At 38.8% G+C, this 72,089-nt stretch overlaps 3 protein-coding genes across 8 annotated transcripts; 2 read left to right on the top strand and 1 right to left on the bottom strand.

Moving 5' to 3' along the window:
* Positions 1 to 12,216: 12,216 nt before the first annotated feature.
* drd4b (dopamine receptor D4b) lies at positions 12,217 to 23,180 on the top strand. Its single transcript, XM_077201607.1, has 4 exons — positions 12,217 to 12,670; positions 15,687 to 15,799; positions 17,410 to 18,005; positions 22,275 to 23,180. Exons 1-4 carry the CDS (start codon positions 12,425 to 12,427, stop codon positions 22,475 to 22,477), a joined length of 1,158 nt encoding a protein of 385 aa, XP_077057722.1. The 5' UTR covers positions 12,217 to 12,424; the 3' UTR covers positions 22,478 to 23,180.
* A 9,617-nt stretch (positions 23,181 to 32,797) lies between these two features.
* On the bottom strand, positions 32,798 to 43,193 carry sirt3 (sirtuin 3). 6 transcript variants are annotated; one of them, XM_077201604.1, is made up of 9 exons: positions 43,069 to 43,192; positions 42,936 to 42,988; positions 42,562 to 42,658; positions 42,317 to 42,481; positions 39,809 to 40,041; positions 39,627 to 39,727; positions 36,129 to 36,290; positions 34,867 to 35,076; positions 32,798 to 33,712 (listed from the first exon to the last, which is right to left on the bottom strand). In XM_077201604.1, exons 4-9 carry the CDS (start codon positions 42,361 to 42,363, stop codon positions 33,692 to 33,694), a joined length of 774 nt encoding a protein of 257 aa, XP_077057719.1. In that variant the 5' UTR covers positions 42,364 to 42,481; positions 42,562 to 42,658; positions 42,936 to 42,988; positions 43,069 to 43,192; the 3' UTR covers positions 32,798 to 33,691. The 6 variants fall into 6 exon arrangements, 4 of the variants coding, with proteins under 4 accessions (XP_077057719.1, XP_077057721.1, XP_077057718.1 ...); XR_013194610.1 differs by having other exon boundaries at positions 34,867 to 35,098; positions 42,936 to 43,143; XM_077201606.1 differs by lacking the exon at positions 42,562 to 42,658 and having other exon boundaries at positions 42,317 to 42,527; positions 43,069 to 43,193.
* Positions 43,194 to 57,308: 14,115 nt separating this feature from the next.
* jph3a (junctophilin 3a) lies at positions 57,309 to 70,983 on the top strand. Its single transcript, XM_077201599.1, has 5 exons — positions 57,309 to 58,513; positions 61,888 to 62,650; positions 64,072 to 64,196; positions 65,514 to 66,829; positions 69,459 to 70,983. The coding sequence occupies exons 1-5, from the start codon at positions 58,135 to 58,137 to the stop codon at positions 69,537 to 69,539; spliced, it is 2,664 nt and encodes an 887-aa protein (XP_077057714.1). The 5' UTR covers positions 57,309 to 58,134; the 3' UTR covers positions 69,540 to 70,983.
* Positions 70,984 to 72,089: the final 1,106 nt, after the last annotated feature.

The raw sequence follows: 72,089 nt of genomic DNA, 5'->3' as shown, positions 1-72,089 counted from the left end.
TTTATTGCATTTTACAAAGTGTCCCATCTTTTTCTGATTTGGGGTTGTCTATACAGTATATTTCTTAAGTATATACATGCATGTGTGTGCATTTATATATACAAAATAATTATACACAGTACACACACATATATTATGTAAACACAAACCTTTTTGCGCAGGGAGTTGTGCAGGGAGTTCTTTTGGGTTTCTATTGTGTCAGCAATGTAACTCAATTATGTTAAAACAGCATTCCATTGTTGTTATGTTTCATAAATCAGATTTAATTAGGTTACAACAACAACATTTGAATTTAAATCAGGTAGAAGTACCTCCTTAAAGTAACAACTGCACATGTTCAATTTTTACAGTGTGTGTGGAATGGTATGTGTGAGGGTTTGAAACTACAGAATAATGGCAATGACTTTAGGGTGAACTGTTCCTTTCAGTCATACTGAAGAATATAGGCCTAATGAAGAACAGATGACAGATCTTCATTTTTTTATAAAGCATGATCTCTCTTTGTGAGTTTGTATTTTTTATAAGCAACTTTGTATTTTTTCAGTACAAACACTTGTGTGTGTGCATGTGTTAAATCCTTATGTCAAGTTTTTGAATGTCAAAATAAATTAAGCTCAAAAAGCTGAATTTATTTTCATCATGGCTTGTTAAATAGTTTATATATACTTGGTTTCATGTAGTGTTTTGGAAATTGTCTTTGTGCTGTTCTATGAAATATCTACATTTCTTATACAAGTTGTATAAAAGTGACCCCTTCTGTTCAAAGTTGGATATTGCATGTAATATTGTTTTAAGTCCTTATATGATGACATCACAAATGTGAGCCTAGTTGCAGCAGCAGGTATGGCAAGCCGTGTTGACTTTTATTCATTTCCAGGATATGAATTCTTGATATCAACAATAAAATTTTCACTAGTTGAAATGATAATTCTTGATATCAGGAATTACATTTCCACTAGTAGCCTATGCTAATTCTTGATATCAACAATTCAGTTTTCACTAGTTAAAATGCTAATTCTTGATATCAACAATTACATTTCCACCAGTAAAAACTATAATTCTTGATATCTGTAATATTGTCACTAGTTAAATGTCACCATAGGCTGCCATTCAAATTCAGTTGTTGATATCAAGAATTTATTTCTTCTAGTTGAAATTCCAATTGCACATAACATACATACAATTCTTACTTTTAGTTTATAGATTATCATGACAAAATATGCTAATCAATATCTGAAATAGTTAACTCCACATCAGCAACATAAATTAATCAAAAAACCTTTCAGAAACGTCCTGTTGCGTCTACATGTTGTCACTTCTCATGAGTCTCTCCATCATTGTCCGATTCCGGTTTGAAAATAAAAGGCTTAAAGTTTTTGAAATTTTCAGTGCTAACACACAGACAGACAGACAGACAGACAGACACAAACACACACACACACACACACACACACACACACACACACACACACACACACACACACACACACACACAACCACACACACTCTTGAAGCTCCGGCCTGTGCCGGGAGCTGCAGCTCATTTGCATTTATATGAATCAAAACCAAAAATATATTAGGGTAAAGACATAGTTTGGATTTTTTTTTTAAAGTTACATATAGCTTTAACTTATACAATAATAAATGATTTAACAATCATCAATGTAACTAACTAATGTGATAAGTACCTACATTAAAGACAGACTAACATTAAAAATGATGCAGTAGTTATGGGTCAGTTCCTCCACCACTGGAGGTGGTCTGAAAAAAGTGTTGGACCGAATACAAGGTTTCGTTCCTGAAGTATGTTCAGTCTTTACTCTGTGTATATGTAAAGCTGTTGCGGTTCTTCTTCTGTGGATTATCCTTATTTGTTTTGTTCTGTTAATAATTTCTTAAAAGCTTCATCCAGATCCATTTCTCTTCATCATTCCTTCATCTATTGATGGGGAGAAACTAAGCTTTTCGAAAGTTTGAATCAATTGAACCAATTGCATCGCAAAATGATTCATTGTTTCAAAGCGCTCAAAAATCCACACACTGGTGAACGGTGTATTTCCATCAGAAACATGAAGAAAAAAAACGTTTGTAAATGTTTTATTGAAAATGTATTTTATTAAATGCAATTAACAAAATGTATCTGTATAATCAGAGTAATTTTATTAAATTGTAGAGCTTGTTTTGTGAAGAGCTTGGTTGATCAGGCCAATAATATAATATTAACTCTTCCTTTCATTATACAAATGTGTCATTAAATGTCGTCTATACCAAATATAGATCAATCCAAGATTAATGTTTTATGGTAAATACATTGAAGATTAGACTGCAGACAGACTGTGAATTCATAAAGTGATCAGCTGTTTCCTGCCAACCTGCGTCTGATAATAATGAAAATCATGTCACGATTACAAAATTATCCTGCAGAATATCTTTTCAAGACAAAGAAATAACCTCACGTCAGTATACTGATGGCAAATGTTTCTCAAAGAAAGCAATTTGACATGCAACATTGTCGGTTTGCAGCTTAGAGCCTCTTTATGATCATACTCCAATACGCCAACATAATCATGCATAAACCAATCACAACCAGCAAATCTACAAGCCAATGTATTCAGTGTTCAGTTGAGACCCAGGGGAATGCAAAGTGCTTAAATACAAATACCAACAATGTGTTAATCTTCTAAAAACAACTTGCTCCATTTCACAAGTCCTTAAGGTAAATCCTATTTCCCTTAAACCATGCCAACTTGGCTTGACAACTAGGGCAGGGTTTGACCGAACAGGTTTTTATTGATGTCACAAATTCTTGCCATTTTAAAGTAATTTGGTGCATTGAATGTGCTGTCAAGATAAGCTGTAAAAATATTGGTTGGCAACATCAACCTTTCAAAACAGGCAAGCTAACCTTTAAAGGAGTTTACGAGCATTTCAGCGACTGAAATAGTTCAGTCCACAATGAATAACAGATATAAGGCAGAAAATTGAACTGTAGCTCAGGGATGGTAACACAAATATTGCAGGTTCACTCCCTGGACTCATGATCTGGCAAGATAACGGGAACTTAACACCCTTCTGCCTAAATAGGATTTTGGCTGTAACTAATGTCAAATAATCTTCTAAATGACCAAAGCTGTAATGAAACAAAGTAGTGGCAGGTCTTTTCTTCTGTGTTGTGACGTACATCCGAGTTTAACGGATCATAGAAATAGAAAAATGTGGGGCGGGGACTTGATTCTGTGCATTGGTTGTTGATTGGATTGGATGTTGAGATGTGGGTGTTACACTCAAAAATGGAGGAAGATGATTTTGCTTTTCATAAAGTGATTTTTTTTCAGACTAGTGGAAAGAAAACATCCAAATTAACACACTTTTAAGTCTATCTTTTATAGCACTTTATCTATTTTATATCTTTAAATTCCTGAGTCAGAAATATCCACTTCAGTAGTATTTACACACACCAAACTTTTATTCCTATCTATATTCTGAAGGGTTAAAAAAAAATGCAATTTTTAATGTAATAAATCAACTGGGGAAGTACAGTGATGTCTATTTGCTTGCCTTAAACAAAACAAAAGATCAAAAATTCATTTTGGAATGACATTTTTGGTTTGTATTTTGTATTGTATTATTAATTTTTGGTTGAAGTATTTCTTTAATATTTTAGTGTTTCCTCGTAAACTGCAATGAGATGAAATGGAGAGCAATCAAAGAGCTTAGCTTAAGTTTCCCACTTCTAGTCTAGAGTTTCATAAGAGATTGTAAGTAAGAATTAAGTTTTCTGTGCAATGAAAGATCAATACATTTACATTTTAGGTAGTAGGAGATGATCGACATTAATCTCCCCCATATCACAACAATAGGGTGAATTCAGGTCGATTGGGACACATCTTGCCATTGAGATTACTGGGGTCCCAATCAACCTGAATTCACCCCTATTTGTTGTAATTTATCCAATACAAAATACAAATCCTGTACAGATACAAGTCTTTATCACAAGCTCTAAGGATTGTCTTGAAAAAGAGCTTTGGAAAACTTCAGGGAGGTCAAAGCAACTCTCATGACGTCAGTATAGTTATGCACTGTTTAGACAGTGAGCTCCACATTAGTGCAATACTCCCAATTAAGCCTTACTTAAACCTGCTTAAGGTTCCCTGGGGTTCGACCCACAAGTCACCCTGCAAAGCAGGAGAGAGGTCAGAAAGAGTTTGAGATATTTCAGACTTGTTTGACAGGTATGAACGCTAGACTTTAACTGATGTTTTGCAACGACACGGAAACATTGTGGTTTATGGTTTGTGGTGGTGTTGCTCAAGTAGTGGCTGTTTATGAAGTATGTCTGGAGACGTGTCTTGTTTTAGGTCACCCGCCATTTTTAGAACACAGTTTTGACCTTAAATTCACGTTAAGAGAATGTCTTGCCTCGTTGAACTGCTGGCATACTTTTTCGTCTTTCCTCATTTCAAATGAAAGGGAAGGATACAAAGTGAGCATTGCTTTATGTGACTACTTCAAGGAGTCTAAAAACACCTAAATAAAAACCATGCATGCAACCATACCAGATGTACAGTTGCTATGAGGACAATAAAAGCACTAAAGTATATATCGTCACTGTCGTATCTGCATATTTCTTTTATTTCTGGACATGTCTTTCCCCCCCCCCCATAAAGCATTACTGGTCACCCTTTATGTCTGTCTGTTATTTTACAAATAATTAATCCATTAAAAGTATGAAAAAGACCTTGTGACTAAAACTCGAAACTCCATTGGATCCTCAAACTGTCGGTCAAACCTCATAACTCCGCCCACCTCTATTGTGAATGGAGCGTCTCTGCTTGTTTGCAATGCAATGGTTTTGTTATTGCAATATGCTTCTTTGAAGAAGTACACCATTTTCATCACTCAAAACAAACCCCTATATTCGCAATATAAAGGCTAATAGTTTATGCATTGAGAAGCGAAGAAGGGCGTCTTAGTCTAGCATTTCTTGTCAAGTAGCCGATACTGTCTTAAAGGACAATTCCGGCCCAAAATGAACCTAGGGGTTAATAACACATGGGTACCAAGTCGCTATTTTGAGCCTTGTTAGTGGTATTGACCAGCGATTTTTATTTTTACTGACTCTATGCCCCATATACTTGCAGTATACTGTAAGCTAATCTGTGGTTAAAACTAAAGCTAAAACTGGGTAGATTCAATTATCATGAAAACGCATCCCAGAGAACGGTCAACTCGGTAACCATGTGTTATTAACCCCGAGGTTCATTTTGGGCCGGAACTGTCCTTTAAATAGCCTGTGCATCACCGTTTCGTTACAGTCCCTTATCTTTAAATCACCAAAATTAATATGTAAACTTTTTTTTTTTCCTTTAAAAAAATATCTGTCATGCCTTAAAACAGCTTGAATGTAATGTACTCAACACCATTGCCTCATTTAGGTTCTATGAATATGCAAATGAGCCCCGCCTCCACTCACTGCAGCTCAGAGATCCGATCGTTGACGAACACACGTTGATCTGATTGGTGAACATGGACCAATGAAACGACAAGACTGCTAACAAGATATCAGAACCAATCAGAACATGACACATGAAGAAAGGGAACCAATGAAAACAATGAACAGGGGAAGCAGAGATCACATGACATGAAATATATGACTCAATAAGTATATTTTTAATTCAACTTTACATTACTTATACTTAAGTGTACATACTGTAACACTATGTATTCATATTTTATTTCTCAATTTATGTCTTGTTTCTATTGTATTTTATATCTCTATCTAGATCATCTGATCCAGTCTGTATGGCCAGATTAATACAATCTGTCCTGTTGTAAAACCCAGAAAAAGAAATCTCTAGAGTCAGCAGACGTGGCTGTATATAACTAGCCTATTTTGAAGATGCTTACACTGCATCCATCTATAATACAATCTATAAATATTTATCCAGTACTGTGTACAAATAAATGGGCCTTAAAATAGAAAACAAGCTAAATGTGCAATTCCCTTTTTAACTGTAATTCTTAAGAAACCATAAAGTAATAGATGATTTCTCTGTGATTTAAAAGCGAATTATAGGGTTCAAGCCTGTTTTGGACTATGATATTCTCAAAAGGCACAATATCTTTAAGCCCTAATTGGGATAAAATCCAAGTGTAACATTTGTTTGACCTTGTATTTGTTTGCCATCTTGAGAAACCAGGTGTGTCCTTGAGCCTGGAAAAATTAACACAACAATGATTTAATAAATTCTAAGCCAATAATATCATGAGAGGGACAGAAAACAATAACAAGACATCATATATAGAATAACACAATAACTTGCTGTTTCAGAGACTCAAAAGTTATGAACACACAGTTTATAGAAACAGTTTATATATATATATATATATATATATATATATATGGTTTTTTTTTTTTGCCTTTGTCTTAAAGGTGCAGTGTGTGATTTTTAGTGGCATCTAGTGGTGAAGTTACGAATTGCAACCAACAGAAGTTACGGTGGCCGACAGGAAAATATGTCATCGTCTGAGACAGCAGAGCGTAGCCAGTTCAGCAATGAGGTTTCTTTACAAGTATGTTTACTTAATTATTCAGTGAAACTATATGTTATTGCGGATATTATTGTTACTTGTTCATCATTGTGTCAGTGTTTTATTCGCTGAACTAAGCTTGCTTCCTTGCACGAAGAGCAACATAGTAACGAAACGCGTTTGTCCGTTTATGGCCACTGTAGAAACATGTCGGCGCATTTCAATGTAAGGGAACCCGCGGTGTGTGTAGAGAGAAACTGCTGATTTTAAGGTAATACAAATTTAAGTAAGGTCTTTATACACTACTGAAAACTTCTTTTTCAAGGTAGTGATGAAACGCGCTCTGTAGCGCTGTGGGTTCGCTGTCGGGTACGGTAGAAACATGACGACACAATATGTCGACCTCCATAGAAGGGGGTGGAGGTATAAATGTCTCATTCTAAGGTAATAAAAACATAGCGGTTCATTAGCAAAGGTCTTTATAAACCACTGAAAACATAGTTAGGGATCTTAAATTGCATTTCTGTCAATAGATCCTCAGAAATATTACATAATGCACCTTTAACTAAATCACATTTTTTAAATACTCTTGGACTAAGACTGTCACAAGATATAATTTAATAATGCTTTAAAGTTTTATAAAAATGTTTTATGTAAAGTGTGTTATAAGATGTATGTCAAAGTAGTGTACGTAAAACTTTTATTCAAATATTTAAAATTTGAAATTAGACTGCATTTGCTCTTATGACAGGCTGGGAAAGCTGTCTAACCCCGATTGTTTCAACTGTTGAACTCAATCTGTTGAACTTTCTACTTATTACAAAATCTAAAATATGAATTTAGACTGAATTTAAAATATGAAATTAGACTGCATTAGACTGCATTAGACTGCAAAGTCTAAAATATGAAATTAGACTGCATTTGCTCTGATGACAGGCTGGGAAAGCTGTCTAACCCCGATTGTTTCGACCATCATCTGTTGAACTTTCTACACATTACAAAGTGGAAATAATAAGTACTAAGTAGTAAAAAAAGAACAAAGTACTTTTATTAGAACCTCGAGGAAGACAGAGTTTCATCTTCATTACCCACGAGTTATCCGATACTTTATTTCCCTTCTGAATGAACTATGTGCTATAATTGTCCTCTTCTTTATCTTCCCCCACAATCTCTCAGATTGCTATTCTCACTTTACACTTTCACCCTCTGTCGAGCGCATGGAGGTGAAAATATGAGAACAAAATTTACTCTTTACAGTCCCAGTATTCAGTCAAAAAGTGGAGGATATACTTTCCCTGATGGGGGAAAAAGCTTCTGACTTATATTTTTAGTTAAAACCATCCTGCTAGACCTTCATCTTTCACGTGAATACAGTGATGTCAACTCCAATTAATATCATATATGTTCTCCCTGCAGGCAGTATATGATCAGAGGAAACATATGCTGCATACTGAAGTAACTTCATTAGAACCTTACATTTTAATGAACAACAGCGAATAATGAACCTAAAACCCTTTTGCACTATGCATTACTGTGGATTAACATGTTTTTAAGCCATAGGTTTACAAATGCACACTTGAATTAAGTTCCTAATCCATCTGTTCATACTTTACCCTAATTTGGGCACGAACTAGAGATCAAGGAATACCTAACATAGTCCAATTGATGTTGTTATAATTTATTCATCCTCATACCATTCTACCCTTCTGAAAAAGTAGAGCGCAATCCCCTATTTATCTTTTTCACTTCCTCCTACAATGACGCAAAAATCATAATTTTACGTCATTGTAGGAGGAAGTGTAAGACAAGGGGATTTTTGTAAAGACTACAAGCACTAGTTCCCGCCCTTTCAAATCCGCCCATAGGGGGTTAGACCTAATGCGCTAACAGACCTATCACAGATCAGTGCCAGTGCGTTTGATTTCACCGGCAGTTTTTGAAAATATGGACGAAGGTACTGAATACGCAGACAGATGCATTATGGAGGATCTGGATTTTGACGAAGTTATGGTAGAAACGGATGTTCGTGGCTACCTTTATGAGCCACAGTATAGTGACGAGCAGCTGAGGGCTATGGAGGAACCGGAGGCGGCTGAAGCTGCTGTCACCACAGCCGATGCAGACGATCTGCCTGCCGCGGACGGTTCTATGAATATGCAAATGAGCGCCGCCTCCACTCACTCACTCAGCTCAGAGATCCACTCGTTGACGATCACACGTTGATCTGATTGGTTAAAAGGTAGTTTGTGTCGTCAACAACACCAGCGATTTCAAACCGTGTTTTTGAGACTGTCTTTGTTTCACTTCAGTTTTAGGGAGAAAATACTCAGCAATGCTGTCGACTTATGAATTTACACATGGTTTGTTTTAAAGCTTATTAAAAACACCACAAAGACATATAAACAATATTAAAAGCTTGATTTTCACCACAGGGGGACTTTAAAACCCCTTAACTGTCAGTGTCTCACACGCTATCCATTACCTTTTTATCCTATCACATATTTTAGTAATTATTATAAATTAGGTATCATTCCAAACGTTAAAATATCAAAATTCATCCTGTGAAAACATACTGTGAAATCAGATATTACATTACCATGGAAACAGCACTTTAAATCTTTTTAGTGGGCTCCTCTCCATAGTGGGCGATGTCACTTTTCATATTACAATTTATTTTAACTATTTTATATTAAAAAAAAATGTATCTTGACAAAATGAATATCGTTGAAAAGATCTGAAACTCAAGGTTCCATATTTGGAGACTCTTTTGTGATAGAAGTGATAAAAATGTCAATGGAACGTCGATGTTGCCCAGTGGCTATTTTTGGAATTACGCCTAAACAAAATATCAGGAACTTCAATTTTTGTGATATCAACTTTAAATTTGGAACTTATAGGAAGTTTGGAACTATATCTGAGTTACATTTTAAAGTAAGGCAAGGCAAGTTTATTTATATAGCACATTTCATACACTATGACTATTCAAAGTGCTTTACATAGAAAGGAATAAAAATAATCACAAAATAAAAGCAAGGATAAAACAGTTGTTCAAAATGCTTAACATAGAAAGGAATTAAAAAAATCACACTATGGCAATTGAAGTGGTTTCAATTGTTCTGAAAATAACTTCGCAGAGATCTTTGATGCCAGAAATAATCAGACTTTATTCTCGAACGTCGTTCCGTTCCATAGAACGGCGCTCTAACGCTCTGGCCCTCCGGCCTTCTAGCGCTCCTGAGTATTTTCGGGAACAGAGTTATATACATACATCTTCTTCCAAACAAGGTAACACACCCTATAGATAGTTTTGGGTAAAGGTTTTGTACCATGTGACTTCTCAGAATAGAATTTTCTGCAGGAAACAACATTCCATTCAAGGTCTTTCACATACACAGAGAAAATCCAAAGTCACAGACTGTCACAAGGATGAGTCGTAGATCCAAATGCAAGTTAAGCAGTTTAATGTTGACAGACAGAAAAGGAGAGTTCTCAAAACACCACGTTTAGCAGGCGGGCGACCTGGAAGACAACACTCCGACTGGAGACGTGAGAAGGCGAATCCCCGGTGAAGGCTAGCTCGAAGGCAGGTGAATGGACTCAGGCGATCTTCCTCAGGGCTGGATGCACAGGAAACAAAGACATAAACCCCGCACGGAGACTAGGACACAGGAAATGTGAAAGAGACACAAACCAGAGTGACGAACCGACACCAAGCACAAACAACTCCAGCGATATAAAGACAGCTAACAAGCATAATGATAAGCTGCAGCTGAAGGCTGATAAGTGATCAGCTGGTGCTAAACAACAAACAGGTAGTACACGCCTACAAACACACCAACAGAAACTCAGAACGAACACCCGGGGCCTATACCATGAAGCCGGTTTAGGTGGCTAACCAGATTTGTTTCAGTTTAGTTTGCGTCAACCCTGGGTTTTAGGGACCATGAAAGTGGTTTGGCTTTTAGCAGTGTTCATCGCCATAGTAACTTACGCTCCACGGCTAACCTGGTCCGGGGCAGGTTATGTTCTAGGTATGAGGTTGCAAACTGAACTTGGGCCAATCGGCTGTGAGCAAAGTGACACATGTCTGATGCCATAAAGTCACTCCACCTGTTTCTACTCCAAATTAAAGGTCACTACATAGCAAATGATTTTAAAGACAAAATCGTCTGGTTTTTAGTGATGCTTATTTAGAAAAATAAATTTGTATGATTTAGATATTATTTATGTAATTATTATACCCTTTATCAATCACACATGTACAATTTTAGTTCATCAATTATTATTACGCAGTTTAAATGAATAAATATATAAAGGTAATATAAATAGGCTTTAGCATCAATAGATGAAGCTATAAAATAACTACATGTGAGCTTAAATGTTCAATTCTCTCTATACATTTATCAGCTGTATAAAATAACTTCACAACTTTTACTTGCAGTGATATACAGTAGCGAGACTTTTTATTTTAGTTGTCCTCTTTCATAGACAGCTGTTTTCTTCATGCTGTGTAAATTTGTTTAAATTCTTACTATTTTAATACTTTTGTTTAATAAGTGAATTGCGCTGCTTCTCTCGTGAGTAATTAATCTCAGTTTCACTCTTTCTCAACATGTGATAGGCTGTTCGCTACTGATGTCATACTTAAACTCCTAAACTCAGGATCAAAGTCTGAGTTGACAGAGAAAGTTGATGATCAGCATCATGGTACCAACAAAGCCTGGTTGGATTGGTTTGGTTTTGTCAACTCTAAACTAATCCTGTAACACTGAGTTTGTTCAACTAACATCATGGTACAGGGACTGATGAACCGTGACACAGACAGAATAAATAATTGTGTCCAAATATATAGCTAAATTACTTTCTAAATAATAAAATCTTCTACACAATTCAAAGAGCTTTGCATATAAAATAAACAAAATTAAAGCAAGGGAAATTAAAACAGTTATAAAAGGAATTAAAAGAGAATTAGAGTGAAATGAATTAAAGTAGTAAAAAGATGATACATAGAATAAACTTCTCATCTGGCAAAACACAGTGTATCTTATTTTGCATATTATTACTCTGACACTGTGTAAAGTAGGCCTAAATCGGGAGTTGTGCGTTGTTTTCGGCTGTTCCTAAAAATGCATAAAAACAGTCAAATGGAAACTGCAATAATAAATTATTTTAAATAATGCATATCCTTTATGTATTTAATCTCACTTTATTAACCGTACAGGCATGAAGTTGTTGCATTTACTTAATAAGTAATAGGCCTAAAAGTAACGTAACATTATTTTCCATAAAAAGTAACTAGTAGGCCCTAATGCAATTAGTTTAGGGAGTGACACATAGTGAGTTATACATAACACATTGCTTGTAAAAGTAACTTTTCACTACACTTTCTTTTATATTTCGATCATGATTGAATTCAGAAACTGACTTTCAAAAATAAATCTGCCTGTGAAATGAGTCTCCTCTGTATTAGCTTGTTTCTACCGCAGAATAAAAAATAAAAAGGCAAATGCAATTGTGAGATAAACAGTCGCAATTATCGTTAAAAATGTTTTATTGTGGTGGAAACAAGCTTAGGCTACATACCTCTATATAGCCTACATACAAATAAAGCTAAATAAAATAAACGATATTATATTATAAACATCGTCTTAATGTGGGTGTATAGAGATATTTTCCACTGACTTTCCCAGATTATCCCACTGTTATTTAAGGAGAGACCGCAGATTAACCGACATACTCAGACTCAGAGCTGCTGATATTGCTCTTACAGTAGATGGCTCGTGTTCTGACTAACACAAGATGAACAGAGATGGACCAAAGCGGACAGGACAACATGAGACATTTATGAAAAGTTCCCCAGAAGAAGAAGCCTTTCTCGCTCGGATCAGGAACAATGTCTGGGAACATCTCGAGCTCAAACATCAGCGCTCTTCCGCACGCGCTCTTTACGCGCAATGTCCCCGCTCTCGTGTTCGGGGTTTCGCTCATTATTGTGATCATTTGTGGAAATGTGCTCGTCTGCCTTAGTGTTTACAAGGAAAAAGCCCTGAAGACAACGACTAACTATTTCATTGTGAGTTTGGCTGTGGCAGATCTGCTGCTGGCAGTTTTGGTTTTACCCCTGTTTGTCTATGCAGAGGTAAGTCGTGCGTTTATAGAAGTTCATTTTGTAACGCGATTTGCTGAAGTCCACATGATCCTGTTTTTTTAGGTATAGGCTACTATTTCAGATTACAATTTTAGTACAATCTTTTATCACCATCTGTGTAAGGTCTGTTGTATTAGGTTGATGTATCAGTATGATCACTGAGATTTTAAAGTGTGAAAGACTAAAAATTGAAGATGTGATTGTATTGTATTATAATTCATTATATTAATTAATTAATCAATTATTAATTAACTAATTACTTTTTTTTAGTAATTTACGGTGTAAATGTATATATGTATATTAGTGTTAAACGATTAATCAAGATTAATCACATCTACCATAAACATATATATATATATATATGTATAAATACTGAAAATTAAGAGACCACTGCAAAATGATCAGTTTCTATGGTTTTACTATTGATAGGTATGTGTTTTGGTAAAATTACCATTTTTGTTTTATTCTATAAACTGACAACATTTCTCCCAAATCCCAAATAAAAATATTATAATTTAGAGCATTTATTTACAGAAAACTACAACTGGTCAAAATAACAAAAAAAGATGCAGTGATATCCGACCTCGAATAATGGAAAGAAAATAAGTTCATACTCATTTTTAAACAACACAATACTAATTTTTTAACTTAGGAAGAGTTCAGAAATCAACATTTGGTGGAATAACCCTTATTTTCAATCACAGCTTTCATGCATCTTGGAAAGCTCTCCACCAGTCTTTAACATTGATGTTGGGTGACTTTATGTCTCTCCTGGTGCAAATATTCAAGCAGCTCGGCTTTGTTTGATGGCTTGTGACCATCTATCTTCCTCTTCTGTTCACATTCCGGAGGTTTTCAATGGGGTTCAGTTCTGGAGATTGGGCTGGCCATGACAGGGTCTTGAACTGGTGGTCCTCCATCCACAGCTTGATTGCCCTGGCTGTGTGGCATGGAGCATTGTCCTGCTGGAAAAACCAATCAGAGCAAGTTTTCTCTCAGGACAAACTTGTACATGGCTTGATTCATGCGTCCTTCACAAAGACAAATCTTTTTTGAAGCACCCCCAGATCATCACCGATCCTCCACCAAATTTCACAGTGGGTGCGAGACACTGTGGCCTGTAGGTCTCCAGGTCTCCATCTAACCATTAGATGACCAGGTGTTGGACTCATCAGAGAAGATGACCTTACTCCAGTCCTCTACAGTACAATCCTGATGGTCTTTTGCAAACCTCAGCCTGGCTCTTCTTTGCTTCTCATCGTTGAAGGGCTTTTTTCTAGCTTTGCATGACTTCAACCCTGCCCCTTCGAACCGTCCTCGCCGTGCACTTCACCCCGGCTGCCGTTGGGCATTCTTTTTTTAGGTCACTTGATGCCATCCTACGGTTGTTGAGTGACATTCGAATGAGTTGGCGGTCATCCCGGTCATTGGAGTGTCGTTTTTGCCCTCTGCCGGTCTGTTGCTTTGTTGTCCCCAATGTCTGCCGCTTGACCTTGTTCTTATGAACCGCCGTCTTTAAAATTTTAAGGATGGAAGCAACCGACGCTCACTTTATCCCTCTGCTAGTAAAGCCAGAATTGAACCCTTCTTTTCCTTTTCAACTCTTTTGATTATATTTAACTCTTTTCTGAACTCTCCCTAAGTTAAAACATTAGTATTGTTGTTTAAAAATGAACTTATTTTCTTCCATTATTCGAGGTCTGATAACACTGCATCTTTTTTGTTATTTTGACCAGTTTTTGTTTTCTGCAATAAATGCATAAATGCTCTAAAATGACAATATTTTTATTTGGAATTTGGGAGAAATGTTGTCAGTTTATAGAATGAAACAAAAATGTACACATACCTATAAATAGTAAAACCAGAGAAACTGATCATTTTGCAGTGGTCTCTTAATTTCTTTTCCAGAGCTGTATATACTGTATATATATACACATGTTAGGTAAGTTGCTCTAAAAAGTAATAAATAACTAGCTACTAACTACATCTTCAATTGTGTAATTAGATTACTGTACTACTCTCTGTAAAAAGTATTGCATTACTTATTAGTAATTACCTTCTAAATCCCATATCAACCTCGACAAGTTAAAATATACAAGGATACACGTGAAACTGCTCTTTTAATTCTATCAGATAAATAATATAAAATTGCATCAATTATTCTTGAACTGGCCAAAGTGTATCAAGGGAGATTATTACAATAAAAACATATATTTTAATATTAGGCTTTACATTTTGATTGTTAGCCTTTAAATGCACTTTTGTTTCAGAATTGTATGTCAATGCAGGATTTAATGCAATTGGTAAATGGACTGCATATATATAGCGCTTTAACAGACCCAATGGCCACCAAAGCGCTTTACATATTGCCTCACATTCACCCATTCACTCACTCATTCATACACCGACGGCGGTGTCTGCCATGCAAGGGGCCATCCAGCTCGTCGGGAGTGTCTTGCTCATGGACACCTCGACACTTGGTCAGGTGGAACCGGGGATCGAACCACCAACCTTTCGGTTTGTAGACATCCTTCATGAACCACTGAGCCACTGTTATTGTGCAGTTATTACTGAGTAATGCATTACACCCAAAAACACACACACACACACACACACACACACACACACACACACACACACACACACACACACACACACACACACACACACACACACACACACACACACAGTATATACATACATGTATTTGAAAAGAGTTAACTACATAGGTTTCTAGGTAACTTACTCTTTAATTCTCTTTCTCTTTTAGTCCACTTATCCCGTTATCCTCAAGTTGACCCCGCGTTAAATCGGTCTAGTTGTTTGGCTCATTAGATTAGTTTGACTCGCTTAGAGAATCAAGGGCAGTCCGAATCATCTGTCTCAATACAATTGCTTACCTGTTTGAAATGAATTACAGTAATGAAGATGTAAGGAAGTGTGCAGTTTTTTTCCTTCATTTATGCTAAATGCTCATTAATACTCGTTTTGACATCTGTCTTTGCAGTTTCAAGGTGGTGTCTGGTCATTGGATGTGGCTCTTTGTGATGGACTAATGACCATGGATGTAATGCTCTGTACAGCGTCTATATTTAACCTCTGTGCGATCAGTGTGGACAGGTTTGAATTTCCCATCATTCCCATTGATATTGCATAGCATTGCTTTTCCAGAGGAAAGAGAAAAGTTGCTTTGGGAACCCTGAGGCATTTTCTCAAGAAAGAATGTGAATGGCATAATCAGTTTTTAGCATATTATTTTGAACTAATCAGGGTTGCAGAAGCAGGTCATGCTGGTTTTGAAGTTCATTCTTATAGTGCGTAAGACCATGTTCCAGCAAATCAGTGTGTGACTTTATTAAAGAAAGTTGAGATTAGCATTATTCGGTCCCTCCAGAAAAACGCGATTATGTGATCGCATGATTTAGTGCATAATCAGTAAAGTCCGCATATTTATGCGGGGGCCGCATTTTTTCATATACGCCGCACTTTCGCTCCATAAATTGATGATTTCCATACAAAATATGCAGGGCTTGCATGATTTCATAATCCTTGCATTTTCGTTGCAAAAAATGTCACATATATCTTAGCAGAAAGTTGAAAAATGTTGCGTTTGCTTCACACAAGAGCAGCCATTTCCCCCTGTTGCCGTTGGAACGTTATGAAGTGACGCAATTATGTGACGTGAACATCATCGAAAAGCTGTAAAACAGGAGCACACTTTATTTTTTTATATTTTATTTATTTATTTTTACAGAAATTGTAGCATATTCCTTTTGTAAAGCTACAGAACTTGTTTGACTCATCAATGTTTTGTAAGTTTGATGTGTTTATTAAGGTCTGAAATAAAACAAGATGAACTGAAATATTCCAGCACTTTCTTTGATGTAGTATGCTTGCTTATCATAGGAAGTAATAAGAAATGACTCACTGAGAACAGGGTGTTGGGGGATCACTTTTTTTTCTCTTTTTCATCAAACTGCAGTTTTTGCAAGTTCCCGCAATTTCTGCAAGTTCACGCAATTTGATCGCATAAGATTGCATAAATATCCTGCATATTCCATCGCATTTTTAAAGAAAACGGGCCGCATAATCAAGGATTTTTGCCCGCAACAATCACTAAAAAACTCAGAGTTTTTCTGGAAGGACTGATTATTCTCTAAACCTGTGGTTGTCAACTGGTGAGTCGTGACACAAAAACAGACCACATGTCTGATCTGATAGCAGATAGCAGGAAAATAACATATGATGAAGTTCCTCTGGCTCAATGTAGTTTGTTGTTTGAAGTACATAATTTCATTCCAATCTGTCATGACTCAAAAAGATTGATGCAAACGAATGGTTGCATAATTTGTTTTGTTGATCCAACACATTATTTTTAGAGTGTGGGTCTTAAAGCAAAACCAGTTGAGAACCACTGTCTACAGCGTTTGGCTTTGTTGTGATTATGGCTCTTTGGGTATGTTTACACGACAACGATATGCTTAAAACGATGAAGTCTTTCCTTTGAGTTTTCCGCGCATATTGTCAAAACAATCCCCATGAAACCCGTTTTCAAAACTTTGCGTTTTCAGCCTTTGTCGTGTAAACGAATGGCCAAAACGCATAAAAAGTTTTACTTTTTTAGTTGAAAACGGTGTCTTGTAAACAGCCCCTTAAAAGTCTTTATTTATTTTACATCTTTAATATCTTTACATCCAGATGGTAAAGTTGAATATGCATCATTTTAACAGGTTTATAGCCGTTTCCATACCGCTTAACTACAACAGAAAGCACGTCGACTATCGGCAAATGGTCTTGCTCTCTGCGACGTGGCTCTTGGCGCTGGCTGTGGCTTCTCCCGTCATCTTCGGGATAAACAATGTTCCTCAAAGAGATCCCAGAGAATGCAAACTGGAAGACGACAATTACGTGGTATATTCGTCCGTCTGCTCCTTTTTCATCCCGTGCCCCATCATGCTCCTACTGTATTTTGGGATCTTCCATGGTTTGCGCAAGTGGGAAGAAGCACGTAAAGCCAAACTGAGGAACAGTATTCATGCTTGCCGTAGTTTACAGCATGCAGCGGTTGCTGCCGCTCTCCCACCGTTGGGATCTCTAACCGTGTCTCTGCCCCGGGTCATTGAGAGAGATCTGGCCCAGTCCAGTCTTGAGGAGCTTGATGACTTCAAACCGCCCATTTGCCCTTTCCCACCGGAGTATAAAAACAGCCCCATTCAAACCGTGGCTTACTCTGGCATTAAACACGGCCAGCCAACTCAGCGAAAGAAAAGGGCTAAAATCAATGGAAGGGAGAGAAAAGCCATGAGGGTTTTACCTGTTGTTGTGGGTAAGTGTTGAAATAATACTTCTGTAAGTGTTTGTTTGTCTGTCCTGTTGAAGTTGAAAGTACTTACTGGATGCGATGTGAGCATAGACGCTAAAAAAATATGGACGTGACGTCACCCGTAGGTTTCTAAAGACCATTTTTGAAGCCCAAAGTGAGCGGAGCCGGCCATCGCCATCTTGGCTGCGCTTCATTCCCGGATAACCGGTAATTGGGAAACTGGCGGATTGGCTGAGGTGACGTTACACAAACAGACAGCAGACCAAACGGCAACCTACCGGTCTCTCTCTTGAAACCAACACGGAAATGACTTAAACTGCAATTCATCGACTGGCCACTAGAGACAGGCTCCAAAACCCCCGTGTTAAAATGCTTTACTGCATAAATAAATTTGTTTACAGCCTGGTACAAAAAGTGGTTTTGGTCTTTATAGGTAACTTTGCCCTTCATGACAACTGTGAGGGGGGTGAAATTATTTAACTACTCCTCTGTTTAAATTTTATAGAGCCTAAAAGTTCTGCATAATTAAGTGCGTGGTTGAGTGACAGATGGATTGCCACTGATGTCACTACTAGCCGTTTGTCTGCTGTCTGTTAGCGTCACGTCACCTCAGCTAATCCGTCTCTTTGCCTATTTTCGGTTATCCGGGAATGACGCGCATCCAAGATGGCGACGGCCCACTTTGGGCTTCAAAAATGTTCTTCAGAAACACTATGGGTGACGTCCATGTTTTTTTTTGCAGTCTATGCAACAGACAAACGGCTAGTAGTGACAGCAGCGGCAATCCACCTGTCACTCAAGTGGCCACGCCCTTAATTATGCAGAACTTTAAGGCTTAATAAAATGTAAACTGATGATTTACAAAGAAATTCACCCCATCACAGTTGTCATGAAGGGCAACATTAGCTATATAGACCGAAACCACTTTATGTACCAGGCTGTAAAAATGTTTTTTTTTTTGTTGTTGTTTTTTGCTGCTGCTGTAAAGTTGGACATTATAACATGGGGGTCTGTGGGATTGACTCTCTTTCGGAGCCAGTTGATGAATTACAGTTTAATTCACTTCCGTGTTGGTTTCAAGAGAGAAAGAGGAAGGTTGCCGCTTGGATGTGAGCAGAACGAAAGACTTTAAAATACAACGTTTTATCAACAAACCAGCCTAATGAGTTTGTGGATGTAATTATAAACGTCTAAGCTTTGCATGAAATTGCCACAGAAGTTGAATTTCCCTGGACCGCACAGATAAAACAAACTACAGGCAAATCCCTCTATCCAATTATGATGTCATGGTTCACCTGATGCCTTGACCTCATTTCTGGGACACCATTCATTAACACAGAGACATTCAGCAAAGACTAGTTGCATTTGACAAATCTTTCATTATTATTATTATTATTATTATAATTGTTGTTGTTGTTGAAAAGTGGTTCACTAATATATCACATATTCTGAATATAGAGTGCATTAGTGCAGTTGATACGTTGAAATAATGAGGGCTGAAGGCATCAACAGAAGAAAATACCATTGATTGGCAACTTCGTAGCTCACAGTAAGGCTGTCTTTAAAGGTTCATAAGTAAATATTAAAAATAAATTTCCCTATGGAGAAAATAAATTTGAGTTACTTCTTGAACTTGACTGTTGCACTCGATTCTGAAGATTAAACCACAGCTGATTCCTATCAAGGGATATGTATATTTCTGTTTCTATATTCCCATATATTATTATATTATATTACATATGGCCAACATATATTATATTCTTAGTTCATAGCAGACATCCTTGAAATATAATTTTACTTAGTTGACCTCATTTTTACTTTAATTAGAATTAGAAGAAAACCTAAATTGATACTTTAATAAAAAAATGAAAATTCTGTCATGATTTACTCCAAACCCATATGAATTTCATTTTCTGTTCTGCAGAACATAGTTTAATGAATGTTAGCCAACATTGGACCCTATTTACTTAAAAAACCCAGACATTATTTTTTTGTGTTCTACAGAAGAAAGAAAGTCAAACAAGTTTAGAATTAAATAAACGTGAGTACATATTGATAGAGTTTTTAATTCTGGGGGAACTCTCTCTTTAAATTAAAAGTGGCACCGCTTACCCCGCTATATTTTTAAGACTTCCTGAAATGTGTGTTGTGTTCTGTTAGTCATCAGACAAAATATATCATTTTCAGACCATGTAAAAAAAAAAAAAAAAAAAAAAAAAAAAGGTTTGTCAGGTAACCTAAAATGTGCTTTATGAGGTAAAATCCTAATGCAGTTTCAAGCCCAATTTAGAATGTTATGGAATGTTGGAATGTTATGGAATGTTGGAATGTTTCAATGTTATATTGTACAAGCAGAAACAAGCGATAAAAGCACTGCTGATGCACATTGTAGTCTTTTTAAAAACACAATATTCTCATCTTTTCAACTATTTTTTTTTTTATGACTGAATATGTCCTGATTACTGGTTACATCAACAGGACAGAAATTACTCCTTAAAGTAACAAGACATTTTCCATATTTCCCATGCACAGTGGAGGAATGTAGCTTTTCACATCCTCAAGAGGATTCAAAGGTTGGGGAACGTGATGTAAACTTTTCTTGCATCACATGCAGTTATGCTGATGATCTGAAACTTATTTTAACTCCATTACTGGGTATTTATAGAAATACCATTAATATACTTAAATAATTCAGCAGAGCAGAGACCACTGGAGGAGCACATTAATATCCATAACATACATAAGGTTGATTTATATGTACAGATTTTGACCCGCGTTCTTTATAACATTTGACTTAGTTTGGTCGCTTTCGCAAGAGATTCTTATGTCAGCATTGCATAATCCAGAATTAATGAGCGTGATTTTGCAGGTTTCTGGGTTATCCTAAACTTTCCAGAGCTCTTAAAGTCATTCTTGAATATTTTGAGACCTGGCTGCTCATTTTTCTTGCTTTATCAGAAAAGAAGCAGGACTCTGAACACAACGTTCATTATCGGATGTTGCCGTCTAACACAGAAAATCATTTTCAATTCCTTCAAGCTTGTAAAAGCAAACAAAATCCCAATTTACTGTAATGACAATAGGCATTCCAGTGGGTTTAAAAGCAAAAATGTGCCACACTTTATTTTAAGGTGTCCGTTTTACAGTGTAATTATACATATATGAGTACTGAGTAATAATAATGAACTACATGTACTTACTATAGGGTTATGGGCGTAGTTTAGGGTTAGTTGCATGTAATTATAGACAAATTTTTAGTTATTACTACACTGAAAAAAAATTGCTCTAGGATTTACTTTGAAACAATTTTCACAAATAACTTTTTTTTAGTGCATAGTAACTACAAGTAACATGTATATTTGAAAAAATATTTTCTATACACTTTATGTAATAGTAAAAAATGCACCAAATGTCTTGTGCCTTAATTCGACTGATGATAAATAAATATGTGATGCAGTTTTATCTTTGTTTTATTATTATGAATTAGCTTTTATTTTTGTATTTTTTACAATTTTTTTTATAAGACGACATATTTTTAGAACCCTTTGTCATGGATGTATTCTGATCATTTAAAATAATAGGAACATCCTGAAATTTCTTTAGATACTCTCATTGTACTTCTGCCTATCTTGAGTATAAGTAAAAACTAGGCCACATAAGTAAAAAATGGCTCATCTTACCCCACTCCCCCCCTACTTTAAATCCTTTTAGTGGGCTCCTCCCATGGGCGGAGTCATGTTTCATATTACAAAGTTTACTACATTATTATATAATCCAATCAAAACACACATTGTCCATAGTTGGCGACTGTTTTGTCATAGAAATGAGGTTGTGACAGAAATGTATTAATTTGTGACAGGAAATGTGTGCGTCACCCAGTGACTAGTTTTTACAAAATCTCATAGGAGCTTCAGTTTTTGTGAAACACAACATTTGCAACACAATTTGGTTAGACATGTGGCTTTAATTTTATAGCAAGTTTAGAGTCTTCATTATTTAATAAAATATATATTGTATTTAAAAAAAATGTATACAGTGCATTTGCTTTACAGTAAATTTAAACTTCTTTTCACTTCAGCAATAATCTGCTGAGTGTTTTCTGTCAAAAGAGACAAACCTTTGGCTATTGCATTTTCACATCTATGCTCAAAAAGCGGGGTGACCGTTAACAGGTTTATATGTTATTTTTATTTCAGCCAGAAATGTTTCTAGTAGTTTTAGTCTTTAGTTAAAGATAATAACCCTGATGTGATATGTGATCTCCACCTGCAGGTGTCTTCCTCTTCTGTTGGACACCGTTCTTCGTAGTTCACACGACTCGAGCCCGGTGTGAGTCGTGTCACATCTCTCCAGAGCTGATGAGCACCGTGACGTGGCTGGGTTACGTCAACAGTGCTCTTAACCCAATCATCTACACGGTCTTCAACACCGAATTCAGGAAGTTCTTCCGAGGATTTCTCCCCCGCTGCTGTTGACATCCACCAAGCGCTCCATAAGACATGACAATGCCATCATTAATGCTAAAGACATCTGTTCTTGAGTGGAACTGTTTTATTTTGTTGTTTTGTGTTAATCCTGCCAGTACTTTCTTTGTGCCTACCATGTACTACATCCATATTTTATATACAGTGGACTTATTTTCAATACAACAAGTGGTGCCTGGAACATTTGTGCATCATCTTATAATGTGCCATGCTCTGTTAAAATATGCCTCAGTCTGAATTAAGCTAAGAATAATGGTATAAAATATATATAATGCATTGCATATTTTAGATCTGTGAGGTGTTATTGCCCACAAGAAAGATTTTAAATTAAAATACCACAATGTACAAGCCCTCATTTGGCACTGCATATTTTGATACCGTAGAGCTTTGAGTTTGGATTTCATTCTTTTGAACATGAAGCTGAAAACTACTAAACAGAAATGTGTGATAAAACCACTAGAAGGAGAATTGGGTTAAAGCTTCTCTGTGAAGGTTCAAAAACATAATGAGAAAGTGTCTAATGAAGTTCTAGAAAAGCCCTAAGGATTTTACCGTAGTTGGTTTCTAGCCTCATATTCTTTGTGCTCATCATCTGTGCGCAGTGAAAGAAGGATCAGACACCTGGACAGAATTCCCACTTGTCTCTCTTTTTTTCCCTCTCTCTTATTGAATTATAAATAAAATGTCTGCATGATCAAGTGTTTCTTCCCCAGTAGGTATGCCTGACGCTGGCATTTCTTAGAGAATTAAGAATCACCAAGATCTTTGTCCTTTTCAACTATCCAGCCCTGTTGACCTGTATCTTCCAAAAAAAAAAAAAAAAAAACTTTTATTAAGTAAATGTACATGTATAGATTAGACCGAAAACTACTCGGTTACTCACGTAACCTCAGTTCCCTGAGTTAGGGAACGAGTATTGCGTAGCTATACGCAGTGGGGAAACTCCTTTTCCTCGATTTACTGAAGCCTTTATGTAAAGCACATTTGCAGCTGTACAGCTAGAACATGAGCATCTGGCTCGCTCATAGGCTGCGCTGCGGCAACTGCACATCCAATGGCGCGGGCGCCTCTGACTTGCGACCAATGAGATCACTCTGCGTCATACACGTCAGAGCCCGCCAAGGGGGCGTGACCTCAGTCTATAATAGTCCCCGAATTCGCCATTATAGGAGGTTTAACGACTGAAGCGACAACTTGCCATGTTACTATAGTGCGGCTGGCTACGCAATACTCGTTCCCTAACTCAGGGAACTGAGGTTACGTGAGTAACCGAGTAGTTCCCTTTCGAACGGTCACTTCGTATTGCGTAGCTATACGCAGTGGGGACGCCATGCAAAACGCTGCACTGAGTAACTGGCTAACACTGCAACTCAGGCCACTGAGCATACAGAACAAGCCAACCCAACATACTACACCAATGAACCCAGACACTGTCGGGGTTATTAGTATATGAACATATAACCAGTCAAGTGGGTTTATATATGAAATTATAACCGGCAAAAGCGGGTTTTATATATGTCATATAACCGGCCAAAAGCAGGTTTTATATATATGTAATATAAGCAGCAACAGCGGGTTTATGCATGAATACAACCGGCCAGCAGCGGGTTTTATATATATATGTGAATGTGATAGTGCACAGTAATATATGACAAGACCAGCCACCGACGGGTCTTAATCATACCGAAAGCACCTTCGCCTGCAGGGAAGGCGCTTCCCTATTATAGAAACTCATAAATGTGTAAGGCGAGGACCCGCCGGCCGCATTACAAATATCACTAATGGGATTGCCAGATACCAAGCCCATGACGAGGCATACCTCTGGTCGTATGGGCCTTGATACCTATAGGGCAAACTTGACCGGCTGCGGTATAAGCCATAGAAATAGCATCCACTATCCATCTAGACAGTCTTTGCTTAGTGACTGGATCCCCCATGGATCTACCACCAAAGCAGACAAAAAGCTGTTCTGATTGTCTAAAAGACGCAGAACGCTCCTGATAGATTCTCAGCACTCAGACAGGGCAGAGAAGATTAACCTCTCCATCCTCTGCAGAAGGAGGGAGGGCTGATAATGTCACCACCTGTGCTCTGAACAGTGTTGAGAGCACTTTAGGAACGGAACCATGTCTGGGCTTGAGGATGACATCAAGTCATCTGGACCCAACTCCAAACATGCAGGGCTCACAAGGAGCGCCTGCAGATCTCCCACTCGCTTTAGATGCCAACGCCATAAGGAGAGCGGTCTTCAGCGAGAGGGTTTTTAGATCAACCGACTGGAGCGGTTCGAAAGGCGGACCTTTCAGAGCCCCCAGTACTGTGGAGAGGTCCCAAGGCGGCACAGACGGAGGTCTGGAGGGGTTCATTCTCCTCGCACCTTTCAGGAATCTTACGACCAGGTCGTTTCTTCCCAGTGACTGGCCAGCCGTCAGAACATGAGCTATGGCTGCCACATACACTTTGAGCGTGGACGGGGAGCAACCCGCGTCCAGCAGCTCCTGTAAGAATGAGCGAACCACAGATATCACACATGACTCTGGGTCAGCCTGATTTTTCGAGCACCAGCTGGAAAAACCTGACCATTTTGAAGCATACAGGCGCCGAGTCGACGGGGCCTTGGCTTCAGATATAGTGCTTAAAACCTTCTCAGGAAGGTCCTTGGGTACCCGTTGAGGGGCCAAACATGGAGGGACCATAAATCGGGTCTCGGATGCCACAATGTCCCGTTCGCCTGTGTGAGGAGGTCTTTCCTCAGTGGGACAGGCCATGGGATTGTGTCCGATAACTAGACCAGTTCCGGGAACCACGGTCTGGTTTTCCCTCTCTGACCCGTTTGATGACTTGTGGAATCATCGAGACTGGGGGGAATGGCATAAAGGGGACGATTGGGCCAGACATGGGCCAGCGCGTCCCTGTTCTCGAGAAGAACAATTTGCAGTGGGTGTTGATTCTCGAGGCGAAAAGGTCGATTTCGGCCTCGCCAAACACCTTCCATATTAGACTGACCGTCAGTGGGTTCAGGGACCACTCGCCGAGGGGAGTGTTGCCCCATGAAAGCATATCCGCGCCCACATTCTGGACGCCCGGGATATGCGCTACTCTCAGAGAGCTCAGGTTGGTTTGTGCCCATATAGAGGAGGTCTCTCGCCATCGCATGCAGGGTCCCTGACCTGATGCCCCCCTGGCGATTCATGTAGGCCACCACTGACGTATTGTCTGTGCGGACTAAGACGTGGTGACCTCTGAGGTTCGACAGAAATGCCTTCAGGGCCAACCCAACTGCTTTCATCTCCAGACAGTTGATATGTAAGCTCTGGTCCGTGCTCGACCAGAGGCCGGATGCAGGCATGCCCTCGTGCAGCGCTCCCCAACCCAGGTTGGACGCATCTGTAAGAACCACTTTCCTCCTGGAAATTGTTCCCCTTGTCACCCCCTGGTGGTGCCAGTTCTGAGCCCGCCAGGGAATCAGGGTTCTTAAACAACCGTGATTCACCATAACGCGCAAGCTGCCTGACTGCCATGCATGAGTTGGCACACGGCGTTTCAGCCAATGCTGCATCGGGCGCATGCGCAGTAATCCCATGTGGAGTACTGGCGATGCTGCTGCCATGAGACCAAGCAGTTTCTGAAATTTCTTCAGTGGCGCGCGCTCGCGCAATCTGAAAGTGCCTGCAAGCGCTCGCACCGAGAGCGCGCACTCTGTGTGAGTCGCGCTGTCATAGCTTGAGTCTAAAACTGTGCCCAGAAAGATCATGCTCTGGCTGTGGGTTAGTTTGCTTTTTGAAACATTGATTGTGAAACCCAGGCATTTTAGATGGCCGAGAATCAAATCTCTGTGAGCTAATAGCTCGATTCTTGACTGTGCCCGCACCAGCCATTTGTCGAGATAATTTAACACGCGCACTCCCTGAAATCTCAGAGGAGAAAGCGCTGCATCCACACACTTCTTGAATGTACGGGGTGCCAACGATAGACCGAACGGCAGAACGGTGTATTGATAAGCCCGGCCCTCGAAGGCGAATCTCAAGAATGGCCTGTGACGAGGATTTATTTGAATGTGAAAGTAAGTATCTTTCAGATCCATTGTGACAAACCAATCCACCGGGCGCACTTGCACGAGGATATGTTTTATAGTTAACAATTTGAACGGCCGTCTCATGAGAGCTTTGTTCAAATCTAGAACGGGTCTGAGACCGCCGTCTTTTTTCGGAATCAGAAAATAGCGGCTGTAAAAACCCATATTTTTTAGCGCGGGGGGGACTAATTCTATTGCGCCTTTTGCTAATAGATTTTGTACTTCGGTGCGAAGCACATGACCCACGCTGCTTCTCACCGAAGTCTCGAGAACCGCCTGAAAATTTCGGGGGTCTGCGAGGGAATTGGATCGAGTAACCTCGCTTTATAATGTTTATGACCCAACTCGACACATCGGGGATAGCTTGCCAGGCTAGAACCCGTGTGGCTAGGGTTTGACACACTGATTGGGGCTGGTCGCCTAACGTAGGGGGACTTGATACCCTTATATTGTGATTTGTGCACACATTGAGTATTGGACTGACTGTACAAGCATTTGCTTGTGGGGAAGTCAGTGTTACAACGGGGGAGGGGCCGCCTAGTGAAGGGGGACCGTGAACCCATATATTGTGATTTGTGCACACATTGAATGTTGGACTGACTGCACAAGCATTTGCGTGTGGGGAAGTCAGTGTTAAAACAGGGGAGGGGTCGCCTAGTGAAGGGGGACCGTGAACCCATATATTGTGATTTGTGCACACTTTGAGTATTGGACTGACTGTACAAGCATTTGCGTGTGGGGAAGTCAGTGTTACAACGGGGGAGGGGCCGTCTGATAAAGGGGGACCGTGAACCCATGTGTTGTGCTTGTGAAACTGATAGCTAACATTTTGAACGGCCGTCTCATGAGAGCTTTGTTCAAATGTCTCAGATAGAGTGGGTCTGAGGCCGCCGTCATTATTCGGAATTAGAAAATAGCGGCTGTAAAAACCCGTATGTTTTAGCACAGGGGGGACTAATTCTATCGCCCCTTTTGCTAATGTATTCTGTACATCGGTGCGAAGCATGTGACCCACGTTGCTTCTCACTGAAGTCTCGAGAACCGCCTGAAACTTTGGGGGTCTGCGAGCAAATTGGAGCGAGTAGCCTCGCTTTATAGTGTTCATAACCGTACTCGACACATCGGGGATAGTCTGCCACGCTATAACCCGTGTGGCTAGGGCTTGACACACTGATTGGGACGGGCCGCCTAACATAGGGGGACCTGATGCCCTTATATTGTGATTTTTGCACACATTTAGTGTTGGACTGACTGTACAAGCATTTTTGGATGTGGGGAAGTCAGTGTTACAACAGGGGAGGGGCCGCCTAGTGAAGGGGGACCGTGAACCCATATATTGTGATTTGTGAACACATTGAATGTTGGACTGACTGCACAAGCATTTGCGTGTGGGGAAGTCAGTGTTAAAACAGGGGAGGGGCCGCCTAGTGAAGGGGGACCATGAACCCATATATTGTGATTTAAGTGAAAGTGAAAGTGACACGTGATGGCCAAGTATGGGAACCCATACTTGGAATTTGACCACTGCATTTAACCCATCCAAGTAAATGCACACACATTAGGAGCAGAGTAGTGAGTAGTGAACACACACACACACTGCAAACGTGGATACACACACCCGGAGCAGCGGGCAGCCTTGAGTGGCGCCCGGGGGGCGATTGGGGGTTAGGTGCCTTGCTCAAGGACACCTCAGTAATATTCCTGTTGGTACTGGAATCGAACCAGCAACCTTTGGGTCACCAGTCCAACTCTGTTACCATTAGGCCATGACTGCCCCCCATTTAGGCCATTTGTGCACACATTGAATGTTGGACTGACTGCACGAGCATTTGCGTGTGGGGAAGTCAGTGTTACAACAGGGGAGGGGCCGCCTAGTGAAGGGGGACCGTGAACCCATGTGTTGTGCTTGTGTGCTTTATTTGGGTCGCCGTGAAAACGGCGTTTGTTTGCAAAGACGCGCTCACTGCTGCGGGCCTGTTTACAATAATAAAATCCCCAGCCGCCTGAACAAAACAGGGGGCTGTGGGAAGTTTTGCTGGCTTCTTTGAGGGTGGTCCGGCAAGCGCGGGACACGCGCCCCCGCTCTTTTCTTTGCGTGCTAGGACGGCTTTGGCGGGAAGCGTTCGGCATCAGCCGCAGGCCGGGGCTGAGAGGCCTGTTTCGCCGGCCTTGCTGGTCGGCGCCAGCTAGCACGGTTAGTTCCACTCGATCTCGAGGTCCGTGGCGGCCTGTGTTAGGATCCGAAGCATTTCAGCGTCGGAGTTAGTCCTGCCTCGCTGGGTCCGCCGAAGGAGGGCGCTGATCTCCCTCGAACGGGACCGGAGATGACTGAGCAGGAGTGAGTGAAGCACGCGGGGACGTGGCCGGCGTGCATTCACAAACGTCCATGCTCTCTGGATGCCGTTGGCTGCGGCACTTCTTCTTCCTCGGCTGAAGTAGGGCCGGAGAAGGAAGCGCGGGTGACGCGGCGCCGCCGTCTCGAGAGAGAGCTAACGTTAGCCGAGTTCGCAGCACGGAGATAGGCATGCACGCGCAGGCCGCACATCCGCCGACAGAGAGTGCATTCTCTGCGTGGTAAAGTCCCAGGCATGAAATGCAGCTCGCGTGTTCGTAGGCCTCGCTTAACACGAGGCATATGGAACAACGCTGATACAGATATAAACACATAATAACCAGATATTGAAAAGGATATCGCCGGATAGCCATAGGAGAGACTGCGTCAGGAGAAACACGGTTGAGATGTGTAGTCTGCTGAACTGTAGCTCGCTCAGGCTGAAGGCTTGTTCGACGGCGAAGGCTCAATAAATGGTCAGAGACGTGAAGTTTGTCGCTGAAGGAGTAAAATCTGCTATAATGGTGAATTCGGGGACTATTATAGACTGAGGTCACGCCCCCTTGGCGCCATTGGATGTGCAGTTGCGGCAGCGCAGCCTATGAGCGAGCCAGACGCTCATGTTCTAGCTGTGCAGCTGCAAATGCGCTTTACATAAAGGCTTCAGTAAAACGAGGGAAAGGAGTTTCCCCACTGCGTATAGCTACGCAATACGAAGGGACCTTTCGAAAGGGAACTTGAGATTAGCTGAGTGTCTATCCATCATGGAGCTCTCCTTCCCGCCCAAAACCAGTTTTTTTTTCAAAACCAATTAGAACAGCCTTCTCTCTGTGCCGTCTTGACTTTTTTGCTCGCTGTTATTCTCTTTCGCTTTTATTCTCATGCACTGGTCGCTAAACTGAACAGCCAATCAGTTCTCTCTCTCTCACTGATGGCCCGACGCTGATTCAACATGAAGAATCTGCCAGAATGTTAAACCAGGGACACACTGAGCCGATGGTTGTGGAACGTCGGACCGTTTTTGAGCGTCGTGTTTTCGGTGTGTTCTGCGCCGTTGGCTCTAGTCGGATACTGTCAGGGTTTTTTTTGGGGGGGGGTGGGGGGGGGGGGGATTCAACATGTAGAATCGGTATCCGGCCTTTCGGTGAGAGAGAGAACTGTGATTGGCTGTTCAGTTTAGTGAATGGGTCTGTGCACGAGAATAAGAGCAAAAAGTGATGAAAGCGAGCCAAGAATTCACCAACTAATCTCTGCAATTCTCCATCTGTGATCCTTGAAGAGTCTTTTGCCACTCAAACTTTCATCCTCACCGTCCATTAAAGCTGCAGTAGGGAGTTTTGAGAAAATGTTGATTTAGCCTGAAAATTTGAAGAAGCACAACTTACAGGTCCAACCCCCTTGCTCTCTGCTGCACTACAGCCCTCCCTCCACAGCTCCTCCCCCACAGCGGAGCCTGCCGTGAACGCGCAGGCTAGTAAGCAGGACCACCGATGACGGCGGATTATAAACAGTTATGGAACATTCACTAATAGGGACGAAACATCAACAATATGCTTTACATTGACTATGGCCTGCCCATACTTTGACTACAAACTTGGTCCTCAAATCATTATGTATTTTGCAATACATGTAACTTTATAAGGTTGCACTCTTTCTATAAATATAAATAGCTACTAAGATAACGTTAAAGGATTAGTTCACTTTTTAAAAAAAACTTTTGCTGATAATTTACTCACCCCCATGTCATCCAAGATGTCCATGTCTTTCTTTCTTCAGTCGAAAAGAAATTAAGGTTTTTGATGAAAACATTCCAGGCTTTTTCTCCATATAATCGACTTCAATAGGACACAAAGGTTTCAAGGACCAAATGACAGTTTCAGTGCAGCTTCAAAGGGCTTTAAACGATACCAGACGATGAATAAGGGTCTTATCTAGCGAAACGATCGGTCATTTCAAAAATAAATAAAAAACTTTAAGTTTTATAAGCACAAATGCTCGCCTTGCTCTGTTCTGTGATGCACGTTCGTGATCCTGTTCGAACTCGTTCATCCAAATGAACAAATCTTTTTTCGAGTCATTTCGTTAGTTGAATGAACGAAAGGACTCCGAAAAAGACTCTTTCAAAATGAACAAATCTTTTTTCGAGTCATTTCGTTTGTTGAATGAACAAAATGACTTGAAAAAAGATTCGTTCATTTGGATGAACGAGTTCGAACAGGAGAGTCACGAACGACGGTACGCGCTCGTGCTGTGCAAGAGAGGGGTGATCAGCGCGTACACGAGCGTGATTGACACTGCTAAGACATTCCTCCTGGCTCTGATTGGTTGTTTCTGACCGGGAGCGGTGTATTTCTGAAAATGGCAATAGGACCACAGGGAGGAGCCAGAGGAGCTTGATTTTTTTCACAGATTATCTCTCATATTCTACTTTCAGGACATAATGACAGTTTTAACAAATATTTGTTTACAAAAGCTACCTACTGGAGCTTTAAGGCAATATAGACACACGTCCTCTTCCTGACAGATTCGTAACATTAAAATGGGGATTTTCAAATCTTTAGCTATTTTCTTACAGCCAATTTTATTTTGTGATGCTCAACAATCTTTTGATGCACATCAGAACTATATTCTTTGGTTTTACTCATTGTGATGGAGGATTAAGGGAATTTGGCCTTTGTGTTTCCTCATATTTAAACTCCTGTGAAACAAGAAGTCATGGCTGGACAATTTCATGTTCTAGTCACCCTGGTGTGCTAAAAAAGGTAAACATTAATGGGAATATTTCAGAATATTTTACTCGTAAAAAATTCTAGGGGTACCAATAATTGTGGTCAACGTGTTTTGTAGAAAAACATTTATTTCATAATGTGACCCCCTTCCCCTCCCATTCTTTTACTTCAATGAAAGGTTAGATTTTTGGCAATTTTTTGAATGAAAGATCAAAAAGATAAATGATGCAGGTTTATTTTTTACAGCCAGTTTTGATCATATTTACCAAGGGTGCCATTAATTCTGAGCAGGTCTGTAATTAAGGGCATTGTTTTGCTTCAGACCTTGTATAGTACCGAGCAACAGACCGAACTGAATTAGCTAGACATAGTGTTTGTCACTTACTTGGCATTCTCAGACATTGACACAATGAACTGAGCAGTTCACCTTCTCAACAGACAAAACATACAAACAATGAGTCCTCGGTTTCTCAAAAAGTCATTATCATCCTCCTACTATTTTCCTCATTGTGTGTCAATTTATGGTCGTTTATGAATGTGACAAGCACAGAGCTTTTCTTTTTCCTTCAATCAATCAATGTCAAAACCGTCATGCAAGGCGTTACATGTCAAACCAAGCTAGCTAGACATTGTTATTTTTACTGCAGAAGTGACACATCTAAATGTGGGCAAGGCCAGTAACTTGAGCTGTGATATTAAGATGAAGTAAATCAACATCAAGAAAGGTTACAATACAGGAAAATGTATAGGGCTAAGTATGTAAGTTGGACACTTAAATGTATGAATGACAATACATTAGACACGAGAGCATATCAAACCAAGTGTGTCATCAAACCAATGATGATAGAGCCATTTTTGGAGTTACCAACTGGTATCAAAGTGGTTTTTAGTGGATGTTTTTAAGACTGTATCCAAAATCACAGACTGCGTGATTTCAGCAATCCTTTAAGATCATGACAAATCACACTGTACAACATGGATCTAATAAACTTGAACGACATGTATCGTGAGCTACGACGCAAGTTAATATAGAAGAATAAAAATGTCATCAGCATGCGCTTGTGAACAAATACAGCAAGACGAATCGCATTGTGGTTTCTATGGGTGTTTCTCAAACGCAAGGCTGCATTTCTCGCCTGCCAAGTCATGAAACGTTGCTGAACGCCACCTCAAGCTGAAGGATCCTTAAATAGATTTTTAATTGCATCTTTAATTGAATCATTTTTGACAGGAATGAAAACAAGGCTGTGAGGGTTAGAAGTACAGTGTGTTCAATGGATTTTTACAACATGCCAATTTTTTAGCAGACAAAACATTTCTCCAATGAAACTTTCAGCAGACAAAAACTCCTTAAAACAGTTTTAAAAATGTCATGATTTAATAGCTTTACACAGTATGTATAATTGTAAAGACTAGTCTATCCTTTACAGCTTTGTATTAACCCATGTAAAATTCAATACGGCTTCTGCCCTAAATAGTGTCTATTGTCAGCTACATTATTATTGTATTTATAATTTTAAACAGTGCTTGTAAATTTTTACATTGCTTACAGTACTGTGTGTTGAGTAGAGTATGTACTTAACCCATAAACGCATACTTCAGTTCTTTATTGACCGGGATGTCATTCACTACACTTCTAAAGTTAGATATCAACCTTAGTATTTCTCAATCAATTCATTCTAAACAACATAACAAGAATTTTTTTTTAAAGAATTTCTGTCCTTATGTTTTGTAAAAAAAATTATTAAAAAAATATAACGTATAGGGTCGCTAATAGTTTAAGTATATTTTTTGTGCAATAGTTGAATCTCAGACTCAATTCACCTTTATTCCTCAAGGTGGCGATGTCTGATACACAATGATGAGCCAAATGCTGAATGTCAGATACACATATCATGCAGTTTCTGTAAAAACGTTCACGCATTTCCGGGTTATTTAGTACACCTTGTCAACAAACGAAACTCACTCCCACTTCTACACACTACTGAGAAAGAGCTCGACGACGGGGTCGGCGAACAATCAATCCCATTCTGGGTCTCCAGATCCATGTCAAGTTGAAATCTGGTTGTTCACTCCTTGTTTATTAAAGCCTATCGAGAAGGACAGAAAAAAAACTTTAGGGGTTCAAAATTTATATTGACTGTTTCCTCACAAAGAAAGAAACAATTCAAGTTAAGCTTCATGCTGGTTTGTCGATTGGACTTTGAAATGAAGGTCATAAAGAACATTCTGGCAAATAATAAATAGTCAAACCAAAATTTATTCAGACACCTTCAACATTTCTCACATTATCACAGTTTATTCGCTATAGTTTAGAAAATTGTAATAAAATATGACAACTGTCAGTTGATATTTCACTGGTTTTGTCCGTCCTTCTGTTAGACTGTCTCACACATGAATTATGTTGAATATCTGTCAGCTGTTAAATTTAACAACACTATTAGATAACACCAATTTAGCTCAACCAATTACTAAGAAATGCTTCATTTTGTTCAGTCTGTGGTGTAAAAAGGTCACATTAGCAATTAAAGAAAAAAACACTTCACCAAAACATGATCAGCTCAAAGCGTCTGAATAATTTTAGGTCCCAAATTATTATAATTTTACTGGTAGTCACTGTATGAAGAATTTTTGGGTATAATATGTTACAGTTTACTTTATTTTGCTCTCCTCACTTACATAAATGAACTATAGTGTCCTGCACCTACTAGTAAAAAAATATAAAAAATTATATCTGGTGTCTGAATAATTGTTAACGCTTTACAATAAGGTTCATTAGTTGACATTAGTTAATGTATTAACTAACATGAACTAACAATGACCAATACATTTGTTACAGTATTTATTAATCTTTATTAATGTTAGTTAATAAAAATCCAGCTGTTCATCGTTTGTTCATGTTAGTTCACAGTGCATTAACTAATGTTAACAAATACAACCTTTGATTTTAATACCGTATTAGTAAATGTTGAAATTAACATTAACTAAGATTAATATGCTGAAGAAGTATCATTCATTTTTAGTTCATGTTAACTGATTAACCTTATTGTAAAGTGTTTCCGAATAATTTTTGGTTTGACTGTATATGAAAAATGATAGCAAGAGGAGCATAAAACATTTATTCCTCTATAACTCTTATAAAATACAAAATTTCATGAATGTTCAGCTGAGCACAGCAGACTAATCCGCATGCATCTACTGATATGATTTATATATGTAAGAACAGAGATTGATTATAACTCACCTCGTCCCTGCCAGCATTCATTAGGGTCTCTAACTCCTGCTTCCAGCCAAGGAGCTCCACCAGTTTTTTTACCCCACTAACTACGTCTCCCAGCTCGGCCACATCAGTGTGACGGGACCCCCAAGAAAACGGCCCCACAAGGTCTCGATTTATTAAAAGCCGTGACACAGAACCACGCACGGCACCGGCCAAGCTGGCGAACGGCTCCACCTAACAATTCACATGAACAGGCCTGTGTAAATACAGTTACCACATTACACTGACAAACACTGACATCTGCTGGTGATGTGTTTCCTTAAAGTCCCCCTGTGGTGAAAATCAAGCTTTTAATGTTGTTTATATGTCTATGTGGTGTTTTTAATAAGCTTTAAGACAAACCATGTGTAAATTCATAAGTCAACATCATTTCTGAGTGTTTTCTCCTTAAAATTACAGGGAACACAAGACAAAGTTTCAAAAACACGGTTTATAATAAATACCTCATTCATTCATTCATACCTTGTAACCAATCAGGTCAACGTGTGATTCTCAGGCATGACGAATTTTTAATAATCAAAATTACATATTTAATCATTTTTTCCTGGAAAACAAATGTCTTCATGCCTTAAAATATCTTGAATGTAACTCTTCACCCTTGCCTGATTTAGTATACACGGTTCTATGAATATGCAAATGAGCCCCGCCTCCACTCACTCACTCAACTCAGAGATCCACTCCTTGACGATCACACGTTGATCTGATTGGTTACAAGGTAGTTTGTGACGTCAGAAACACCAGCGATTTCAAAGCGTGTTTTTGAGACTGTCTTTGGTTCACTGCAGTTTAAAGGAGAAAATACTCAGCAATGCTGTTGACTTATGAATTTACACATGGTTTGTCTTAAAGCATATTAAAAACACCACATAGACATATAAACAACATTAAAAGCTGGATTTTCACCACAGGGGGACTTTATTTATTACATTTGACCTCTTAACTTTGACTTTATATGTCATATTTCTGACTCACTATGTAATAATATTTACTTTTTGTTTAATAATTGTGACTTAGTATGTCATAATTTCAACTTTTTATATCATAATGATTAACCAGAGCATAATTTTGTTCTCGTGTGACAGAAATGGGCTTCCACATGATCCAGAGATGCCCCACAGACGCGTAAAACACTGATTTTAAATGTAAAATATGGTCTCGGTCTCACACTGCAATTCATTCAGTGAGTACAAATCTTTCCAAAGAGCTCATGAACAGCTTCTCCTCACCTCTAGAGATGTTCCCATGACTATGAGTAGATCTGCTATTGGGAAGTCTCTCAGGTAACTGAAGAACGGCTGAGGAAGCTCTTCACCGAAGAACACGATGTCTGGCTTGATGACTCCTTTACAAGTGGAGCATTTGGGTATTTTTCCTTCCATGATATCATTCTATTGGGAGACAACCATTCGTCAGGAGTAGCTTCACAACCATACCATAATCAAAAATACATTTCCAAATCACAGCAAAATATTTAGGTTGTGAAATGCTTGTTATTAAATGAGTTGGTCAATTATGGGTTTATTATGTTGGCTTGACAAGCCAATCTATCTATCTATCTATCTATCTATCTATCTATCTATCTATCTATCTATCTATCTATCTATCTATCTATCTATCTATCTATCTATCTATCTATCTATCTATCTATCTCTCTCTCTGTGCTGCTAGCAACATGTTAAAACGTTTAGCAATTTGTTAAATCACGTTACCAAGATACTAGCAATTTACTAAATCATGCTAGCAACATGCTTAAACATTTTATCAACATGCTGACACATACTAACAACATGCTAAATCATGCTAGCAACATGCTAAAACATTTTAGCAATGAGCTAAATAATATTAAAACATGATAGAAAACTGTTAAATAATGCTTAAATCATGCACCATAGATGTATATATATATATATATATACATACATAGATTCCTCATTAGTGGTTGTTTCTATGGGTCGCAATACGTTAGCCATCTGCCATATTGGAACAGTCAAAGCCGGTCCGTAAACATTCGAGAGCAAGTTGACTGAGCGTCTGCAACTGTAGTTAGACGCATGTATGAATATCAGAAGATTTTTTTTAACTAATATAATACAAGACAAAGGTGTCAGCTAACACGACTGTGTAAGTTACCATAATAAAAGTAAAAACATTAAAAGTACTATAGTAAACGTGTAATATTGAGTTAATATTTATAAAAACGAAATCCAACACATTCTCACCTGGGGAATTTAAATCTTGGCGGTTTCACAACCAGAATCTGCACAATGTTGTGGGATCATTGATTCTTACTGTGATTGATTCAACACGCTGAACGTTCAAAAATGGCGGGCATGCCACCGTGTCTGGAGCAGCCAAATGTGGTATCTATGTGTACATAGCTTACCATAGCTATGCAGACGACACACAGCTCTACTTAGCCCTATCGCCTAACGATTACAGCCCCATTGACTCCCTTTGCCAATGCATTGATGAAGTAAACAATTGGATGTGCCAAAACTTTCTTCAGTTAAACAAAGACAAAACTGAAGTCATTGCGTTTGGAAACAAAGATGAAGTTCTCAAGGTGAACGCATACCTTCAGTCTAGGGGTCAAACAACTAAAAATCAAGTCAGGAATCTGGGTGTGTCTCTGGAGTCAGACCTTAGTTTCAGTAGACATGTCAAAGCAATAACTAAATCAGCATATTATCACCTGAAAAATATTGCAAGAATTAGATGCTTTGTTTCCAGTCAAGACTTAGAAAAACTTGTGCATGCTTTCATCACCAGTAGGGTGGATTATTGTAATGGACTTCTCACTGGCCTTCCCAAAAAGACCATAAGACAGTTGCAGCTCATACAGAACGCTGCTGCTAGGATTCTGAGCAGAACCAGAAAATATGAACACATCACACCAGTCCTCAGGTCTTTACACTGGCTGCCAGTTACATTTAGGATTGATTTTAAAGTATTATTACTGGTATATAAATCATTCAATGGCCTAGGACCTCAATACATTGCAGATATGCTCACTGAATATAAACCCAACAGATCACTCAGATCATTAGGATCACATCGGCTAGAAATACCAAGGGTTCACTCTAAGCATGGCGAGTCTGCTTTTAGCTACTATGCCAGCCGCAGCTGGAACCAGCTTCCAGAAGAGATCAGATGTGCTCCTACAGTAGTCACATTCAAATCCAGACTCAAAACACATCTGTTTAGCTGTGCATTTACTGAATGAGCACTGTGCCACTGTTCGTCCGACTGTTTGCACTGTATTTTATTTTATGTTTTAATTATTCTGATTTCTGTATTTTATCTTTTATTCTAAACTGTTTTAATTATTCTGATTTCTTTTGATTATTTTAATTTCTTCTATGTAAAGCACTTTGAATTACCATTGTGTATGAAATGTGCTATATAAATAAACTTGCCTTGCCTTGCCTTGCCTTTACATATCTGTGGTTAAAACATGCTAGCAATGTGCTACATAATGCTAGCAGCTTGCTAAAACATGTTACAATGTGCTTAATCATAATAGCAACATGATACAATAATCTATCAATGTGCTTAAACATACTAGCAAAATGCCAAATCATGTCAGCAAAATGCTAAAACAGCAATTAAATCATGCTGCAAACATGTAAGTAATGTGCTAAATAATGCTAACATGTTAAAACATGCTAGCAATGTGTTAATTAATGCTAAAACATGCTAGTTATGTGTTAATCATGCTAGAAACATGCTAGCAAATGGGCTAAATCATGCTAACATGTTAAAACATGCTAGCAATGTGTTAAATAATGCTAAAATATGCTAGCTATGTGCTATCCACGCTAGAAACATGCTAGCAAACATATTAAATCATGTTAACATGTTAAAACATGCTGAATCATGTCAACGTTAAAACATGCTGAATCATGCTAACATGTTAAAACATGCTAGCAATGTGTTAAATAATGTTAAAACATGCTAGCTATGTTCTAATCACGCTAGAAACCTGCTAGCAAACGTGCTAAAGCATGTTAACAACTTTCTAGCATTTTAGCAAGTTGACAGCATGTTAGAACACATTGTTGACATGTAACAATGTGTTAAAAATGCTTAACAACTTGATCAATTTCAACAATAAGTTAAATCACGCTAGCGACATACTAACAACGTGATAAATCTTGCCAAATCATGTTAGCAACATGGTAAAACAGCAATGTGATAAATCATGCTACAAACATGCTAACAACATGCTAAATTAAGCTAAAATGTTAAACCATGCAAGCAATGTGTTAAATAATGCTAAAACATGCTATCTATGTGCTAATCCCGTTAGAGACATGCTAGCAAACATGCTAGATCATGCTAAAACATGTTAACAACTTGCTAAAAATTGTAACGTAAAATATGCTCGAAACTTTCTAAAATATAAGCAATGTGTTAGAACATGTTAATAACATTTTATTGACTTCTTTGAGCAAAATCTTAAACTTTTAAGCTTTTCAAATGATTTGTCGAGCCAACATCAAAGTTTGTCATCAAACTTTACTAATCTAGTTTAAAAAAGTGCAGTTCCAGTGGTAAAATATTCAATACCATAGATCATTGTAGATAAAAAATACTTTCAATTTATCTTCAATTTGGCAGTCTTGTATCACCCTGAAGAGGTTTCTTCTGCATAACTATCTACTGACACGCCCCCCTTTTAATAACTCAGAAACCACTGCCATAGTTCAGCGAAAAATACTTACCCGGAGTTCCTCTCCCTTGTAATCCCTTCGGCAAACTGTGCATGTGGCCGTGGCAAATGTCCCATGTGCCTCAACCAACATGTTTGGGGGAATGCCAGCCACTGAAATCAATGAAAGGTAAATAACATTTATAAATGATTTACACCGATTCCAGGCATGCACATGTGGACGGTGTCACTCACTTCGTTCCAGTCCATCAATGTTTTGCGTGTACATCCTGAGCAGTTGCCCCTTATCGTGAAGCAGGCGAATGAAGTAGTGTGTCAGATTGGGTTGGTAATTACCGGGATAAAGCTCTTTGGCTAGAGCGAAAAAAGGGTTTGGATTGTGACGGAAGTAATTTATTTCAAATATGGCTTCTGCATAGGGCAGATTGTACTGTTGAAGGTTGTCATAAAGGCCGCTGCCAGGCGATCTGTGGGAGAAACAAGATTAGAGAAAAGTCACAACCATTCCAAAGGTGGATTAGGGGTGTAACGGTAAACTGAAGTCACGGTTTGTTACGTATTTTGGGGTCACGGTTTGATATGAGTTCAGTACAATAGATAATATAAGATTAGCTTTATTGTCCCGAAGGAAATTGGTCTTGGACACATACAATACAATACTGCTGTTTAAATACAAATGATATACAACATACATACAACATCCTATCAACATATCAAACAATACATGCATAAACTAAATTACACACTTCCCATCGTGCAACCCACCTATGATCGCTATAATAAAAAAATAATAATAATAACAAAAATGGGTAACTAAATGGGTAATTTGACATTTAATACCTTAAAGGTCCCATATTGTCAAAACTGAAATTTCCTGGCTTTTTTCATGATAACAGAGGTCTAGGGGCTGTGAAACTACCAAGTTTCAAAAGAGTCGATCCACAGATGAATGCACACAGCCTACATAAAGTAGCCTTTTCACGAGCTGTTGTGACTTCCGTATAAATGTGTAGTCAGAACTACTCACTCACCAATGGTGGGTCACTGTAAACAAAAGGCCAATCGTAAGAGAGGCTCATAAATATTTGGTAGACAGGCCGAAATCGACCCGCTCTTGACAGAGCTCCTCAGAAAGGAGCTGTAAAAATATATTGACATGGTTTTGGTACTTATACCGCAAATATATATTCTTAAGGACATCAAAACCTAAAATAAAACTTCAGAAAGTTGTACAATATGGGACTTTTAATGGACAGAGGAACAAAGGAGTTCTTAATGCACTTGATTAAAAGCAACAGATCCCCATTGCTAGGTTTTGTATTTATTTTGAACAGACAGTCGTGCAAATTACAGTTTGTTCCACTTAGTGGCATTTAGTCCTCTAGTTGGTCCAGTACAGCCTCCTTTAGTGTATTTAGCACTGAGCAGTAATCAAAATGTACTCTTGCAAAAGAGTATTTGGTATTTGATCACAATCAGCTATAAAACTAAAAAGTATCTCTTGTGTTATAAAAGTACAAAATAAATAATACAAAATAAAACTTGTGCAGAGATTAATTTTCTTTGCGCGTGAGAGTGTTTAACAACATGCGGTGACAATGGCGGATGCACAAAGTTCAGTAATACGCTTTTTCAAGAAATCACGTAAAGATGAGCGAGAAAAAGAGTCGACTTCATCTTTCCACGAGCAGACAGCGAGTAAAGCGGCACCTGAGGATTCATATTTCCAGGACACTCATATTTCATCACTGGACACACAATGTGTCATGTAAATCTCACTACAGTCCAGTGGCACAATGCCAAATGATTTTGTCTCATTATATCAGCGAAAACCAGAGGTGTCAATTCCAGGGGTCAGAAAGTAAAAGTCCTGCCATATGTTTATTCCACCCATTAACTCAGCCAGCTGATTTCACTAATTAGTTCTATCTCCTGGCTGAAAAACTGTGCTAATTAGCAAATCCAGGTGATTGGAACAAAATACTGAGGAGGAATTTTACTTTCTGAACCTGGACTTGACACCTCTGGCGAAAACCTACTCTGTCATTTATGGTCACACAGATAAGAGTAAAACGTCATTCGAAACTGTAAAAGGTCTACACCCTTGAATACAGAGTTGTGTACACACACAATAAAAAAAAAACACTGTGTTTTTGTAAAATAAAGAAAAAAAAAACAGGATGCCGCTTTCTGCCGTCCCGGTTTCCTTTCCGTGAAGTTTAAATTTTTTTTTTTTTAAATGAATCGAAACTCAACGTACAGGCTACTACTAAGCTCTTGCGCGCCATCTGAACTCGATTCCTTCGATTTACTAAATTTACCCAAAACAAGAATTCTACGGAGCCCCGCCCATGCCATGCAAGAAAAAAAGTTTAGTTTACTGGATTTATAAATCATGGGCGCGATATAGCAATTTAAAGGAACGAAATAGTAAATTGTGCGCACGATTTATACAATCAAGCTAACAAATTAGTAAATCATGTACACAATTTACTTTTTTGTCTTGCATGTCATGGGCGGAGAACTCGTTTTGAGTTTGTGCATTGATTGTATCTGCTTTTGCTCTTTTTCCTGTTGTGGCGGTTAGCAAAGAGCATTGCATTACCGCGCGCGCCCCCTTCTGGATTGGAGTGTGGATTGCCTGTGACTGATTCTATTCGTCGTCTGACTTAATGCACCGAACCGTGACAGTTTGGATTTAATACATGTACCGTTACACCCCTAACTAGAGTTCTACTTTACCTGAAGTCTGGGATTCCACTGGGAGTGCTGATGCCCGCTCCTGCCATCACCACAACTCTTTTGAACTTGCGTTCTCTGATATTTTCAGCAATATCCTCCAGGGTCTGTTGGTGAACATTGTCACGGCTTCCTCCGAACAGCCCTCGTGTTCCCCCACATGCAGTTCTATCAGGTCAAAATGTTCCTAAAATTCACTTTCACTGAGAAATTCCTGAAAAGAAAGAAATAAAGAAAACAATACTCACGGAAAATAAATGAATTGTGAAAGAAATGCAGCATTCTTCTGTGCATGAGGCAAATGTGTCAAAATCTTTTGATGGTGAAGGTTTGTCCTTGACAGATCTGAGGAAAAGTATTATTGTAAGACTCTGGGTATAAAAATAAAAAAACAGCATTACAGACCAACCACCGACAGTACTGTGCACACTTCAAAAATAGCAGTTTTGCTGCTTCTCAGGTAGGTTTACCTCGTTTTAAGATAGGCTAGTGCAGAAACAGTTATTAATAATCACTATATTTTCCATAATGTGCAGATAACGACGACTGTCACTAATGACATTGCTATTTGAAACATGATTGTACAGCAGAAACATAATGACTTGTAATAACAAGAAAATACTTTGTGTAGTTGACAGTCCTCTTCTCGACAAGAAGTTCTCTGTAAAACAGCATCTGCACAGATTTAAAAGGGAGGGTTTATAGTACAGCATAATTGACAATGGCGAAGTTCGTTTGTTTGTCAAAAGGCGTACATTATTTCGGCGAATTTGTATAGTAAATATATACATGCAGGAATGGCCAGCGGGTTGCCAGGTCTGCACAACAAAGCCCGCTCAATTGCTAAGCAAAACTATTCCAATCACGGCAACAGTGTATAAGTAGCTCTATTAATTCCGTAGGAAAACCACGGACTTGGCAACACTGACGTCAGACTTGTGACGCACTTATTACCGTAATAGATATATCTCGATTACATCAAATTATGTGTCCGTCGAATAACACATATTCTCCATCCAATTACATTTATGTATGCACTAAAATAAATTCTATCGATAAAACGTGGTTATGTTATGGTTACTGCAGGCATTTAAATAAGCTTAATGTTTGACTGATTTATGTCAAGACTTAAGGTTTGTAAATACTACAGTACTTACGACTGGAGTCTGACAGTTTCTTTAGTATTATCATTATTCTTGTTGATGGGATATTGTAATGATTATAAAATGTATACAAATAAACATTTAAATAGATGAATGGTCAAAAATATTAAATCAAATAATTTTTCATTAAATGCAAATATGTTTGTAGGCTATTGTGTGTTTTTTAGGTAGCTTAGTTGCAGGTCACAGTCCACATTCTAATAGTTAAATATTTGTTTTTCACCAAAACATGCGCCCTTTGGTACCCTTGTAGTTGTAGATCATTATTTCTTATGCATTTTGCTATTTTGGCTATATTATCAACCGAGTAAAAGTCGGACTTTAAGTTTGCTTTTTTGGCCGCTGGTGCTTTGACGTCACTACGGATGCTCCGCGGACTGTTGGTTGGTTCATCAGTCTGAGGAAGTAAGCGAGGTGAGTATTTTTCTGTGTTTTCAAGTGCATAAATCGATAGAAAACGTTTGAACGTGGTTCAAACTTTTACAAATGTCCTCCAGCTACATGGCAAAATTAATCAAGCTGTTTTGCTTTTGTAATGTGAAAGTAATATTGCCCAAAGATTAAAATATTGATGCCTTGTTATAAATAACTAGCACTTTGATTTTTCTTGTATTACCTATTTTTATCAAAAATATAGTTTAATTAAAATAATTTCATTATTGTCCATGCAGAGGCTATTCCATTTAATTATCTGTCGGACTTTTCTTTATTTAAGAATTATTTTATTTATTTGTAAGGCAAAACATTTTTTTATAAAGAAAGTTGGGCAATTGGAGTGTAAAATTAATTTAAAAACTTACACTGGTTCAAACTAGGCTACTGTACTATATGACTGATTTATGTTGAATTTCTTGACACATGGTGTCAGGGTTTGGGTTGAGGAAAGTAGCGAGGACTCAAATGCAGGACAATGGGTTTTTATTCATAATAAAAATGAAACTAAAGCAAACAAAAACTACCCCGTGGGGGGAAACAAGACAGGACTTAAGACTTCATCGACTCGACTTGGCAGGAACACAAAACAAGAGGCGAGGACAGACAAGTTTAGACGATGAACCAGCACAGGACTGAAAACACAAGGAGAATAAATAGGGGAGCAAACAAAAGAGGGTAACGAGGGAGGACAGGTGGAGCAAATGAATCAATAATCAGGTAAGAAGATGAGCAGGGTTAGACAATCCACAGGAGAGCACATGGAACAAGGAAACATACATGACAAGCCATGTGCTCACACCAAACAGGACTAAAACACAAGCACATGGCCAGTAAAACAAATCACAAGCCGCGTGGGCATACAAAACGAGACATGAACACGCAGCCAATGAGAACACTCATAAGCCACGTGTTAACACAAAACATGACAACATGAAAGCACACAGCTAGTGTTAAACACAAGCTGTGTGCCGTACAAGACAAAACAGGAGTGTCAGGGCTTTGTCACAAAACCAAGAAATAGAATAGACAGAAGTGACAGAACCCTGACACATGGCTTTTAATGATGATACTTTTGTTTTTGTAATCAGGCTCTCAAAAATGATATCAAAATTTGGATTTATATTTATCAGTCAATATATCGGTTATCAGCTTTCAAATATAAAGAGTTATCAGTTATCGGCCAAAATTTTCATTTCAGTGCATCCCTACATTATTTAGTAAAATGATTTCCACTGTAATCAAAAATTAAATAACAAACACAATAAATGTAACCATTTAAATTTATATATAGCTTTTATAGCAAGGGGGCCACCATCTAGCTAGCCTGTGATGTCACGGGGTTGGCTGGCTCTGTTGGATTAATGGAGATTATTATTTTGATTCTGGCAGTTTTTTTATTTTTTTGCTTAAAGGTTGTATCAGTGATTTCTGGCCCAAAAATAAAGGTCTAATCTTTCCTAACGATCCGCTAGCTGCCCGCCCCATAAGCATGCCGTCCAAAAACCGCGTCTCTGTAGGTAGCCTAGGCTCTGAGATCTGCACACAAAAACAAATGGGTACAACCACCACTCAAAACCAAAATAAAGTGTTCCAACCAATCACTGACAGGGGCGGGTGTTGCTCCGATTTCTCGTCCAGCCGTGCACGAGCGCAAAACCTCACAACACCCGCCCCTGTCAGTGATTGGTTGGAACACTTTATTTTGGTTTTGAGTGGTGGTTGTACCCATTTGTTTTTGTGTGCAGATCTCAGAGCCTAGGCTACCTACAGAGACGCGGTTTTTGGACGGCATGCTTATGGGGCGGGCAGCTAGCGGATGGTTAGGAAAGATTAGACATTTATTTTTGGGCCTGAAATCACTGATACAACCTTTAATTGCTGTAATCGTTACTAGTAACAGATAAACTCATGACATCTGTCTCCTAGTAGACGACCGATACAGGGCTCCAGTGACTGTTTGCAAGACAATTCCAGGCTGATAAACAATAGGCAATCAAAAATAATTCAGGACTCCAGGGTTGCGTTTAACTCCACTTTAGACATACACTCGCAAACTTCCCCTTGGGGCATACAGTTCATGACAACCTGTGATATCCCAGTGGTTTACATCATGGCCAGTTTTAATTTAATTTACAACAAAGCAAAAGAAAACATAATGCATTGTAAGGATGGGACGATTACCGATTTCACTATGCGGTTAGTATTATCGTTTAAAATGTAATTATCGTTAAAACCGTGTTTGATTATCGCGATTTTAATAACATAAATCCTGTAAGCCAGCAACAGTCTGACGCAGGCACGCAATGTTCGGTGTTTTTTTAAGTCGAGAAGGAATGGCGGAAGGCCATAACCATGTTCGGGAGATTTTTCAGCCTTTTAAGAGGAACAAATCTGAGGTGTGGCCGTATTTTGGCTTTTACAAAAGTCCTTAGGGAAACTAAATATTGGATGGTCACTCTTTCTGCAGAACATGCACAAATAAAGTCGCTGCAATAGAGGAAACACTTCAAATCTGCCGGGTCGTCCTGTGTGACCATCACACACTGTTGTATGTAGTGAACGCAAGGCAAGTTAACTTTGATCTCAATACCAAAACTACGTCTGGGAAATAATTGGGCACAAAATGTTGTTTTGAGTTGAAATATTTTATCTCACTCACTTGAAATAAACATGATGCTTCCGCGAAGAAAAGTTTGCAGCAAGTGGCCTAAGAGTGACATTTAAAGGGCCCTTACTATGGCATTTGAAATGTTCCTATTTTTGATTTGGGATTCCCCAAAAACAATTTTACATGCATGCAAGGACAAAAAACACTTTCATTGTCTTATATAGGCTATGCATTTATTTTTACCTGATTTGCTCAACGACTCCCAAATGATTCGTTCACTGGATCATTTTCCCAAACACCTCCTTTGTGTGCTAATCTGCGGTGATTGGTCAGTCAGATGACCCAGTCAGTTGTGATTGGTAATAATACTTACAGGTTGTGATTCGGAGGAAGAAGCTGATCCATATAAACTGGGTACTGACCCCTCCTTCAGTAACAACCAGGTTGCAAATCCTCAGTTGAAAGCATTTATGTTGGTGAAGCAATCGTAAGTAAAACGATGGGAACACAGCACAAGGTGCGGGCTATACTGCTGTGGTATCGTTGTAAATATGAACTTTAACCACTGATTCTTCACATGCTCGTCCCTGGGCAGTGAAAATAAACTGGCTGTAGCTTTGCATGGTGGAACACAGCATCTTCTCGACTCAGCTGAAGTATTTGAATGTGTTCAAGTTTTCACTTGTGTCTTCGCGCGCAATAATTGGCCGCGGCCAATAGTCTAATGTTTCGTCTTGACGTCACTACGAAACGGCTAATGAGTCGTTTGAAAAACAATTCACTTAATTGACTCAGAGTCGACTCTTACTTTTTAAAGACAATAACTTTATATACGGTGCACTTTCAGGTATAAAACTTTGCAGGATGTTTTCATTCACTTAGATCTATGTTACACACTACATGAAAGGTAATTTTCAAAAATCCATAATAGGGGCCCTTTAAGAGATAATGTATATTCATTGTACACTTATTACACCGATTTTTGTTTTACCACATAATTAGGGGGACATATTTAATTGAGATTAATGATTTAAATCTTACCTGTTTAATCCATTTTGTACAGCGTACAAAACTCGTACAGACAAGATGATCACAACAATATTATCAAACATTTCATTTTCAATGCAATCAAGAACGGTGACGCAAGATGGCAAGTTGTATTTGAATGAAATGAGAGAGCGCGTCCGTTGTGATGCATGGATGTGCGCTGTGTTATAATGCGTTACTATTGACGACGGTCATTATAAGAAAGGAAATGCCACAGAATATGCTTATTTCACGCAGCCGTTATTTTGAAATCGAAAGCGAGGGTCCGGTGGGAAGAACCCCGGAAGTAAAGATAAACAACAATGCCTTGGACTACCAACCTGAAGTTGCTGCCGCGATTTACACTTTTGGATGTTAATATCCAATATAGGATTTGTAGATATAGTTCGTTGCAACTTTCATCTTGTTTTAACAAAACAGTGATAATATTGATAATCATGATAATTTTGGTCACTATAATCGTGATATGAAATTTTCATACCAGCACATACCTAATGCATTGATAATTCTTTTCTTTTTTTTGCATTCCATAATGAAATTGGACAAGCCAAGGAATGCGCTTCATGGATTCTCGTCTGTGGAACGCGCCACTTCCTGTATTTTGCCGGTTACTCGACGCGGGTAAATTGCAATCAAGGATTTTTTAAAATCGAGTACTCAACTTTAATCGAGGAATCGTTACAGCCCTACTTCATTGTTTTGCTCCAACCAGCTCCAAAACACCTGTCCAGAAGTTTCTAGTAATCCTGAAGACCTTGATTAGCTGGTTCAGGTGTTTTTAATTAGGGTTGGTGCTAATTAGGGTTACCTTCCAGGAACTGTTTGATAACCTCACATTAAGGTAACAAAGTGTCAGGCAGTTTACCAGATTTGGTGGCTTTAGTTATATAACTTTACAATAACATTACTTGAACTGCATCAGTGGAATGTGTGTTTTTGTTTATTGCTAATAAAAGATGTCCATTAATTTAGCATTTGTCCTTCTTGAATTGATCATTTATATGCTACTGTGTTTATTTTAGAACTGATGGAACTGAGCGAGGAAAATCAGGAATCTCCCACTTTCATAAATGAAGAACTCTCTTTTAATGGCTTAAAAACTTACACGTCTAAAGGACACCTTGAGGAACACTTAGAAACTCACAATGGTGAGAGGCCTTTCACATGTGGAAAGAGTTTCACACAGAAAGGAAACCTTAATATTCACATTAGAAGTCACACCAAAGAGAGGCTTTACACTTGCCCTCAGTGTGGAAAGACTTTCATATCTAAAGGACACCTTAAGGAACACATAGGAACTCACACATGTGAGAGGCCTTTTGCATGTCCTCAATGTGGAAAGTCTTTCACACGTAAAGGAAGTCTTGATATTCACATAAAAGGTCACACTAGTGAGAGTCCTTACACCTGCCCTCAGTGTGGGAAGACTTTCCCAACTAAAGGACGTCTTGATATTCACATAAAAATTCACACTGGAGAGAAGCCATTCACATGCCCTCAATGTGGGAAGAGCTTTACTCAACAAGGACATCTAAAGCATCACATGTGAGGTGAGAGGCCTTTCTCGTGCCATCTGTGTGGTAAAGGTTTCACCCAGGTGCAAAGTCTCAAATTTCACCTGCAGTTTCACTCTGGAGAAAAGTCATTAGGCTGAGGTGAGTGTGGTCAAAAAATTGTTTTGGATTCACTCCTGAAAAGACACCCGAATACGCACCCAAATGAGCAGCCTTATTTGTGCTCTATTTGCAGGGAAAAGTTTCCTATCTGTTGACTTTTGTAAACAGCACCAGAAACATCATAGCTGTGTGAAGTCTCTTAGGAGTGCTCTAAGTGTGGAAATTCCTTCATGAGAGCCAAAGACTTGGAGCGGCAAAAATAATCCATACTGTTCTCTGGAGTCTGGAAACCTGAAAAACATAGAAGAGTGCTAAATATTGGATGGTCACTCTTTCTGCAGAACATGCACAAATAAAGTCGCTGCAATAGAGGAAACACTTCAAATCTGCCGGGTCGTCCTGTGTGACCATCACACACTGTTGTATGTAGTGAACGCAAGGCAAGTTAACTTTGATCTCAATACCAAAACTACGTCTGGGAAATAATTGGGCACAAAATGTTGTTTTGAGTTGAAATATTTTATCTCACTCACTTGAAATAAACATGATGCTTCCGCGAAGAAAAGTTTGCAGCAAGTGGCCTAAGAGTGACATTTAAAGGGCCCTTACTATGGCATTTGAAATGTTCCTATTTTTGATTTGGGATTCCCCAAAAACAATTTTACATGCATGCAAGGACAAAAAACACTTTCATTGTCTTATATAGGCTATGCATTTATTTTTACCTGATTTGCTCAACGACTCCCAAATGATTCGTTCACTGGATCATTTTCCCAAACACCTCCTTTGTGTGCTAATCTGCGGTGATTGGTCAGTCAGATGACCCAGTCAGTTGTGATTGGTAATAATACTTACAGGTTGTGATTCGGAGGAAGAAGCTGATCCATATAAACTGGGTACTGACCCCTCCTTCAGTAACAACCAGGTTGCAAATCCTCAGTTGAAAGCATTTATGTTGGTGAAGCAATCGTAAGTAAAACGATGGGAACACAGCACAAGGTGCGGGCTATACTGCTGTGGTATCGTTGTAAATATGAACTTTAACCACTGATTCTTCACATGCTCGTCCCTGGGCAGTGAAAATAAACTGGCTGTAGCTTTGCATGGTGGAACACAGCATCTTCTCGACTCAGCTGAAGTATTTGAATGTGTTCAAGTTTTCACTTGTGTCTTCGCGCGCAATAATTGGCCGCGGCCAATAGTCTAATGTTTCGTCTTGACGTCACTACGAAACGGCTAATGAGTCGTTTGAAAAACAATTCACTTAATTGACTCAGAGTCGACTCTTACTTTTTAAAGACAATAACTTTATATACGGTGCACTTTCAGGTATAAAACTTTGCAGGATGTTTTCATTCACTTAGATCTATGTTACACACTACATGAAAGGTAATTTTCAAAAATCCATAATAGGGGCCCTTTAAGAGATAATGTATATTCATTGTACACTTATTACACCGATTTTTGTTTTACCACATAATTAGGGGGACATATTTAATTGAGATTAATGATTTAAATCTTACCTGTTTAATCCATTTTGTACAGCGTACAAAACTCGTACAGACAAGATGATCACAACAATATTATCAAACATTTCATTTTCAATGCAATCAAGAACGGTGACGCAAGATGGCAAGTTGTATTTGAATGAAATGAGAGAGCGCGTCCGTTGTGATGCATGGATGTGCGCTGTGTTATAATGCGTTACTATTGACGACGGTCATTATAAGAAAGGAAATGCCACAGAATTTGCTTATTTCACGCAGCCGTTATTTTGAAATCGAAAGCGAGGGTCCGGTGGGAAGAACCCCGGAAGTAAAGATAAACAACAATGCCTTGGACTACCAACCTGAAGTTGCTGCCGCGATTTACACTTTTGGATGTTAATATCCAATATAGGATTTGTTGATATAGTTCGTTGCAACTTTCATCTTGTTTTAACAAAACAGTGATAATATTGATAATCATGATAATTTTGGTCACTATAATCGTGATATGAAATTTTCATACCAGCACATACCTAATGCATTGATAATTCTTTTCTTTTTTTTGCATTCCATAATGAAATTGGACAAGCCAAGGAATGCGCTTCATGGATTCTCGTCTGTGGAACGCGCCACTTCCTGTATTTTGCCGGTTACTCGACGCGGGTAAATTGCAATCAAGGATTTTTTAAAATCGAGTACTCAACTTTAATCGAGGAATCGTTACAGCCCTACTTCATTGTTTTGCTCCAACCAGCTCCAAAACACCTGTCCAGAAGTTTCTAGTAATCCTGAAGACCTTGATTAGCTGGTTCAGGTGTTTTTAATTAGGGTTGGTGCTAATTAGGGTTACCTTCCAGGAACTGTTTGATAACCTCACATTAAGGTAACAAAGTGTCAGGCAGTTTACCAGATTTGGTGGCTTTAGTTATATAACTTTACAATAACATTACTTGAACTGCATCAGTGGAATGTGTGTTTTTGTTTATTGCTAATAAAAGAATTCCATTAATTTAGCATTTGTCCTTCTTGAATTGATCATTTATATGCTACTGTGTTTATTTTAAAACTGATGGAACTGAGCGAGGAAAATCAGGAATCTCCCACTTTCATAAATGAAGAACTCTCTTTTAATGGCTTAAAAACTTACACGTCTAAAGGACACCTTGAGGAACACTTAGAAACTCACAATGGTGAGAGGCCTTTCACATGTGGAAAGAGTTTCACACAGAAAGGAAACCTTAATATTCACATTAGAAGTCACACCAAAGAGAGGCTTTACACTTGCCCTCAGTGTGGAAAGACTTTCATATCTAAAGGACACCTTAAGGAACACATAGGAACTCACACATGTGAGAGGCCTTTTGCATGTCCTCAATGTGGAAAGTCTTTCACACGTAAAGGAAGTCTTGATATTCACATAAAAGGTCACACTAGTGAGAGTCCTTACACCTGCCCTCAGTGTGGGAAGACTTTCCCAACTAAAGGACGTCTTGATATTCACATAAAAATTCACACTGGAGAGAAGCCATTCACATGCCCTCAATGTGGGAAGAGCTTTACTCAACAAGGACATCTAAAGCATCACATGTGAGGTGAGAGGCCTTTCTCGTGCCATCTGTGTGGTAAAGGTTTCACCCAGGTGCAAAGTCTCAAATTTCACCTGCAGTTTCACTCTGGAGAAAAGTCATTAGGCTGAGGTGAGTGTGGTCAAAAAATTGTTTTGGATTCACTCCTGAAAAGACACCCGAATACGCACCCAAATGAGCAGCCTTATTTGTGCTCTATTTGCAGGGAAAAGTTTCCTATCTGTTGACTTTTGTAAACAGCACCAGAAACATCATAGCTGTGTGAAGTCTCTTAGGAGTGCTCTAAGTGTGGAAATTCCTTCATGAGAGCCAAAGACTTGGAGCGGCACAAAATAATCCATACTGTTCTCTGGAGTCTGGAAACCTGAAAAACATAGAAGAGTGCACAATGGAGAGCAGCCGTATCACTGCCTTTCATGTGGGAGGTGATTTAGACAATCACGTAGTCTACAGACTCATATAAAAAAAGCGCTGTCCGGAAGTGGTAACAGGGACCAACTTTCACATTGTGGGAAATTCAGATGAACTTGATAATGGAAAACATTGTTATAAACATTTTAAATTGATTGAACGGCTGTTAATACATCTGTTGTAGTCTTTCTACAAATGTCCTGCTTGCTCATTATATGTGCCCCCTATTTGAGCATCAGAAGAGGATACACCCCCTATTTGAGCATCATGAGCGGACACGCCCACTATTTGAGCATCACGAGCGGATACGCCCACTATTTGAGCATCATGAGGGGATACGCCCCCTATTTGAGCATCATAAGGGGATACACCCACTATATGAGCATCATGAGTGTGGCGAGCAGGACGAGGCAGAGGGCCGTGAGAGAGCGGCACGAGGCCGGTGGCGTGATAACTGATGAGCGCCACCTGTGCGACGCACCGGTCTCGTATCTCTCACGGAAGAGCGGAAGCTTAAAAGGAGGAGCGACGACAGTGGAGATCGAGAGAGGCCAGGCCTGGACTTGTGTTTGTTTTGTAATGTGTGACAGCAGTCGTCTGTGAGGGGGTGCTGTCTTTTACTTTCATTTTGTATTTGTTTATTTTTGGTATTTAAAAGTCTTTAAATGTTCGCCGGTTCCTGCCTCCTTCTTCCCGTAACATCTAACCTCATTACAATGAGTGTATATTCCCCCTATTTGAGCATCATGAGGGGATACGCCCCCTATTTGGGTATCATGAGGGGATACCCCCCACTATTTGAGCATCATGAGGGGATACACCCCCTATTTGGGTATCATGAGGGGATACGCCCCCTATTTGAGCATCATGAGCGTAAACTCCCCCTATTTGAGCATCATGAGGGGATACACCCCCTATTTGAGCATCAGGAGGGGATACTCCCCATATTTGGTATCATGAGCGTAAACTCCCCCTATTTGAGCATTATGAGAGGATACGCCCCCTATTTGAGCATCATGAGCGTAAACTCCCCCTATTTGAGCATCATGAGAGGATACTCCCCATGGCCCCTTTTTCAGCATCATGAGGGGATACGCCCCCTATTTGAGCATCATGAGCGTATACGCCCACTTTTTGAGCATCATGAGCGTATACGCCCCCTATTTGAGAATCATGAGCGTATACACCCACTTTTTGAGCATCATGAGGGGATACGCCCAATATTTGAGCATCATGAGGGGATACGCCCCCTTTTTGAGCATCATAAGCATATACACCCACTATTTGAGCATCATGAGGGGATACGCCCCCTTTTTGAGCATCATGAGGGGATATGCCTCCTATTTGAGCATCATGAGCGGATACGGCCCCTATTTGAGCATCATGAGAGTATACGCCCCCTATTTGAGAATCATGTGTATACGCCCACTTTTTGAGCATCATGAGGGGATACGCCCATTATTTGAGCATCATGAGGGGATACGCCCCCTTTTTGAGCATCATGAGAGGATACTCCCCATGGCCCCTTTTTGAGCATCATGAGAGGATACGCCCCCTATTTGAGCATCATGAGCGTATAAGCCCACTTTTTGAGCATCATGAGGGGATACGCCCACTATTTGAGCATCATTAGGGGATACGCCCCCTTTTTGAGCATCCTGAGGGGATACGCCCCCTATTTGAGCATCATGAGCGGATACGGCCCCTATTTGAGCATCATGAGCGTATAAGCCCCCTATTTGAGCATCATGAGCGTATACCCCCACTTTTTGAGCATCATGAGGGGATGCGCCCACTTTTTGAGCATCATGAGGGGATACGCCCACTATTTGAGCATCATTAGGGGATACGCCCCCTTTTTGAGCATCCTGAGGGGATACGCCCCCTATTTGAGCATCATGAGCGGATACGGCCCTTATTTGAGCATCATGAGCGTATAAGCCCCCTATTTGAGCATCATGAGCGTATTCGCCCACTTTTTGAGCATCATGAGGGGATGCGCCCACTATTTCAGCATCATGATGGGATACAACCCCTTTTTGAGCATCATGAGGGGTTGCGCCCCCTATTTGAGCATCATGAGCGTATACGCCCTCTATTTGAGAATCATGAGCACAAACGTCTACTTTTTGAGCATCATGAGGGGATACGCCAACTATTTGAGTATCATTAGGGGATACGCCCCCTATTTGAGAATCATGAGCGGATACGCCCACTTTTTGAGCATCATGAGGGGATACACCCCCTATTTGAGCATCATGAGCGTATACGCCCACTTTTTGAGCATCATGAGGGGATACACCACCTATTTGAGCATCATGAGCGTATACGCCTACTTTTTGATCATCATGAGGGGATACGCCCATTATTTGACCATCATGAGGTGATACGCCCCCTTTTTGACCATCATGAGCGTAAACTCCCCCTATTTGTATAATAAATATTATAAAGATGTTTCAGTGCAATGTACATAATTTTCCAAATAAAAGACAATCATTGAAATGTGATGAGCTGTGCTGGACATTTTAAGTAAAAAAAAAAAAAAAAAAACTGTGATAAATATTTGATTATTTCTGCCAACCCCCATTAGTGGCCTCAAAAACCATGAGCGTGTAGAGAACAAATATTTTCAATGGAGAGTTTCATTAGTGTATAAACATTGTATTCAGCATGGTCGAGGTAACCATGTAGTAATATTCTTGAGGATTTCGGGGCAGTATCAAATGCTGTTCCCATTTAACCTGTTCTAGTTTATTACAACATTGCAAACTGGAGCCTGTAAGCCCCTTCTGCAACACCAGGTGGAGCAACTGCAGATTTTCATTGTGTTTTTGCTTAAAGGGATAGTTCACATAAATAAATTCTTCATTTATTCACCCTTATGCCCTTCTAAACCTGTATGCAGGGTTTTTCTTCTGTTTAAAAAAAATATACTCTGAGAAATGTTATTCATCCATACAGTGGAAGTCGATAGTCAACAAAACTGTCAACAATAAGTCATGGAACTACATACAGGTAAGGACATGATTGCAGATCTCTAATTTTTGGCTTAACTATCCCTTTAAGCAAATACTTTTAAGTCTTTTGATTACTTTTTAGGATTTATCTGGTTGTTTTTATTTTATTATCATTTTTCTTATCAACCCCGGATTTGAATTATAGCTACCATTTTAATAAACACATTCAAATTTGGTCTGTAAGCCTGATCCATTACAAACCAAGACTGACTTTATTTAAACCATTTGTTTTATTCACGTTCAGAAAGAATTTGAGAAAAAGTTTCGGATTCTGATTATTCATGTTCAATTGTTCTCTATGCCAAGAATTTCCACTAACTTAGGAGACTTTTTTGTTTTTACTTGTTTTATAAATAAATAAATATATACATACATATACGTATATATATATATATATATATATATATATATATATATATATATATATATATATATATATATATATATATATATATATATATATATACACACAGTATATACTGTATATATATAACAACAACCAAATGGTCCTTATCAAGCTAGATAATGATATTTTCAGTTTCTAATGACAAAGATTAATTGCAGTCCATTTGCCTGCATGTCAGATATTTTATCAGTCATGTCAGTTTCAGTCATTGGTTTGTTGCAAAGTCTCACCCTTGTGAAAGCTCTCCCAATCAGCTAGTGTAGAAGTCAAGTGAGGCAAGAATACATTGATTGAAAGCCCAATGTCAAATAATCAGATATTTTGTCATTGACATTGCCAGTCAACAACACTCAAAATGGCATTTTAGAGCATTTTTATAATCTTATTTTTAGTGCTGTTTCGGCATATGCATATAGTATAACATTTCAATATTGTTTCCCATGATCATAAATTTGAAACTGATCAAAGATACATATAATCTTTTTTGTCTGATGAAGGTGAATGTATCTTTGAAACAAAAAAGTTATCTGTCTACAGAAAAAAAGTGTACTTAATTTTTTATAGGCCTATACTAATTTTTCTAAAGAATGGCACCCTAGAATGCATTAATACCAAATGAGGTTTAAGTCATTACCGTGCATGTCACAGTTTATCCATCTTTTTTATATTTAATCTAAAATGTATATAAATCAGATAAAAACATTATTGAGCAAATCAAAATAAAAAAATAGAGTAACACTTTATTTTACAGTGTCCTTGTTACATATGTTACATGTACTTACTATAAGAGTAAATTATGCATTATTACATGCAATTAACCCTAAACCAAACCTTACCTAACCCTATAGTAAGTACATGTTGTTAATTATTATTACTCAGAACTTAAATGTATAATTACACTGTAACAATGACACCTTAAAGTAAAGTGTAACCGAAAATAGTCCTCTCTCTCTTTAGAGGTTCGCTTTAACTCAGGTTACGCGTGTTGAGTGTTACATCGGATAGTTTTATGCAATAATGCACCGGTTATTGCATTTCAAATGCCATGAGATTCTATTATACACTTGCATTTCTAATGTAATATTTGGTGAAGGGCTGAAAAACTAATTGCATTACGATGTTATGTAGAGAGTGTCATAAGGGAAATGGATAATTAGGAAAGCCATTGTATGCATATGAGCTTCTTCTCCTCTATCCCTTTAAGAAGAACGAGGAGAGCATGAGTGGGGGAGGGGAACGGGTTGGGGTGGAACAGTCCTGTAATGAGCATATTCTACAGACACTCAGCATCATATGGCTTCAGACCATCATGGATACACACCTTTAAAATATGCACATGAACATGGAGGAGAGGACCAAAGAACAGGACTAAACTGATTTTTGACGCTTTTATCCAGTCTTCCAGGAAAGCAGTTGCACCTCTACACCGCAGAAGGGAAAAAGAGAGCGAGAGCGAGCAGATTTGGGGAAATTCTGTGGCAGATTGATCTTATTTAACACACAAGCGAGGAAATGCTGTCGAAAACATGATCTAGAGGGAAGGCCGTAACAGCATCCGTGCTTTGAGTCTTCAGATGCTCTCTTGTATTCCTGTGTTTCTGAGAGTGGTGTGTTTGGGAGCCGTGTAATGTCTGATTGAGTGTATCAATGCTGCTGCTGCTGTGTGGATCTTTTCGGCTGTGGAAAATAACTAGGCCTTGTTTGCCTGCTGATCTCCACGATCGAGGCTGTGTGTCTCAGCCTGTTGGGAACGAGCGGAGAAGAAGGGAGAAGCTCGCCATCTGCTTTCCCGTTAGCATGCACAATAAAGACGTCCAATACCAAAGGCCGCGCACAAACCGGCAGGAGCTATAACATTAGGATGGTGTAGCCGAAAATCTTTTTTTAACCCCTTTAAAAACGCATGAACTGCTTTTTTTCCGATGCACACAAAATCTACTTGAGGAATATTGGTGCAACACTTCCTGCCTGGTTCATCTAAGTCTTCCTTTCTTTTTCTTTTCTCGTGCATCTTTCCACAAGATTTGGCTAAACCTGTTTCATGCATGTCCACTGGAGGCAGGTTTGACTTTGATGATGGGGGGTCGTACTGTGGAGGGTGGGAACAGGGCAAGGCTCACGGCCGAGGGGTTTGTACGGGCCCACAGGGACAGGGGGAATACGCCGGAGCCTGGAGCCATGGCTTCGAAGTTCTCGGAGTTTACACTTGGCCCAGTGGGAACAGTTACAGAGGAACCTGGGCTCAGGGAAAGAGGCATGGCATTGGCGTGGAGAGCAAAGGGAGGTGGGAGTATAAGGGCGAATGGACACAAGGGTTCAAGGGAAGGTATGGCAAGTTGGAAAGCACTAGTGGTTCCCGATACGAAGGCACCTGGAGCAATGGATTACAAGATGGATATGGATCGGAGACCTACTCGGATGGAGGTGAGAATCCAGTGTCATAGCAATGCTACTAATAAATAAATAGGCGTATACACAATGATTCCTATATGTTGATCTGAAAGGCTGTGCTTCCAAACACATTCATTTGATAGTTCAATTATTTTTTGAGTTGTGGAAACTAACCATATATCGGTGCATACAAATAAATAAATTTCGGCTTTAAAAAAACAACCAGGCATTTTTTCATTCAAACATTCAAAAGACAGCTGAAAACTCATCTCTTCTGTGAGCACTTAACTTCATTTAAAAAAAAATCATTTTTCTTTAACCCCTCCTTTGTCTATCTTATGCTACTTTAAGCAATATCTGAAACTTTGTATTTTTAGCACTTCTTGCGTTGTTTGCCTGTTCATGATGAATCGCTTGCTTTATTCCTCATTTGTAAGTCGCTTTGGATAAAGGCGTCTGCTAAATGACTAAAAAATAGGCTAATGCGCTATGACTCCTATAAGTTGATCTGAAAGGCTGTGCTTCCAATCACATTCATTTGATAGTTAAATTAGGCAGATTTCTAAAGCAAAACCAGAGGGAAAACCACTTATCTTTGCATATGCATAAGCAAATACACAAATTTTCTCTTCTCTTCTATTCTATATCTATTTAAAACAAATATACATATTATATGTTAGACTAAACTGGGAAGGGTCACAGCACTTACATATTGTCCTATTGTTAGTTTTACTGCTATTGCTCTCCTCATTTGTAAGTCACTTTGGATAAAGGCGTCTGCTAAACGATTAAATGCAAATGTAATTATATGATCTGTGAGTTGATAATAAACATCTACAAAGTCAGAGGAGAAAACAGCAGTTCAGTATTAGTCAACAGAAAGCTCTCCTTCCAAGTGTATAACACGGAATTATAATACGACTGCTTTGCAAGTTAATATTCTACACTACAGAATGCTTAAATAACATGCTTTAAAGGATAACATTTCACCATATGAGCTGTAATTTACAGCACACACGCCTCTGTACAGTATATTACCATGGAAACCGGCCGACAGCAGGTCATCGTGTCACGAGACTCTTTTCTGTGCTCGCTGATTGGCTGTTTCACATTCTGGTGTAATCATTCCTGACGTGCTACGGAGATCAATGCGGAAAATAGTGGTATACTGTGATTTTGGCATGAATCATGTCGTTTATACACGCTGAAACATAAATAAAAACGTTTATGTTTGCATCACACGACAGACGTCCTCTTTATTTTGCAAGATCGGGTTAGACTCGCATCCAAAGCTGAATGCGATCGATCGATGCTGTCCTTAACCATGTCACCCGTTGAACAATCAGGACTGTGATATATTTGATCAAACAACAGCATGATAACGCGAGTCAAACATTTCAGCACCCTGGACAGTTACTGTCGCTCGCAGAATCTATTACATTTAAAGCGTCTTTGTAAGAACACACAGCTTCACATACGTTCGAAAACAGAATCAACCTTTTCTCGAACGTTCTAAATTAGCGTGAACTGTCCAAACGGTTAAAGTACTCACTTCATTACTTGAGCTCATTGATTCTGCCTTAAGTTATTACATTGTTTAAATTAATACATTTTTAGCTTGTATATTTACATTTCTGAAATGCATAACTTAGACAGTCACCTCTGATAAATTGTAATGTGGACTCATGCATTTTCTGTATTTTAAGATACTAACTACTGTTATATAATATAAAAATTCACCCTGTCTTTTGTTTGTGCACGTGCATTTCATTTCCATTTTAAACAGAAAATGATATAACATTTATTTTTTTTACTTGTTTATGTATGATGTATAAACAGGTCACAACACTGTGTGACATTATTTTAATAGGTTAACAATGAACTCTGGATCCTTTTTGTTGATAATACACGCAATAGTGATATTTCAAAAAATTCATATTGTACATTTTACGTATCCCATTGCAGTACCTGTTGGACTGGTACATAGTGTCAGCTTGTCAAATGGATAGTTCACCCAAAAATGAAAAATATCCCATGATTTACTCACCGTCAAGCCATAGGTGTATACGACTTTCTTCTTTCAGCCAAACACAATCGGAGTTATATTTAAAAAAAATCCTGGCTCTTCCAAGCTTATGGATGCACTTTTTTTGGGCTTCAAAATCTAAGTTACCATTCACTCCCATTACAAAGTTAGGAAGAGCCAGGAAATGTTTTAATATAATTCTGATTGTGTCTGGCTGAAAGAAGAAAGTCATATACACCTAGGATAAAATTATGGGATAATTTAAATTTTTGGGTGAACTAGCCCTTCAAGCCTCCCTTAAAAAATGAACAAATATAAATAAAATATAACAAAAATGTCACAGGCACAAAAAAGTTTGCAATTAAGTAAATATTTTATTAATGATTTTCACTTCATCAAAGGGTATGGTATTTCCTGTTAACTTCTGGCATTTAACAATATAACACTATAATAGTACCCCCCCCCCCCCCCCCCCCCCCATGATTTTAGAGAGCTAAACGTTTATAATGAAGTCCTAGAATATATGTAAATTTGCAAAATTTTATACATGATTGCGTGTTAGATCACATTGTAATTGCACACAATGACCTCATGAATCAGGAAGATTTTTGCAGTGCAAATAAGTGTTTAAAGCACAGTGGTGTTGTTGTCATTTAGTGTTTTTGAAATGAAAAAGGGCTTTTACCCAAATTGCACAAGTGAATCAGGAAGATTTTGCAGTGCAAATAAATCACAACAGTCCCAAGTCGCACGGGTATATTTGTGGCAATAGCCAACAATATATAGTATGGGTCAAAACTATCGATTTTTCTTTTACGCCAAAAATCATTAGGATATTAAGTAAAGATCATGTTCCATGAAGATATTTTGTACATTTCCTGTAAATATATAAAACATTTATTTTTGTGAGTGAATGCAGCACAATCGTGAACATGAATGGACAACTTTAAAGACGATTTTCTCAGTGTTTCGATTTTTTTGCACCCTTTTTGCACTCCAGATATTCAAATAGTTGTATCACGACCAAATATTGTCCTATCCTAACAAACCATACATCAATGGAAAGTTTAATAATTCAGCTTTCAGATGATGTATACATCTCAATTTCAAAAAATGGACCCATGTGACGTGTTTTGTGGTCCAGGGTCACATATATTCTTTGCTCTCTGTTGCTTTCGCATGCTATGTAAATTTGCGATGTTTCAAACTTAATTGCATGTTAAATCAAATTAGCTTTTTGCCATTGAACAGAATGTTGCAGTGCAAATAAGTCTTTGGGACATCACAGTGGTGTTGTCATTTAGTGTTTTTGGGGATGAACAGGGGCTTGTACAAGTGATATGAATAATGATATGACCTTTGCTCTCTGTTGCTTTCACAGGCACATACCAGGGCCAGTGGTTGAGCGGGATGCGTCACGGTTATGGAGTGAGACAGAGTGTGCCTTATGGCATGGCAGCCATCATCTTCTCCCCGATGTGCACCTCCATAAACTCCCTACGATCCGATCACAGCGAAGGAGCCCCCACTCCAGAAGATGTGTCCGGTGTCAGTGGCGTATCTGGCAGTCCGGTCGGGCGAAGTGGCTTCGTACTCTGTGCTCACAGTGAAGCCGACAGGCATAGGAAGAGGAAAGGGCGATTTCGACAGTCTATACTCAGTGGTTTGAAACTGCGAAGGTCCGAGTCCAAAAGCTCTTTGGCGAGCCAATTAAGCAAGCAGAGCTCGTTCTGTAGCGAGGCCGGTATGAGCACCGTCAGCTCAGCCGCCTCAGATATTAACTCTAACATCAGTTTAGGTGAAGCGGAGGCAGGGGGAAGCGTAGATGCCACTGTCACCGAAACATACGCTGGTGAGTGGAGAAATGACATGCGATCGGGTTGGGGTGTAAGTCATCGCTCGGATGGACTTCACTATGAAGGTGAGTGGTTTGGGAACAAGCGGCACGGATATGGATGCACCACCTTTCCTGATGGAACAAAGCAAGAGGGGAAATACAAGCAGAATGTTCTGGTGAGTGGCAAGCGGAAAAACCTAATACCACTCCGGACCAGCAAAATCCGGGAAAAGGTGGATCGTGCCGTGGAAGCGTCCGAGAAAGCTGCGGACATAGCCAAGCAGAAGGCAGAGATTGCATTGTCCAGGTAAGAGTCTCTGAAAAAGAGTCTCTAAAATTATGATCATTGATGATAAATGATCATTTGAGCAAGACACACCTGTATAAATCCCAGTCCGAGCTTGCTTATGGTTATAATGGTAACACTTTACAATAAGGTTCATTATTTAACATTAGTCAACTAAGAATGAACAATACTTCTACAGCATTTATTAATCTTAGTTAATATTAATTTCATCATTTACTAGTACGTTATTAAAGGAACACGCCGACATTTTTTGGACTTTAGCTTATTCACCGTATCCCCCAGAGTTAGATAAGTCCACACATACCTTTTTCATCTCCGTGTGTGCTGTAACTCTGTTTGACGCACCCACCGCTAGCCTAGCTTAGCACAAAGACTGAATGTAAATGGCTACAGCTAGCATACTAATCCCAATAAATGACAAAATAACGCAAACATTTTCCTATTTACATGTTGTGATTTGTATAGTCACAGAGTGTACAAATAACAAGGTCATATGAGACCCAGCCATCTTTTAACCGTATAAATACTTGGAACTATATTCTCAGAAGGCGAAGCACTGCTACTTGGGCGGAGTGATAACCGCAGCACCTGAGATGCACCGTGGTGAGGAGCAGAGAGTTCGTTCAGAGTTGGAGTAATAGAGTCAGCAATTACTAGATAGTAAAAGCATAGTTTACAATCATGGGTGTTCGCTGTATTGTAAAGAGTTGCGACGTGAGCAACTTGTCTAACAGTTGTAAATCTTCTAGTAGCTGTGCCACATACCGAATTATTTCCAATTCCTCAAAAACATTGTTGAAATATTTTGTCTCTATCTTTTTATCTATGGGCTTCTCCCTTGGCTTTATGCCTCCATGTTCCCCCGATTGCCTCATAGACAGTAAAAGATTGTCTGTGAGCTTCTCCTCTTGTCTATACGGTAATTTCTCTACTGTGCGGCAGAGAGTCGCGTGGTTATGACACAATCGTTAGCCTATTTTTACAAAAACGGCTTCTATGGGGCCATAACGTAAGATATAAAGTAATGGAGCCTTTTATACTTTGTCGTGTTTCTTTAGAAATAAATAATGGACAAATGAAGTCTTTGGACGCCTCAGATGTAAAGTTATTCGCTGTCAAAGTGACGCCAAAATGAATGGGAGTCAATGGAATGCTAACAGCAGGTGATGATCTGCTACAATGGCGGCCCCGCGAGGCTTCAGTTTCCGGCTGATGGATTACACCCTTGAGAAACACTAAGGGTGACGTCACGGACACTACGTCCATTTTTTTTTTTTTACAGTCTATGGTTAATACATTAACTAATGTTAACTAATGAAACTTATTGTAAAGTGTTACCCTGGAGGAACGGATGTTCCAAAGTGAAGCATCAAATTGAAATCGAATGCTATTGATCCAGACTTTCTTGTTCTGTTTTGCAGGATGAGCCACGCCCGAGGAAAGGCCGAGGCTGGAGAGGGAGTCGCACTTAGAGCCCTGGAGGAGTGCCGTCTGGCCAGGGCTATAGCCAAAGAACTGTCCCCCTCTTTCCATCACTATGGGAACGGTCAGTCAAAAAAATCAATAAATAAGAAATCCATTCTGTAACAATCAGTACATGCCATCATTGAGCACTATATCTGTCATGCACATAAGAATGTGACGCTTAATATATTACGTGTATTTTTACTCTTTTGTGGGGAAAGCGTTCAGCGTTTTTGAAAAAAGTTGCCAGCCATCATTTTCACAAAGGTTTCATGGCCCCCTGAATATTTTGTTGTATGAATATCTGAAAATGCAATATATCAAAATAAAGAACAGATACTCTGCTTTTAAATGAAAAAAAACTGTTTTATTCTAACTTCATGCATTCTTTTTATCAACACTTGAATGTGGGTAATTTTCATTAAAAAAAATTTACATTTTGAGCAAAAAACTGATAAAATCACGTTTTTGTCAAAGACTACATCTGGATTGGATTTAGAACGATGATCAAAACACAGATGGAGTTGATCGAGTCCATTAACACCCCCAAAGCTTCACAGTCCTAAAACTCGTCCTGGGTTGACATTTAATTCAGTAATATTAGGCAGTTTTGATTTATATGCTGTTTAATGTTAATGACCCCGTTATGCATGTACTTGCATCTACTCAAATACTAAATTGAGCTCTCTTTCAGTCCTTCCTGCACTTAAACGGACAAATTAACACAAATTATGTCCAAAATGCCCATCTCTGCGATTAGTCCTTTATGTGTTAAATGAACATAAACAGTAAAAAAAGAAAACACATGTGTATCATTATATTGGATGTGTGCATTCGGTCTTAAAGTGACAGCAGCCTAATATTCCTGCTTCAGTCTGTGTTTTTAATATTAAAAAAGCACTCACTGCTCTAGATTGAATAACTTTTGTAACTTTATAAGGATTAATCTATCTTTCATTTATAGAGTGAAGACTATGCAGTGTTATTTTACATTTGATTAGCCTACTTTATACAATTTCTGTACCTGAAAACTACTGTTAAACCTACCTGGAAAGCACTGCTTATTTCATTTATATAATTGTATTTGTTTATGCTACTGCTTATATATTGCTTAGCCTTCCTATAGCTCAAACATTAGAGCGTGCCAAGGTCATGGGTTTGATTCCCAGGGAAAACAAGAACGGATAAGAAAGTAAATATGTACCTTGAAATGCAATGTAAGTTGCTTTGGATAAAAGCGTCTGCCTAAGTGTAAATGTTATAATTTGATTACTTGTTCTTATTCGTCAACATTCTAGTGTGAGGGCAATCTAACTTTGCCAAAAAACCTCTGTTGATCAAGATATTATTTTAGAATGCATTACTTAATTTGACTATGTACTATATTTCTGTTTACTAGGACTGGAGTGCCAGAGACCGAAGCATCAGGACCGGAAAGAGAAAGACCTGGAGGGGGTCTCCACTGGGACAGACAGTCTTGAGCTCTGCACACCAGACACAACACCTCCAGCCCAAACGCCTGACCTGAGCCCGGTTCTGAGCAGCCCCTCCTCACCCCCCTGCAGTCCACCTACTCATCGCACTAGGAACGCTTGTTTTATGCGGCAAAGTGCTGTGGACGAACAAGGAGGGGCAGAGATTCAGGTTCTGGTAGAAGGTAGGGGCATGGACACCATGAGAGCTGGGGCCAACAACTGGACTGCTGAGATGTATCCTCACAGAAGAGGGAGCAAAGGAGAAAGCAGTCGCTCCACAACGCCATCCCTTCTGGAAGAGGAGATCGGTCACATAAATGGACATGAGAACTCCTCAGCTCATCACCCATGGGAGAACGGCTCCTCGAATCACAAGCCCATTGAGCATATGGCCCCTGAGAAGGTCTGGGATCAAAAGTCCTCCGGTCAAAAGCCCTGGAAGAAGCATGTTTCCTTAAATCAAAAATCCAAGGAACATACATTTTCCAGGAAACAAGAACGGGAGCATAAACCATCCAATCACAAGTCTGTTGATTGTGACTCTTCCAAGTTTAAACCACAGGTGCACATATATTCCAATCACAAGTCCGCGGGCCATAATTTATCCAATCACAAGACCAATGAGCATGCTTCCTCCAATCACAAACCAAAGGAGTTTATTTCTGCACACGAAAAACCACACGTTTCTTACCATTATAACCCCCAAGAGCATGTTTCCTCCTATCACAAACAACACGAGCATATCCACTCCAACCACAAGCCAAGAAAGTCCTTTACTAATCATACGATTGGTGAGTCTAGCTTGAATGCCTACCAGCTGTCAGATCGTGAAGCCAACAACTCCACTCTGGAATGGACTGTTGAAAACAATTCCCAGTGGATCTCTTCCCATTCACATCTGCAGGAGAAAGAAGGGGAAAATGATTATCGGGTTGACATGAGGTTCCAGCCCCTAGACTCCGTTTCCCAACAGAACTTTGGCTCTGGCACGAAATGCTCGGGTCCCCAAGGGCACAATTTGCAGAGACTACGTCAACGAAACCATGAAGGCGAAGAATGGGGTCTTGCAGCCAGGGAAGGTTCGATGGACTCTGTGCAGATGCTCGACACCTTGAATGTTGGGGTTGACGTGGAGGAATGGCCTTTGCACCGGGACATTACTCTTTCACCCCCTTTAACATCTTCTCCAGAACCACTGGACCAAGAACTAGAGCATCTGAACCTGATAAAGGCAAACTCAGTAAGTAAACAGCGTGATGACCTCTGGGAACGAAAGGTGACGATGTTCTGCAGACCTTGTAGGTGAACGTGATTTCACCAAGTACCACATGTTCCTGGATCAACTTCTTTGTTGATCCTGGAACAACTTTCAAATCAACCAATCAGATTTGAGGGACAAGTTTACATTTATGTCAAGTTTAGGCTTAGAACCAGGGTAAGGTGCTTCAACATCAGTGTTATTCACCTATCATTTCCCTCTGAATTTAGGGAAAAGTTGTGGGTAGGGTTAGGTGTAGGGGTAGGGATAGGGTAACGACTAAATTTTGGGACAGGAATGTTATTCCAGGATCAACAAAATATGTTGATCCAGGAACATGTCTTACTTGGCAAAATCACGGTGACCATACCTTGTACTGTGTTACGACCCCGTCTAGGGTGAGGCTGCAACAAAAACTGGAATTGGAAACCAAAGACCCTTTTTACACTTTTATTTACAGAACCAAAAATGAAAGCCCAACTTTAGGGGTGAGCAAAGGCCAAAACAACAAACAAACACCAACTAACTCCTGACAGAAAATCTAAATTCCCTATCAAAAGAAAATAAACTAAATACAATAAATTACCCTATCTCCCTATCTAATGAAAAACAGGAGAAAACACTATTTATAAAAGAATTGGCACTCACCCCGTACAGCTTCCACATGTGGACACAATATTTACAATACTTTACAAAATATACAAAAAGGAAATGAGATTGACAGCCACTTATCAACTTAAAGCCAAAATTCACACTGCACACAATGTACAATTGAACAACAGGAAATCCCAAGTTGAGCAGAGCCAGTGGTCCAGTGGTCCAACGCTATCTCACGACCAATTTGTAGTGATTAAAAGGTGGCTAATTCGTACGAATTCGATTTCGAATACGACTTGTCTAACCCATGTGATGGGTTGGATTAAGGGCGGGGTCAGGGGTAGGTAATTCGTACAAATTCATACGAATTAGCCACCAATTAAAATTCATATGAATTGAAGTGAAATTGGAAACTCATCTCCTGGAGGGCCACTGTCTTGCAGATTTTTGGTCCAACCCTAATTTAACACACCTGAACCAGCTAATAAAGGTCTTCAGGATAACTCATAGAAATATACACTAGATGCCTTGGGGTTCTAAGCATGCGTCAAAACCGCCGCCATCTTGGAACAGGGGTCTTGCCATAGGAAGTAGCTAGGTAACGCTGCTATCTCTGCCTGTACTTCGAATTCATGGATGATGCCGGACTTTTGTGCTGCGTATGGATGTTCACACGAACGAAATCTAAAAACCAGACAGCAAGGGATTACATTTCACAAGAATGTGAAATTTTGTAAATTTTTGTAGACTTCTCTGGACTCAATCATAAATACACGTCTGACCGTTGGAACGAACCAAAAAAACTAGAAAAACGCATTCATGACGATTTATGGTGATTTTATTTCCGTTAGACCTTTTCCTACATTGATGCATTAGAGGAGGGGCTCCCCTGTTCCATGATGGCGGCTCTATTGACGCATTCGTTCCAATGAACTGCCGTAGCCAAGGCGACATCTAGTGTATATATCTATGGGGATAACTAGAAACTTGAGGAAGGTGAGTTGGAGCTAGTCGGGGATTCATTCTTCAGGTCCAGGAACTGTTGCTCTTCACGTGTAAAATTGACAGATTTTTTTTTTTGTTTCAATGAAATGGACGTACTACAGTTTCTGGTGCAGAACTACACTACCCATAATTAAGAAGAGAGCTCCACCAATCAGAGTCCAGCATAGAAATGCAGTCACTCCAAATACACTCAGACCGCTCAGTCCCATAAAGCATTGTGAAAGACAGTCAGTCTGACTATCAAGGTACAAAGGAGTTGTATATTTAACAATAATATTGTATTTTTGTATATAGCCTATTAACTGTCAGTGTCCCAGATTTTATCGTATCATTTGAAAGCTTAAACGCTAAAAATTCATCCTGTGAAAACCTTTAATGCCTTTTAGTGGGTTCAATTGTCCATGTCCACTTTAAATTTGGATTGGCCTACAACATAATTTTGTTATTATTTCTGAATATATTAATCTGTTGTTAATCAGATTTCAGAGCTGGTTAGTTTCATTCAAAGCTTAGAACTCTGTATTCATTTTGTTTTTTTAATTCTATTTATTATTAATTCTATTATTATAATTCTATTTGCAGTGTAACATGCATCTAACATGGATCTATGCTTCCAACCATTTTAGAAACTGATTTTTCGTTTCATTTAGATGCTTTTAAAATGCTACATTTAGTGGTACATGGAATAAATAAATAAAATTATACTTTTTAGTGGTTTAAATTAGTGCTGGGCAACGATTCATTGCGATTAATCGCATCCAAAATAAAAGCTTGTGTTTACATAATATGTGTGTGTACTGTGTATAATTGTTTGGTAGCTTTTATTTTGGATGTGATTAATCGTGAATAATTGTTGGCCAGCACTAGTTTAAATACGTTTAAATTTAATAAATAAAATAAAATGATACTTTTTAATGGTTTAAACATGTTTAAGCTGGTGATGTGATTAAAAGCCTTTGCATGTGTAATACTATATTTCTAATGGCAACATTTTACTCTCTTTCTACAGGGCTCCAGCTCTATCCTGGTGGTCTTGGTGATATTACTCAACATCGGTGTAGCCATTTTGTTCATTCATTTCTTTATTTAATCAAATGGCCTATAGAATGTCAATAACAGCATTGATCAAGAGTAATATATGCACACAATGCACACTTAGCACCACTTCTTAATATAAGGAACCCAAAAATTACAGTAGTAAATGTCTGTGTAAGTTGGGCAAGTCCATGTAAATTGTAAACTTCTCTTATGGTTCGATTTATTATATAATTCCATTATAATCCATTAGTTAACTTTGCTTACTTTTTTCCTCCAACCATTCACAATAAAGGTCCATTTACAATATTGTGTAGAACTGAAGTATTACGCACATTTAGGTTTTTAATATACGGCTCGTCTGATATGTCTTACCACCGTTACAAAAGGTTATTTCACTTTTTTTCTTTTCAAATGCACATCAGGCCTGAGACATTATTGAGTAGCGCGATTTTGAAGATTAAAGACGGTCTTGTGGTTTTATGTACTATGATATAGTTGATGTAAGGTGCAGTTCACACTAATATATATAACCCCCCTCTCACTGTATTCCAGGGTACAGCCCTATATGATCGCTGCATACACTCATTGCATCATCCATATAAAACAACTTTCTCGAACATCTACATACCCAGATTTGACACACACACATAGGTCTGTGGTAACAGCTATCTTCAAGGGCTTCATCATTCTCATTCAACTCACACACTTTTAATCAGACAAGCCTGCAGAATACTTTCCACAGTCACAACAATCACTGAATTTCAGCACAATCCAGTCGTGTAGTTCGTTTCGATGCACCGAAAACACATTCACCATTGACACAATGCAACGCTAAAGCTCCTTCTGTGTTTTCTCGTACACCACATGATGTCACATCTGCTATATGACATAAAAGTACAACAGAGGTGCAGCAGTGGTTGAGTAATCTGGCTCATACTCGATAAAGTTTGAGACTGTTTTCAATATATATTATTCTATACTACTGAACATATTTTAACAAGTTTGCAAGATATCATTGATATGCTGAGTGCCTTTTTAAATTGAGAAACCATCCCAGCGAGCAGGTTATGTACTACAGGTGACCACTCATACAGAGGTCACGTGAAACGGTTTGTCTCTATCCCACCCAACCTTTGAACAAATCAAGTTGGCTTAAGAACTGAGCCTAAGCCTGTGGAGATTTTTACAGCATGTTTGTTAGCCTGTTCTCTTCTGCTGTTACTCTGTGTGATTTTCTGCCTGTCTCTCTGTCCAGCAACTTAGATAACAATTGGGACTGAAAGCAGTGTAAAAATACCAGCTTATGTTTCTCAGTGGGACCTGACTGACATTATCTAAATTAATGAATGATAAACTGCTATTGTATATTTTATACTACTCATCCAGTGAATTTCATGTTGTGAGATCATTGCATGCCTAAGCATGCCCTTTCTTACGCAATGATTTATGAGATTGTTTCCAAGTTATGTGGAAAATTAATAAAATGTTTGAGGTTATGTTGTGGCTTGTGGTTTTCGAATAAAAAGTTCATGCAACAAAAAACACACACACACACACACACCTATAATTGGAAGAAAAAGGAATTCCACCTTAGTTAAAACTCATCTTTGATCATCAAAATGACATATTTAAAAAAATTAGCCCCGCCTCCACTCACTCACAGCAGCTCGTGTAACCCGACCCTCTCACTCAACTTTACTGTAATAAACGCAACACAGTGACAATATTGGTTTAATTCAGCCATATATGTTTGAACCAGAAGAAGAAGAGGAAGAGTGAATTATACAGGATCGTCTACAAGTCGATGTTTCAGAATGGTAAGAGTATTACGTAACGCTCTCTATGATGTCGGTCACCTAACGGTGATATGATTAGACTTTGGCTTGATTACATTATCAAACCACTAACTAGAAAAAAAAGATATTGAGAGAAACTTTAAGTTGGCTTGAGAAAGCCGGACCAGAGAGTTTGAATAAGTTTAAAGTAGTTTGAAGTTTAAAGTAGTTTGAAGTTTGATAGATGGATTAGTTAGAAAGAAAGAATAGTTAGAAAGAAAGAAAATGATTGGTTAGAAAGATAGATAAATAATTGATAGATAGAAAGATTAGTGTAAATGAAAGAAAGATTAGTTAGAAAGAAAGATTAGTTAGAAAGATAGATAGAAAGATTAGTTAAAAAGAAAGATAGATTTGTTAGAATGAAAGAAAGATAGATTAGTGAGAAAGAAAGAAAGACAGATTAGTTAGAAAGAAAGAGATTAGTTAGAAAGAAAAAAGATAGATTAGTTAGAAAGAAATATAGATTAGTTAGAAAGAAAGATAGATTACTTAGAAAGAAAGAATGATAGATTAGTTAAAAAGATAGATAGATTAGTTAGAAAGAAAAAATATAGATTAGTTAGAAAGAAAAAAGATAGATTAGTTAGAAAGAAAGAAAGATTAATTAGAAAGAAAGATAGATTAGTTAGAAAGAAAGATAGATAGATTTGTTAGAATGAAAGACAGATTAGTTAGAAAGAAAGAGATTAGTTAGAAAGAAAAAAGATAGATTAGTTAGAAAGAAAAAAGATAGATTAGTTAGAAAGAAAGAAAGATAGATTAGT

This window comes from Siphateles boraxobius, unplaced genomic scaffold (assembly GCF_051911475.1).
Source record: "Siphateles boraxobius isolate OS27281-9 unplaced genomic scaffold, OSU_SipBor_1 48, whole genome shotgun sequence".
Lineage (NCBI taxonomy): Eukaryota > Metazoa > Chordata > Actinopteri > Cypriniformes > Leuciscidae > Siphateles > Siphateles boraxobius.
Note: the sequence above shows the minus strand (reverse complement) of the source record. Positions and strands in the feature narration are given on the sequence as shown.

What these genes read in the sequence shown, in the direction of transcription:
- drd4b (XM_077201607.1), top strand. Translation starts at nt 12,425, where the DNA reads ATGTCTGGGAACATCTCGAGCTCAAACATCAGCGCTCTTCCGCACGCG. An exon ending in CCCTGTTTGTCTATGCAGAG is followed by an intron (nt 12,671 to 15,686) that starts GTAAGTCGTGCG and finishes CTGTCTTTGCAG; the next exon opens with TTTCAAGGTGGTGTCTGGTC. An exon ending in TGTGCGATCAGTGTGGACAG is followed by an intron (nt 15,800 to 17,409) that starts GTTTGAATTTCC and finishes TCATTTTAACAG; the next exon opens with GTTTATAGCCGTTTCCATAC.
- sirt3 (XM_077201603.1), bottom strand. Translation starts at nt 43,104, where the DNA reads ATGTATATATTTACTATACAAATTCGCCGAAATAATGTACGCCTTTTG. An exon ending in ACAAGGGAGAGGAACTCCGG is followed by an intron (nt 36,291 to 39,626) that starts GTAAGTATTTTT and finishes GTCTCCCAATAG; the next exon opens with AATGATATCATGGAAGGAAA. An exon ending in TGAATGCTGGCAGGGACGAG is followed by an intron (nt 33,713 to 34,866) that starts GTGAGTTATAAT and finishes CCTTCTCGATAG; the next exon opens with GCTTTAATAAACAAGGAGTG.
- jph3a (XM_077201599.1), top strand. Translation starts at nt 58,135, where the DNA reads ATGTCCACTGGAGGCAGGTTTGACTTTGATGATGGGGGGTCGTACTGT. An exon ending in GCAGAGATTGCATTGTCCAG is followed by an intron (nt 62,651 to 64,071) that starts GTAAGAGTCTCT and finishes TCTGTTTTGCAG; the next exon opens with GATGAGCCACGCCCGAGGAA. An exon ending in TTTCCATCACTATGGGAACG is followed by an intron (nt 64,197 to 65,513) that starts GTCAGTCAAAAA and finishes TCTGTTTACTAG; the next exon opens with GACTGGAGTGCCAGAGACCG.